This window comes from Chiloscyllium plagiosum, unplaced genomic scaffold (assembly GCF_037043375.1).
Source record: "Chiloscyllium plagiosum isolate Xiang-an unplaced genomic scaffold, Cpla_swu_hap1 HiC_scaffold_38, whole genome shotgun sequence".
Lineage (NCBI taxonomy): Eukaryota > Metazoa > Chordata > Chondrichthyes > Orectolobiformes > Hemiscylliidae > Chiloscyllium > Chiloscyllium plagiosum.
The window spans coordinates 27,693,704-27,744,175 of NW_028270176.1; the positions used below are offsets into that span (position 1 = coordinate 27,693,704).

The following is a 50,472-nucleotide window of genomic DNA, read 5'->3' on the forward strand; positions in this document are numbered from 1 at the left end:
TGGAACTAGCTGAATTGGCACCGTGGTCAGTTTGGGCCAAAGGACCTGTTTCTATGCTCCATTTTTCTATGACTCCTGGTCTTGATGTGGGGATAGTACCATTGCACTCTCCTCCAACAAAGCTGAGGAAGAGGCGGTTGGTGCCTTTATCAAACAATCTTCTCCTCCTGGGAAGCCAAAGCACAATCCGATGGGTAGTTGCCCTTGTTGACATGCGCCGGTGTCAGCTAAAACACGTGTTTGCTGACACCCGTGACTCCCCCCCCCCCCCCTTCCAAAGACCCAAGCCACGAGGTCATGGCGCGGGGAGCGGCACGTGGCCGAAGTTCCGTCAATGAGGGCGGCTGACTTCGACGGTTGGGAGCCGCGCGCGGGAGAGCGCGAGGATCTTTTGAAGAAAAACGGCCGCCAACTGTCACAGGTGCGCGCGCGTGGGAGGCTATAAATAGGAGCGGCGTCGGCGGGAGATCGGCAGAAAGCGCGAGGCTGACAGAGGGAGAGAGCGCGGGAAAAGTGAACTCTTTAACTGGGTGGACTCGAGGGATATTTCAATTTAGTCAAACCTTCGGGGAATCAAACAGTTAGGGATTGAGGCTGGAGCAGATAAGTGAGGGCGGGTGCAGTCAGAAATAAATCTCCGGGTGAAAAAAAGAACAAAACGAGAGACTAAAATCATCTCACGCTATTTAGCGCGTTTGCTCGCTTTAGATTAAAGGAGCCTTTTGTTAAAACAAATTATGGGAAATGGATGGGGTAAAGGAAAGACCCATTTTACAGTTTGTTTTTTTTTGGTTTTTGAAACTGGAAAATCAATTGGAGAGGGGGAAGATTGGATTTTTTGTCAGAAAAGAAAAATAATCACTAGGTTGTGTTTTGGTTCCTTATAAGTGTGTAACTTGTGTTTGACATTCTAGAAATGTGTTTGGTGACTTTGTTTTTTGCAGGGATGGAATAAAATAAATTCCTGATGGATTTGGCTTATCTTGTTTAAGTGAGAAAGAAGGCTACGTTGGTGTTAGTCTGAGGGAAAGTCAGAAGAAAAGTCCAGTTCAGATAGTAGTGCGAGAAAAAAAATTAGACTACTATTGATAGAAAAATATGTGGTGGAGTTTGAGATTCATTTTCATCTGTAGCATGATAAAGTAAGGGAAGGATTAGTAGACTCAGGGCATAACCATTGAGAAAACTAAGGTGTAGAGTATAGAACTACAATTCAAGGTTCAAGTAGAATAAACAAAGTGCCTGCTCTCAGGAAGGAATGGATAAAGTTAAGAGTAATGGGAAAGATGTTGGAGAGGGAAAGGCGATGTCAGAGCAGAGGATATCTGAGGTAAGGTCATCGGAGATTTTCAGTGGAAACCAGAAAGTAATTGCTAGGTCAATGGGCTTTTTGCAGCTTGATGTGAGGAAGGTTCAGTTGGTCAGTCCCATCAATGCTATCAGTGGGCATAGATTCCTCATGGCAATATCTTATAGGACTCTGCCATATAGGCAATGACAATTAATCTGGATAAATTGTCTGATATGTCCAGTGAGGTCTTTTTAGATATCTGACATAACAAACTGCTTTCTCCCCACAAATACTCCAGATGTCAAGACAAGATTCCAGTTGGCAACAGTAAGATGGCTTTGTAAAAGGCACATCTCACCACCTTTATTTAGAGTTTTCGATCCTTCCACTCACCACTAGGAAACTAGATGCCAAGAATTTATGACATGAAAGACAGAACTCATTTGTCTCTCCAGCAAAACTTCAGTTGGAAGACCAGACTACCTATAGAATGTTCTTAGAGGAGACATTGAAGTTTCTACCTGAAGGAGGTGCACCTGGAGTGAGCTCAAGACCCTATCAAATTACTCTGGGTGCTGATGATGAATGTCATGGAGTGCAGGTCCGTTCATACACAGTATACTGAGAGACAGCTGAACATGCTTAACTGTGGCAGCTGCCATTCTGTCACCAGACACAGCCAGATGATTATATCCTTTGGTCCGTATGGCACAATTGCAGTTATGAGGGCCATCATCTTGGCGCCCCTACTTGCAGAGCGCTTCAGAGAACATCTCCAGGACATCTGCACCAACCAACCCCACCACCCTGTGGCCAAACACTTCAATGCTCCCTCTCAGTCCGCAAAGGACATGCAGGTCGTGGGCCTCCTCCATCGCCACTCCCTAACCACCTGACACCTAGATGAAGAACGTTTCAAATTCCATCTCGGGACTTCCAACCCCACATTAATGTGGATCTTAACAGTTTCCTCATTTCCCCTTCCTCTTCCTTATCCCAGATCCAACCTTCCAACACGGCACTGCCCTCATGGTCTGTCCTACCTGTCCATTTTCCATCCCACCTATCCTCTCCCCCATCCTCTCTGAGCTGTCACCATTATTCCCACCTCCATCTACCTATTGCATTCTCATCTACCTTCTCCCCAGCCCCACTCCCCTCCCATTTATCTCACCCACCCATCAGCTCATAGCTTTTATTGGTGAACAGCTTTTGCCCGAAACATCGATATTCCTGCTGCTCAGATGCTGTTTGACCTGCTGTGCTTTTTCAGCGCCATACGATCGACTCTAATCTCCAGCATCTACAGTCCTCACTTTTGCCTAATTTGTATCCCATGTCCATTGATGCTGCCATTCAGCAATGGCCAGTCTCTCAAAATTGGCAACCCTGCAATCCACTGACAGGACACTTCAAACTGCTTAACTTGGCACATTGACAATTATCATTTCACTGCTGCTATTTAAATACACCCAGCTCTCAGATTGGGGTCTGATCACTTGCTCTTTTAGCACTCAGTCACTTAGCACCACAGCATCCCTGCTTTGCTTCTTCGTGCATATTCAAAGGCAGACATCTTGGCTTGCTGGTGAGTCTCCTTATGCACTGGGGGAAAACATCCTGCTGTATGGTGTAACCTACATCAAACTCTCACCTGCGCCATGTGCCAGCAGCTTTTACACAGTAACTCACCTGCCAGTGCTGCAAGCAAATGGCTGTGTGTCAGAGTGTAGGAGGAATAGTCGTCTCTGACGTCCATGGAGGCTTTCAACAGTCAGGGGTCCCAATCATTTAAGGTCCGTTTCCAAGATATATCCATGAGCTTGGCCACAGTTGGTAGCCCTATCTTCATGTCAGCATTTTGCAAAAGTAAAAAGTGACATGCTAGTTTGCTGAAAGAACAGACTATTGTTGTGATGGTGGCATCATGGGCTAATGATTTGTCATTGGATCAGAATCCCAGAATTTCCTCTGTGAGGGATTTGGATATGAGTGTATAGCCTGTGGACACCAAGGCTTCAAAACGATAGTTCACTTTCACTTCACTTCAAGTTGGTAATAAATGCTGGCCAGTCACACTGACGTGGCTGAAATAAATGATAAAAGGAGAAAATGACTCACATCATCGGTATTCTCATGCAGTCGGCAACTTCAGTACCTGTGAAGTCAGAAGGTGATAGATGGGCACCTTCATGTAGTTGATGTAAAGTACAAGATCCTCTGCTTCAGCTTACCAAGGTATGAACCCTATGTCAAAACAGTGCACTAATGGCATATTTTCCGCAGATCCCACTGCTGTTGACGACATCTAGACTCTTGACTATGCAGACTAATGTCAACTTTGACTTCAAGGCAGCTGGATCATCTGGAAGGGCTCAACACCACATCAAGTGTCCTGATGAAAACTGGAAATGATGCCAAGTTATGCAACGTCTTCAGCAAGTCTGCAGTTGGACCGCTATGCTGATACAAGCTGAAAATGTGTTGCTGGAAAAGCGCAGCAGGTCAGGCAGCATCCAAGGAACAGGAGAATCGACGTTTCGGGCATAAGCCCTTCTTCAGGAATTCCTGAAGAAGGGCTTATGCCCGAAACGTCGATTCTCCTGTTCCTTGGATGCTGCCTGACCTGCTGCGCTTTTCCAGCAACACATTTTCAGCTCTGATCTCCAGCATCTGCAGCCCTCACTTTCTCTATGCTGATACAAGGCCAGGTGGCTTTGTATTTTTCTGATTGTAACTTTGCTGATGTCACTTTGGTCATCTTCTCTGATTGTGAAGAAATTACAAAGATGGGAAAACAGTGAAAACCTTCCTTGAATGCCTAATGCACTGGCCACTCCATGAAGGTGGACATGAAGAGCTTCTTCATTCTCAAAAGGGTGATCATGGAAGAAAATGTCTGATGTCCATAATAAACATACAGAATTTGCTACAAGAGCTAAAAAGAAGTGACTGTTAAGGGTGGTCTTCAAAAAGGTGTCTGGCCAGAAGGTAGCATTTTTGAATGAAATTAATGGATACTTGGGCTTACCTAACTTCATTTTTACTCTGTCACAGCATCCATATGAACAACAACTCCATTGAAATGTTTCGTAAGATTTTATAATGTTTGTTGTGTAATTTTTCTACCAGTGTTTATTGCCTGCCCACTCTGTGGACCTGGAGGATATTCTAATAAAGAATGGTAGATCTGACAAGGTCATCCTACATTTGTAAGTCTTTAGTTTGTGAAGATTACACAATCACTTATGAGACATGTAAAGAATCACAATAATTTTGTATTTTCAGATTAAAGACCAATTTAAAGACATTACCCATCATTTTTCCAAAGAGGAGTGGGCAGAGCTAAGTGAATGGGAAAAAGTACGTTATAAGAATGTGAAGAGGAACTATGAGGCCATGCTTGCAATAGGTTTGTACAAAGTCAATGCTTTTTGCTTTCCATCTGGGAAGCTGCCTTTCCTGACAACTTTTGACATGTGCTAGCTTCTCTGAATATTGCATTGTTCTGGCCAGTCTTGCCTTGTGAAGACAGACATTGGACTGGGATTTTCCATTTTACATTGCTGACACACGTTAGAACTGTTGTGAGAATTTGCTGTCCTGGGCCTTGGAACTTCTGAATATTGATTTTCTCATTGGTAAATCACAGATGAAAGTTCTGAATTTTCCGGAGTGCGAAAGTGAGAAATCCTGTCTGAGTATTAGCAATGAGATTGTAAGCAGCAGTGTAGTTATTTACTCATTGGACCACCATACAGTTAACTTTCAACTGAAACACTATACTGTGTGTTATGGACCAGACCAAACACTCTCAAAATATTCAGAAGATAGACTAGACCCTAACTTTTTCTTACTTTTAAAGGTAAATGTAAGGTGTTCCGTTCCAGATTCAATTTGATTGGCCAAACTGCTAGATTTTAAGCAATGATGTGGAGGTGCTGGTTTTGGATTGGGTTGTACAAGGTCAAAAATAAACCTATGACCTGGAGTTGTCAGATTTAAAGCAAAACTCCCTTGATTCATCCTCGGTAATTAAAATAAAATAAAAGAAAGAAGAAACCGGAATACCTTAATTCGATTGGTAAATCATTGGGGTGTGGATTGGTTGCATATAGGGAGATGGTATGGGCTGGATGGGGGAGGGTTGCAAATGGTGAGAGTCGGTATGAGATGAGGTTGGGCATATGTAGAGAAGGATATGCAGCATCATTGGTAAACAGCATGTCCCTGACGAGTGCCGCGCATACTTTTGTCTTGGGTCTGAGGCAGGCCAGATTGAAGAGCCTGCTGTCTGATCAAGCGCATAGGTAAATCCCCTCTGTTGCAGTGTCAAAGGCATATTTCAGGAGTGCAGCAAAAAAATAAATCCCGAAGAGTGTGGGAGCGGGGACGCAGTCTTGTTTGATGCCGCTGCAGGTATTGAAGGCTCAGAAGAGCTGTGATTGAATTGCATTGTCTCCTTCATATTACTGTAGAACGATTCTATCATGCTCAGCAGTTTCAGTGGGGAGCTGATCTTAAGGAGAACCTTGAACAGACCTGCTGTCAGGTCAAATGCCTTGGTGAGGTCAATGAAAACGACACATGGGCATTTTCAGTTCTCTGCACTTCTCCTGCAGTTGGTGAAGGGAGAAGATCATGTCTGCTGTTGACTCTGAGTATACACGTTCTGCCAGTTTCTGCAGGCGAGTCAAGATGACCTGAGCAAAGGCTTTACTGACAGTGTTGAGGAGAGAGATGCCTCTGCAGTTGTTGCAGTTGCTCCTCTCACCCTTGTTCTTGTAGAGGGCAATGATCTTGGCATCCCACATGGTCTGCAGTACAGCTCCTTCTTGCTAGCACTGACAGAGGCCTTCATGGGAGCAGTCAGCTCGTCTGAGGATATCATCTGAGGGATTGGAGGGGGAGAGAGAGGTTAATGTGTTTTGAGGGATGGGGTGGGGAGAGAGAGGGGTTAATGTGGTCTGAGGGATGGGGGGGTAGAGAGGTTAATGCGGTCTGAGAAATGGGAGAGAGGGGTGTGGGTTGGGTGTATATAGAGTGAAAGTATGGGCTGGTTGGGTGGGGCAAATGGTGAGAGTCAGTATGGGATGAGGTTGGGGATGTAGAGAAGGATATGCGAAGGTTTAGGGGAGGCAAATAGAGAGGGTAGGTATGAGATGGATGTGGAGTGGGTGAATGGAGAGAGATACGTTGGTACTTGATGGGAGGATGGTAAATTGGGAGAGATGGTATTGAATGTGTGTTGGGTGTTAGGGGTGTAGAGATAGAAACCAGTTATGGCGTGGGTGTGAAGCAGTACATATAAATAGGGTAAGTATGGGATGGGTGTTGGGGCTAAATAGAGAGAAGGGCCAGGTGGGGGAGGGGGTGCAAATGGAGAGGCTCACTGAAAGAGAAGGACTACATGTTTTATTGGCTGGGGAAGGGCTCTGAAGAGCGCAGAGAGCACGGAGTCAACTTTGCAGTAAAGAACAGCCTGATGCACACAGTAGAACCAGGCAGCAATGGCTCAGAGTGACTCATGACTCTTCGCCTCAACACCAGCGCAGGCCCAGTCACCCTTGTCAGTGTGTATGCCCTGACACTATATTCCACGCCAAACACAAAGGATGTGTTTTATGTCAAACTTACACCCCTCATTAGCAGCATCCCTAGGAAGAAGCAACTCGTTCTTCTGGGTGACTTCAGTGCCAGAGTGGGTGCAGACTGCGACTCATGGCTATTCTGTCTTGGGTATTTTGGTGTTGGCAAAATGAATGAGAATGGACAGCGACTACTTGAGCTGTGCACTTATCATGATTTGTGCAACAAGACGAAGCCTCAGCACAAGGTTGCCTGGAGACTCCCATGGCACCAACTCTATCTGATCCGAGTTAGGTGTGCCATCATCAGACGCTCTTATCATCGTGCGGATTGTGACACAAACCACTCCTTAGTGTGTTGCAAGATTAGGCTGCAACCTAAGAGATTCCATTGCGTTGGAGAGAGAACTCAGTGCCCAGCAACACTGAGACTCTGCCACAGAGAAGTTGGAAATCTTGCAGGATACCATGCACCACACATCCCTGGCTATCTTTGGGAAGAAGACCTGCAAGACACATGACTGGTTTGAGGCTACAGCAACCAAGATGACCGCCTTTGTTGAAATCAAGCGTGTCGCCCTTGCTGAGTACAAGTGGTCAGCTAGCGGGAAGAACCTGCAGATTCTCAGGGCTGCCAGGAACCAAGTTCAGCAGACAATCAGTGTTGGACTAACAGGTATTGGACACAGCTAAGTGAGAAAATTCAGACGGGGAACATTAGGGGAGTGTACAAAGGCATCAAGAAGGCACGAGGGCCAGCTCAGAGCAAGACAGCCCCCCTCAAATCCTCTACTGGGGAAGTAATCATTAACACAGGCCAGCAGATGGAGAGGTGGGTTGAACACTACTCTGATGTCTACTCCAGAGTATGCCGTATTCGCTTCACCACCTGATGCCATCATGTGCTTGCTGAGCATGTACGAATTAGGCGCAGAGCCATCAGTAGAAGAGCTCAGCAAGGCCATTGACAGCCTGGCCTCAGGCAAGGTTCCGGGTTACGACAGGATTCCTCCTGATCTGATCAAGTGCTGCAAGACTAGCTTCCTGCTCCCAATTAATCAGTACATTTTACTAAATAAGCTACATTGAGGCGCTGTTTGATTTCATATTTTAAAATCCTTTCGAACCAAATTAATCCTTCCCGACTAAGAGCTGAATTGAATGAAAAGGATGCTGGGGTAGACACTTGCTTTCTGCCTCTCACTGCTCTTTTAAGCAAGGTGCTGGAATATACATTTTTCTTTCCCTGGAAGGACAGATTCCAACCAATCCTGAAACATGGTCAACATGAACTGATTTCTAATTGATGAGTAGTACTAAACCACAGTGAGACACTGTCATTTATACTATGAGAATGGTGTTTGTAGAAAGCACAAAAAAACTTTAACCGGTTGACAATAGTTTGCAAGTATCTCTTTCCACACATAGCTGCTGATTGAACTGTGGATTGTTTGCAAAATTTACTGTTATTTCAGGATCATGTGCTGTCCATGTTTATCTTTGACATAATTCGGAGATGCTGGTGTTGGACTGGGGTGTACAAAGTTAAAAATCACACAACACCAGGTTATAGTCCAACAGGTTTAATTGGAAGCACACTAGCTTTCGGAGCGACGCTCCTTCATCAGGTGATTGTGGAGGGCTTGATCGTAACACAGAATTTATAGCAAAAATCTGCAGTGTGATGTAACTGAAATTATACATTGAAGAATTGATTGTTAAGCCTTTCATCTGTTAGACTACAGTGATAGTTTCACTTCTTTCATGTGTAAATCACAAAACCCTTTTTTTTAAAGTTGCATTCTCGGGTTAGCTGTTAACAATGGTGATAGCTAGACAATGTGTTGAAGGTTCGAACAAGATTTCTTCTCTATGCAGGATCTCCAATCGACATTGTACACCAGGTACATTGATGACATTTTCTTCCTCTGGACCCATGGCGAGGAGTCACTGATAAAACTACACAGTGACATCAACAATTTTCATCCCACCATCAAACTCACCATGGACTACTCTCGACTGTCTGTCTCATTCTTGGACACGTGCGTCTCCATCAAGGACGGACACCTCAGCACCACACTTTACCACAAACCCACAGACAACCTCACAATGCTACACTGCTCCAGCTTCCACCCAAAACATATTAAAACAGCCATTCCCTACGGACAAGCCCTACACATACACCGGATCTGCTCAGATGAGGAGGAACATGACGGACACCTGGAAGTACTCAAGGATGCCCTCACAAGAACGGGGTACAATGTTCAACTCATCGACCGCCAGTTCCGACGTGCCACAGCAAGGAACCGTAATGACCTCCTCAGGAGACAGACACGGGCTACAATTGACAGGGTACCCTTCGTTGTTCAGTACTTCCCAGGGGCTGAAAAATTACCCCATGTTCTTCGTGACCTGCAACACATTATCAATGGAGATGAGCACTTCACCAAGACTTTCCCCACACCTCCACTACTTGCCTTTAAACAACCGCCAAACCTCAAACAGATCATTGTTCGTAGCAAACTGCCCGGCTCTCAGGACAACTCCATACAACCCTGTCATGGTGGACGCTGCAAAACGTGTCAGATTGTGGACATAGATACCACTATTATGCGTGGGAACACCTCCCACCGTGTACATGGCAGGTACTCATGTGACTCAGCCAACATTGTCTATCTTATACGTTGCAGGCAGGGATGCCCAGAGGCATGGTACATTGGGGTAACTGAGCAAAGGCTACGACAACGGACGAATGGGCACCGCACAACAATCAACAGACGGGAGGGTTCCCTCCCAGCTGGGGAACACTTCAGTGGTCCAGGACATTCAGCCTCGGACCTTCGGGTGACCATCCTCCAAGGTGGACTTCGGGACAGGCAGCAGAGGAAAGTGGCTGAGCAGAGGCTGATAGCTAAGTTCGGTACCCATAGGGAGGGCCTCAACCGGGACCTTGGGTTCATGTCACATTACAGGTGATCACCATTGCACTACACACACACACACACAGATACTCTACACACACACACACACTCTCATATGCACACGGACACAGATACACACAGACGCGCACACAGATACCCACACACACCCTTATAGACACACAGACTCCCACACATACACCCCCTCACAGACTTAAGACACTCTGCACTCACTACACACACACACACACACACACAGATATTCCTACACACACACACACACTCTCATATGCACACGGACACAGATACACACAGACGCGCACACAGACACCCACACACACCCTTATAGACACACAGACTCCCACACATGCACCCCCTCACAGACTTAAGACACTCTGCACTCACTACACACACACACATTCTCACACTCACAACCCCCACCCCAGACACACACACACACAGACAGACAAAGACCCACATGCACACATATATATTGTGTGTGGTGAATTTTTTTTGGTACAAAGTTACATTGCACTTTGCTCAAAAACCACATAGATTCATGTCGAACTCTGAGCTCAAAAACTGCATGAATTTATGTAAAACTCTTTTATTTCACTTTTTAGATTAGAATCAATCTAAACATCAGGTCATAGACAGAGAACACAGGGGGCTAACACCTTCAACACATTGTCTAGCTATCACCATTGTTAACAGCTAACCCGAGAATGCAACTTTAAAAAAAAGGGTTTTGTGATTTACACATGAAAGAAGTGAAACTATCACTGTATTCTAACAGATGAAAGGCTTAACAGACAATCAATTCTTCAATGTATAATTTCACACTGCAGATTTTTGCTATAAATTCTGTGTTACGATCGAGCCCTCCACAATCACCTGATGAAGGAGCGTCGCTCCGAAAGCTAGTGTGCTTCCAATTAAACCTGTTGGACTATAACCTGGTGTTGTGTGATTTTTATCTTTGACATAGTACTTGTGTTGTTTTCAATCGGTCATTGTAGTAAATTTTACACTTTTTTAAAGTGCTGACTCAAGATCACAAAGCAATCACTTGGAAATAATTGAGGTAACCTCTGTATCTCAGATGCCTTTCCTTTTCCTTTATGCGGAGGCATCACAACATGCTGCTTTCACTTTGACTCTGCAATTGTTTACATGCTAGAAGGGAAATATAATTTTAAAGGCTGTTGGATGTCCATTGGTCTGGGTGCTGTGTTTCAAGTAATCTGGCGTAATGTGACAGCTTCTTTTAACTTGCTTAATTGTAGCTGGATGAATATTTGGGTGCCATCATGGAAGGATGTCCTGTATTGCTCTTACCTGAGATTCTGAAATGGTTAGATTCAACAGGTTTCTTATTTCACTCTGATAATGTAAATGGCCAATGATTGAAATATTTTAATTTTTAAAGGATTGAACGTACCAAAGCCAGCATTCATGTCGAGAAATGGCAGGGGTAATCGACCTTGTGTGTATGAATCTAGTGATTCAGATGAGGATTGGACACCTAAATGTCTTGTGAAAAACCCACTACGTAAGTAGAATTTGTTTTCTTTGTTAAAAATCTTAAAATGTTTTATTTTTATGTTTGTGTGAGCCATGTGCAAGCTGGAGGCAGTCACTTTACATTTATAACTTAGAGAGAAGTTTAATTCAGATAAATGCGAGGTGCTGCATTTTGGGAAAGCAAATCTTAGCAGGATTATACACTTAATGGTAAGGTCAGAAGATTGGAGGCTAGCAAATGTGGTTCCCTTGTTCAAGAAGGGGAGTAGGGATAACCCTAGTAACTATAGGCCGGTGAGTCTCACTTCTGTTGTGGGCAAAAATCTTAGAGAGAATTGTAAGGGATAGGATTTATGAACATCTGGATAGGAATAATGTGATCAAGGATAGTCAGCATGGTTTTGTGAAGGGCAGGTCGTGCCTCACAAACCTTATTGAATTCTTTGAGAAGGTGACTAAGGAGGTGGACGAGGGGAAAGCGGTAGATGTGGTGTATATGGATTTTAGTAAGGCGTTTGATAAGGTTCCCCATGGTAGACTACTGCAAACAATACGGAGGTATGGCATTGAGGGTGAGTTGGAGGTTTGGATTAGGAGTTGACTGGCTGGAAGAAGACAGAGGGTAGTAGTTGATGGCAAAGGTTCATCTTGGAGTGCCGTCACTAGCTGTGTTCCGCAAGGATCTGTTTTGGGACCATTGCTGTTTGTCATTTTTATAAATGACCTGGAGGAGGGGTTAGAAGGTTGGGTGAGCAAGTTTGCGGATGATACGAAAGTCGGAGGAGTGGTAGACAGTGAGGAAGGATATGGCAGGTTACAGCGGGATATAGATAAGCTGCAGAACTGGACAGAAAGGTGGCAAATGGAGTTCAATGTAGCTAAGTGTGAGGTGATTCACTTTGTTAAGAGTAATAAAAAGATGGGGTACTGGGCTAATGGTCGGATACTTGGTAGTGTGGATGAGCAGAGGGATCTTGGAGTCCATGTACACAGATCTTTGAAAGTTGCCACCAGGTTTGAAGATTAGATTAGATTAGATTAGATTAGATTACTTACAGTGTGGAAACAGGCCCTTCGGCCCAACGAGTCCACACTGACCCGCCGAAGCGCAACCCACCCAGACCCATTCCCCTACATTTACCCCTTACCTAACACTACGGGCAATTTAGCCTAGCCAATTCACCTGACCTGCACATCTTTGGACTGTGGGAGGAAACCGGAGCACCCGGAGGAAACCCACGCAGACACGGGGAGAATGTGCAAACTCCACACAGTCAGTTGCCTGAGGCGGGAATTGAACCCAGGTCTCTGGCGCTGTGAGGCAACAGTGCTAACCACTAGGTAAATAGTGCGGTGAAGAAGGCATATGGCGTACTGGCTTTTATTGGTAGAGGAATTGAGTTCCAGAGTACTGAGGTCATGTTGCAGTTGTATAAGACTCTGGTGTGGCCGCATCTGGAGTATTGTGTGCAGTTTTGGTCGCCATACTATAGGAAGGATGTGGAGGCACTGGAACGGGTGCAGAGGAGGTTTACCAGGATGTTGCCTGGTATGGTAGAAAGATCGTATGAGGAAAGGCTGAAGCACTTGGGGTTGTTTTCATTGGAGAAAAGAAGGTTTAGGGGTGACTTGATAGAGGTGTACAAGATGATTAGGGGTTTAGATAGGGTCAACAGTGAGAATCATTTTCCACATATGGAGTCAGCTATTACAAGGGGGCATAGCTTTAAATTAAGGGGGGTAGGTATAGGACAGATGTTAGGGGTAGGTTCTTTACTCAGCGAGTCGTGAGTTCATGGAATGCCCTGCCAGTAGCAGTGGTGTACTCTCCCTCATTATGGGCATTTAAGCGGGCATTGGATATGCATATGGAGGATAGTGGGCTAGTGTAGGTTAGGTGCGCTTGGATCGGCGCAACATCGAGGGCCGAAGGGCCTGTACTGCGCTGTATTCTTCTATGTTCTATGTTGTATGTCCTAGGGAGTGTTGCTGAACAAAGAGACCTTGGAGTGCAGGTTCATAGCTCCTTGAAAGTGGAGTCGCAGGTAGATAGGATAGTGAAGAAGGCGTTTGGTATGCTTTCCTTTATTGGTCAGAGGATTGAGTACAGGAGTTGCGGCTGTACAGGACATTGGTTAGGCCACTGTTGGAATATTGCATTCAATTCTGTTCTCCTTCCTATCGGAAAGATGTTGTGAAACTTGAAAAGGTTCAGAAAAGATTTACAAGGATGTTGCCAGGGTTGGAGGATTTGAACTATAGAGAGAGGCTGAACAGGCTAGGGCTGTTTTCCCTGGAGCGTCGGAGGCTGAGGGATGACCTTATAGAGGTTTACAAAATTATGAGAGGCATGGATAGGATAAATAGACAAAGTATTCTCCCTGGGGTGGGGGAGTCCAGAACTAGAGGGCATAAATTTAGGGTGAGAGGGGAAAGATATAAAAGAGACCTAAGGGGTAACTTTTTCACGCAGAGGGTGATACGTGTATGGAATGAGCTGCCAGAGGATGTGGTGGAGGCTGGTACAATTGCAACATTTAAGAGGCATTTGGATGGGTATATGAATAGGAAGGGTTTGGAGGGATATGGGCCGGGTGCTGGCAAGTGGGACTAGATTGGGTATGGATATCTGGTTGGCATGGACGGGTTGGACCGAAGGGTCTGTTTCCGTGCTGTACATCTCTATGACTCTAACTGCAAAGACAAGTCAATTGAATATTTGTCTTTACGTATGTATATGCAGATGCATTTAGAATTAATGCAAATATGCTTCTTAGCTACATTATATTTGATTCTGCTTTGAAAATATTAAGGATTGTGTTAGGTTTCATTGGTAGAGGCATTGAGTTCCGGAACCGCAACAAAACACTAGTACGGCCACACCTGGAATATTGTGTACAGTTCTGGTTGCCCATTACAGAAAGGATGTGGAAGCATTGGAAAAGGTGCAGAGGAGATTTACCAGGATGTTGCCTGGTCTGGAGGGAAGGCTGAGAGACTTGGGTCTTTTCTCATTGGAAAGAAAAAGGCTAAAGGGGGATTTGATAGAGACATACAAGATGATCAGAGGATTAGATACGGTGGGCAGAGAAAGACTTTTTCCTAGGATGATGACATCAGCTTGTACGACAGGGCATAACTACAAATTGAGGGGTGACAGACTTAAGACTGATGTCAGAGGCAAGTTCTTTTCGCAGGGAGTGGTAAGGGCATGGAATGCCCTAGCCGTTAAGGTAGTCAACTCAGCCACATTAGGGAGATTTAAACAATCCTTAGATATGCTCATAGATGATTTTGGGATAGTGTAGGGGGACGAGCTGAGAATAGTTCACAGCTCGGCGCAACATCGAATGCCGAAGGGCCTGTTCTGCACTGTATTGTTCTATGTTCTATTGTCAGTGTTGCTAATGGAAAAAAACTTCAACTTCAGAAGATCTAAAATGAAACTGAAATTCTTTTAAAGAGGTGAGAACCTTTAAGCCACCTTTCAAGAATGATGGTACCAAGAAGACAAAGAAAGACAACAGCAAAAAGGTAATTTGGTCTGCGCAAAATTCTTATCAAGTAACATATCAAGTCAAAAAGAAGCAACCCTGTCATTGCAACCCTGTCAGCATCTGGAAGATATATTAAAAACATAGAGTCATAGAGATGTACAGCACGGAACCCGTCCATGCCGATCAGATATCTCAACCCATTCTAGTCCCACCTGCCAGCACCCGGCCCATATCCCTCCAAACCCTTCCTATTCATATACCCATCCAAATGCCTCTTAAATGCTGCAAATGTACCAGCCTCCACCACTTGCTCTGGCAGCTCATTCCATACACGTACCACCCTCTGTGTGCAAAGGTTGCCCTTTAGGTCCATTTTATTATCTTTTCCCTCTCACCCTAAACCAATGCCCCTCTAGTTCTGGACTCTCCCACCCCAGGGAAAAGACCTTTCCTATTGATGCTATCTATGCTGCTCATGATTTTATAAACCTCTATAAGTGGTCACCCTTCAGGCTCTGACTCTCCAGGGAAAACAATCCCAGTTTATTCAGCCTCTTCCTGATGCTCAAATAGATTGGCCCAGGGTTTTCTCCTAAAACATTATCTAGTCTTTCTCTTTCCAACTCAAAATGACCTACTACACACTTGAATATTTTGTATGTTGATCTCAGATTTCCGGCTTAATTGTTTCCTTTTATCCCTGGTGGTATTTCTGCCCAGAGTTACTGCGACCTTGATTCTGATTTTGCTCATATTTCTAATTCTATTCTCCAGTTGCAGCCTTGTCATTTTAAATTTAATGATCCGATGACGTTGTAAATTACCTCCTCTTGATGTTGATTATCAATAAATGCACCCTGAGAACCTGAAATTTTCAAGTAACAGCAGATTGAAATACCTACAACTTACTTGGAAGATTAACTTTACCTAAGTGAAATAGAGAAGGATAGTTTCAAACACGGCGATTCCAAAAATATGTAACTGGAGAGAGAGAGAATACATTTCTCAAATGGGTGGTTGGGAACCTTGGTTTATTAAGTATGAAATGAGACCAAATGGAAAGCATAATCTGGTGATGCAGAGAAAGTTGAGAGTTACAATATGTAAAAATTACATTTACATTTCAGAACGAGAAAAGACAATTAGCAAATGCATCCCATTTACAGGAGGATAAAGATGCAGGTTTAAGGAGCTTCAATGAGGGCACTCCCTCAGTTCTGGAAGAGACAGTTTCAGTTAAAAAGAGAAACCGAGAAACTAATACTGCGATGAGTGAATTTGAGGCTCAAAATGAATCCATCAAAGGTATCTGTCCAGGAATAAAGGAATTTCTGAATAGATTTGTTGATTTTGGATTTTACTTTATTTTTATATTTTTGTGAGGATATGCTTTTGTTGACAATGTGTCTAATCCAGCAGTGATTCATCAAATTAACTCAGTGTTTTGTTATACATAATTATCTATAGATTCTGATCTTGAAACAGAAAATACCCTTTCTATAAAACAACAAATGTTGAATTTTTTCAGGGATTGTTCGAATCTTTCTGATTTCTTCCACAGTTGTCTGTGCTGGAAAGACGTTGGAATCTTCAAGTGAGGAAACACACAATGAAAAGGAAGAGAGAAGATACAGTTTGAGAAATAAAGAGAGAAAGATTTACACAGAAGAAAGGGAACTTTGTGATGAAGATTTTCTGTGTACGTGAAAAGTGACCTAGCCAATTCTTCAGGAAGAATTTATTGGAAGGGTTGATATGACAGGCTTTGAGAAACCAGACTGTTACTGCAGAAATATAGCCTGGCAAGGGAAAAACCCTGTGTTTGCCCAGAAACATGCACTTATGTTTCCTCATCACCAACTACAAATGATCAGAAAATACTCCCAAAAGATTTTATGGTTTAAGTATCTTTATTTAGGGCGGCACGGTGGCACAGCGGTTAGCACTGCTGCCTCACAGCGCCAGAGACCCGGGTTCAGTTCCCGCCTCGTCTGTGTGGAGTTTGCACATTCTCCCCGTGTCTGCGTGGGTTTCCTCCGGGTGCTCCGGTTTCCTCCCACAGTCCAAAAATGTGCAAGTCAGGTGAATTGGCCATGCTAAATTGCCCATAGTGTTCGATGCAGGGGTAAATGTAGGGGAATGGGTATGGGTGGGTGCGCTTCGGCGGGTCGGTGTGGACTTGTTGGGCCGAAGGGCCTGTTTCCACACTGTAAGTAATCTAATTCACAGGGTTTAAAGTGATGTTTGAAGTGGAGTCCCCTGCCTTTTATATTTACTTGTGAGCTGTTGAAGTCACTAGTCATATCATTCCTAGTTATTGTGGTGAAGGTGATTGTGATCTGCCATTTGGTGTAGGTGAACCCTTAACTCTCTTGGGGTGAGATCTCCAGGATTTCAATGTGGTGATACTGAAGGGACAGTAATATATTGACATGTCAGGCAAGTGAGTGCTTGGAGAGGAAGATGCAGTTGGTGGTTTTCTCCAGTGTATGCTGCTGTTGTGGTTCCAGAAAGATGATCATGGGTTTGGAAGGTGTTGTTAAAGGCGCCATGGTACATCTTATAGATGGCACACACTGCAGCTAATGAATACCAGTGGTGGAAGGAGTGAATGCTTGTGCATATCATGATCATCAAATGGTATGTTTTGTCCTGGATGGTGTCAAGCTTCTTGGGTGTTCTTGGACCTGCACATGTCCAGGCAAATGTGGAGTATACTGTTGCACTGCTGGTTTATGCCTTGCAAATGTCTTTGCAAAGTCACAGGGTGAGTTACTCCAAAAGATTTTAAGAGAAACAGAATTGGACCATTCAGCGCACGGAGTCTGCCTCACAGTTTGATCATGGCTGATATGTTTCTCAGCTTCATTCGCGCGCCTTCTCCCTATAACTGTTGACCACCTAACAAATCAATAAGCTATCTATTGTTGTCTCAAATGCACTTGGCACCCATAACCCTCTGCAACGACGAGTTCCACAGATTAACCACCCTGTCTCCTGTGAGTGGAAACATTATCTCCACAACCACTCTGCCCAGGTTTCTCAGTGTTCTGTAAGTTTCAATCATACTTGGAAACCTCCACTGGAATCCTCCAAGGCCAGGACATCCTTCCTTAGATACGGAATCCAAAACTACGCTAAATATTCTAAATGCGGTCTGACCAGACCCTTTCACAGCTTCAGAAGTTATATCTCTGCTGTTGTAGCCCTCTTGAAATGAATGTCAGCATTTTATTTGCCTTCCTGACTGCCATCTGAACCTGCATGTTAACCTGAGGAGAATCCTGAACGAGGACTCCCGAGTTACTTTGTGTTTCAGATTTCCAATGTCTTTGCCTCTTTATAAAATCACCTATGCCTGTATTCCAAACCAAAAACATAACCTCACTCTTCATGCATTGTATTCCATCTGCCACTTCTTTGCCCACTCTTGTAACTTGTCCACATCCTTCTGCAGTCTTGCTGCTTCCTCTGCGTTGCCTGTCCCTCCACTTACCTTTGTGTCATCTTCAAGCTGATCAACAATGCCTTAAGTTCTTTCATCCAGATTGTTAACATGAATAGTTGTGGTCCCGACATGAAATCCCATGGAACTCCGCTAGTTACCACCTGCCATTCTGAAAAATGCCTCTATCCCCACTCTGTGTTTTGCCAGTCAGCCAACCCAAGAGCTAATGCTGTTCATATTCTGACCTTATAGAGGTTTGTAAAATAATGAGAGGCATGGATCGGATAAATAAACAAAGTTGTTTGCCTGGTGTGGGGGAGGCCAGAGCGATAGGGTATAGGTTTAGGGTGAGAAGGGGAAGATGGAAAAGGGATCTCAGGGGCAACATTTTTACACAGAGGGTGGTGCGTGACCTGCCAGAGGAAGTGATGGAGGCTAGTACAATTACAGCATTTAAAAGGCATCTGGATGGGTATGTGAATAGGAAAGGTTTAGAGAGTTGTGGGCCAAGTGGTAGTAAATGGCACTAGCTTAGGTTAGTTCGGCATGGACAAGTTGGGCTGAAGGGTTTGTTTCCACAGTGTTCATCTCCATAACTGTATAAGTGTAGCCTGGCTGAGAGACAATGTCATTTTCTTGCTTTGTTGCTGTTCCTTGAAATCTGTGTTGCCCCCTTGACAACTAACAGACTGAGCATGTTTCTGAGAGCTTTCTCCATGCGGGCCTTGTCACCTTCATAAATATCGAGTAATGAACTGAAATCCTGATCCATCTTTAATTTTGTATGTTTCAACAGTTTGCGAAGACTGCAAAAGATTTTTTGTTGAAGAGTGTCCTGTGCATGGTCCTCCAGTGTTCATAAAGGACATGGCTGTTGAATTCAATCAACCAGATCGAGCACGTTTAACCCTTCCAGAGGGCCTCAGCATTGCGATATCAAAAATTAGAAAGGCTGGTCTTGGTGTGTGGAATGAAGGAAAGGCTATTCCTAAAGGAGTTCATTTTGGACCCTATGAAGGAGTCACATCAAATGAGGAATCAGCTGCTGTCAGTGGCTATTCATGGGTGGTGAGTGCCTGTCATCATGATCAGGTTTCTTGCATGTTTTTAAAGAAGCTCAGGACTCATATGAACATTTTTGTGAAAAGTTGTTTAAAGTTTCTGTTTCTGGTTGCTTCTCTAGTCTTGACAATGAATGGACAGCCAGGGGAATCACTTGGTATTGAACAAACCTAAAGACTTAAATGTTTGCAAGTCAAGAATGGCCTACTTGAGTTTTCATTGTAGGGCTGATGGTTGCTGAGTGACTGACTGCTGGAATAGCAATCACCATAACATGGTGAAAGAAAGCAAGTAAATCTCTATTCAATGAAAATTGCAGATTACAGGTAGATAGATACAATTGAAACAATTTTTATCGAGCAGCCAAGCAGCCTTTTTTACCAAAAAAGCAATTTTGTTCAAATTTAGCCAATTATTTTGAACCATACCCTTAGATACTAAAAACCCATCAAATTTAAACCTGATGGTGTTGACAACCTTGAACCAATCCAGTTGTAAAGAAATTAAGAGGTCATGAAGGGTATAAAGGTGAGGGCATTTTGGAAAATCGGGGAGAGCCAACTGCCATCTAAAGAGAGAACAAACCCGCCATCTGAGAAATAAACATCGAGCTCTCACAAGAAATCTCTAAGAAAGCATTACCTGTGCATAAAGTAGCATGGCATTTCTAGCTAAAAGTCCTCACAGAAGAAATTACAGAGAAGACATCCCTAACAGCAGGACCAGCAGAAGAAATGTGTTTGTAACTTGAGATCAGCAGAAGGAAGACTGGAAAGACAACAGAGAAAACGTAGCCTTCCGGAAGTCACATTCTATGTGAACTTGGAGAGACTTATGTTTTGATTTGTTGTTTTCTTATTGTGTTTATTTGAACAGCAGACCAGTAGAATTTTAGTTCAGTTCGGGAATAGTTAGTAGTTAGTGAGGAATTGTTTGGTTTGTTTGTAATTCTGTTAATTTGTTCACTGTTAGGGTCAAATAAATAAGTTGTTACTTGTTACTTATAAAGTGAGTATCACTGACTCCTTTCATTTAAACTTATAACAGGATTCTCTGGGTTTTTTTTCTCAGCTGCCTTTTAACTGTAATTGTACCAGCCTGCACCACATCTTCTGGAAGCTCATTCCATACGTGCACATCCCTTTATGAGAAAAAGTTGCCCCTGAGATCCCTTTTAAATCTTTCCCCTCTCACCTTAAACTTAAGTTAACCCTAAATTTTGGACTCTTCCACCCCAGGGAAAAGACCTTGTCTGTTTATACTATCAATACCACTCATGATTTTATAAATCTCTAAGGTTACCCCTCAGCCTCCGACATTCCAGAGAAAATAGATCCAGTGTGTTCAGCCTCTCCCTAAAGCTTAAACCATGGCAATATCCTTGTAATGTTTTCTTAACCCTTTCAGGTTACACAACATACTTCCTAAAGCAGGAAGATCAGAATTAATTGCAGCATTCCAAAAGTGGCCTAACCAATGTCCCGTACAGCCGACTCCTACACACAATGCACTGACCAACAAAGGCAAGTGTACTACCATCTTCTCCATCACCCTGTATATCTGTGACTCTGCTTTCAAGGAACTATGAACCTGCACTCCAAATCTCTTTGTTCAACAACACTCCCCAAGAGCTTACCAGTAAGTGTATAAGTTCTGCCCTGATTTGCCTTTCAAAAATGCAGCACCTCACATTTACCTAAATTAAACTCCATCTGCCACTCCTCGCCCTATTGGCCCGTCTAAAGATCCAGATGTGCTCTGAGGTAACTTTCTTCGCTGTCCACTACAACTCCAATTTTAGTGCCATCTGCAAACTTACTAACTGTACCTCCCATGTTCTCATCCCGTCATTTGTATGAATGATGAGAAGCAGTGGACCCAGAAGAGATCCTTGTGGCACACACTCCAGTCTGAAAAGCAACCTTCCACCACCACCTTCTGCCTTCTACCTTCAAGCCAGTTCTGCATCCAACAACCTTAGAACATAGAACAATACAGCGTAGAACAGGCCCTTTGGCCCTTAATGTTGCGCTGACCTGTGAACTATTCTCAACTCGTCACCCTACACTATCCCATCATCATCCATGTGCTTATCCAAGGATTGTTTAAATCTCCCTAATGTGACTGCGTTAACGACATTGGCAGGTAGGGCATTCCATACCCTTACCACTCTCTGAGTAAAGAACCTACCTCTGACATCTGTCTTAAATCTATCACCCCTCAATTTGTAGTTATGCCCCCTTGTACATGCTGACGTCGTCATCCTAGGAAAAAGACTTTCACTGTCTACTGTATATAATCCTCTGATAGTCTTGTGTGTCTCTATCAAATCCCCTCTTAGCCTTCTTCTTTCCAATGAGAACAGACCCAAGTCCCTCAGCCTTTCCTCATAAGACCTTCCCTCCAGCCCAGACAGCATCCTGGTAAATCTCCTCTGCATCTTTTCCAATGCTTCCATACCCTTCCTGAAATATAGCAACCAGAACTGTACACAGTATTCCAAGTGTGGCCACACTGGAGTTTTGCATAGTTGCAGCATGATATTGCAGCTCCGGAACTCAATCCCTCTACGAATGAAACCTAACACACTGTATGCCTCCTTAACAGCACTATCAACCTGGATGGCAACTTTCAGGGATCTATGTACATGGACTCCAAGATCCCTCTGGACATCCACACTGCCAAGAATCTTTCCACTGACCCGGTACTCTACCTTCCTGTTTTTCTTCCCAAAGTGCATCATCTCACATTTAGCTGCATTGAACTCCATTTGCCACCTCTCAGCCAATTCTGCAGTTTATCCAAGTCCCCATGCGACCTGCAACATTCTACCACACTGTCATTACTCCACCGACATTAGTGTCATCTGCAAACTTACTAACCCATCCACCTATGCCTGCGTCCAAGTCATTTATAAAAATGACAAACAGCAGTGGTCCCAAAACAGATACGTACCATTTATAACCGGACTCCAGGCTGAATATTTTCCATCAACCGCTAGTTGCTGCCTTCTTTCAGAAAGCCAGAACTTTGTTCTACCTGTATTGTGTATGATCTAATCTTGGCAACAAGATTGGCAACAAGTCAACCACTTCTTATTGGATTACTTTGGCCTTCACTTCCTTTTCTCATTCTCTCCTAAACTGATTTTGCATTTCCTCTGTTTCTTTCCTCCTTCACAGGATCCAGAGGAAGCCATTCACTCCCTCAAGCCTGGTCCATCATTGAATTTGATCACGGTGAATCAGACACTTAAGTTCCCTTTACCCACACAATTTCATTGATGATTACATGATTTATTGCAAGAAGCATCAACATCTGCTTGAAATATACTCAAACACTGAGCTTCCATAGCCAGCATGGGGAGATAATTCAAAGATTGGCAGTCCTTATTAAAAATAAATTTTCAATTTAATACATTGAGTGTTTATGGAACTAATATTCTGGTATTCCTCATAGTGGGCAATTGACCAACTGGGGAACAATGTATCAGAACCTTGAAATTTCTGATTGAGAATTGCAGAGTAGGCGAGGGGTAGAAGGAACTATAAGAAAAATAGCGACATGACAAACACCAAAGGCGATTTGAATTAGTTTGGGATTCTTTCCTGACTGTTCAAATCTCCCTGAAACTGTTTACTACTTTGTGGCTTTGTAGTTTATATGGAGCTCTGGATTCACTGACACGAAGCTATAATCACAAAAAGTAAAGGACGGTATTGTTAAGCTTTCACTAAAAACGTGAAGCCACTGCATGCAGTTCTTGTAAATAAAATTAGATCAATGGCTAAATAAAAGATATATTTGATTCCTTTTAACAATCAAATTGTTTTATCAAAATACCTTTCTTCAGATCAGTAAAGGAAAGCAAGATGTTGAATACATTGATGCAAAGGATGAATCTAAATCAAATTGGATGAGGTAAGGGAAGACAGATATAATATTGTCAGAACTTGTGTACTTGGCTCTCAGCCAGTTTCTCTTACCCTGAAGCATCACATATAATAACTGTTATGATCTTACGTCATGTTATTACTGGTGAAGTAATTACTGGTCAGATTGATATCCGGCTTGGTAGGTTATATTTTGTCTTGGTTTTAGCAAGATGGTCTCTCACTGAAACATAAGCACACAATATTGCAGATTTGGTTTTAATAATCAAAGTAAAATTTATTAACCAGAACAAATGATGATAAAATAGAATAAACCAATACTTTTACATATGTCACAACATGTAAAACTTCGAACACAGTGAAAGTATAATCTCACTCAACACAAAATACCAATGCAAAACACTTAATTACAGTATTGAGAAACATCCTGTGTGCAGTGCTCAAATCAAAGAAAAGTCTCCTAATGTATCAATATGCTTAAGTTATCTGTGACTTCAACTCTAAGTCTAAAAAAAGCTGATAACATTTTCCTGGAGCTTTCAAGTGCCTGTGATTAATTACTCTTAGTTTAAAATAACTTCAGGGCATTATCCAAACATTTGTGGTCTTGGATTTTCAATAAATTTCCTAAACTAAGGTAGTCTGTTTTTACAGTCGTCTCTCCTCTATTATGCTGTTTTATACAACCATCTTCAGCCTAGGACTTATGACTGGAGATTGACTAGTAGTTCAATTATCAAAACTTTCACCGATGCACAGAATAATCAATATGTTATCCATTCAAAATCCAACCTTGGACTAAATTATATTGAAACTATGTATAAATAATGCAATGAACATCACAAAATCTATCCATACTGACAGAAAGTTGCAACATAAAGGGACTTGAGGTACTTGCAGACAAAACATAGAAAGCTGGCCCTTATTTCAAAGGGGTTGGAGCATCAGATTAGGGAAGTATTACTTCACCTGTTCAAGGTGCTGATGAGACTGCACCTGGAGGAGTGTGAGCAGTTTTGGATCCCTTATTTAAGAGAGTGTGTAATTTCGTTGGAAGCAATTCAACAAAGGTTCATGAAGATGATCCCTGGCATGGAGGGATTGTCTCATGAGAAAGGCTAAACAGATTGTGTCTCTACTCACTGAAGTTTAGAAGAAAGAGAAGTGATCTAATTGAAATGTAGAGACTTCTTAAAGGGCTTGACAAGATAAATGCTGAGAGGATGTTTCTCCTCATGGGAGAATCTCGAACCAGAGGGCACAGTCTCAGACTGAAGGGATGTGAAATGTAAGAGTGAAATAATCAGGAATTTCTTCTGTCAGAGGATTATGGGTGCGAACGCCCTTGAACCTTGACACAGGGCTAACATCTCCACACTGATCCTCCGAAGAGTAACCCTCCCAGGCCTATCTCACAGCCCTAGTACTGTACATTTACCCTGACTGATGCACCGATTCTACACATCCCTGAACACTATGCACAATTTAACATTGCTAATTCACCTAACCTGCTCATCTTTGCATTGAGCACCCTGAGGAAACCCACCAGACATGCAGAGAATGTGCAAACTCCACTTCACAAAGACATTTGCCTGAGGCTGGAATCATACACTGGTCCCTGACTCTGTGAGGCAACATGCTAACTGCTGAGCCACTGTACAACATGATTAGTAAGTTTGAAGATGACACAAAAATAGGTGTCATGGACAGTGAGGAAGATTATCAAAAAGTAGGTATCATGGACAGTGAGAAAAATTGCAGCAGGACCTTGATCAGCCGAGAAATGGCAATAGAGTTTCATATAGATAAGTGTGAAGTCTTGCATTTTGTAAAGTCAAATCCAGGTAGGAGTTGCACGGTGAATGATAGGGCTTAAAAGAGTGTTGTGGAACAGAGCGAACTTGGAGTTCAGGTGCATGGTTCTATCAAAGTGGAGTCATTGGTAGAGAGCTCAGTGATGAAAGCTTTTGGCACATTGAGTATAGACATTGTACAGCACTTGGGTATTGTGTTCAGTTTTGGTCACTTTGCTGTCAGGAGGATGTTATTAAATGGAAAGTTAAAAATCACACAACACCAGGTTATAGTCCAACAGGTTTAATTGGAAGCACACTAGCTTTCGGAGCGACGCTCCTTCATCTCGTGATAGTGGAGGGCTCGATCGTAACACAGAATTTTATAGCAAAAATTTACAGTGTGATGTAACTGAAATTATACATTGAAAAATTGATTGTCTGTTAAGCCTTTCATCTGTTAGAATACAGTGATAGTTTCACTTCTTTCATGTGTAAATCACAAAACCTTCTTTAAAGTTGCATTCTCGGGTTAGCTGTTAACAATAGTGATAGCTAGACAATATGTTGAAGGTGTTGGCCCCCTGTGTTCGCTGTCTATGCCATGATGTTTAGATTGATTCTAATCTAAAGAGTGAGATAACGGAGTTTTACATAAATTCATGCAGTTTTTGAGCTCAACCTTGTGTTGTGTGATTTTTAACTTTGTACACCCCAGTCCAACACCAGCATCTCCAAATCATTAAATGGAAAGAGTGCAGAAGAAATTTACAGGGATATTGCCAGGACTCAAGGGTCTGAGTTATAGGGAGAGGTTGGGCAAGCTAGCACTTTTTGTTTTAGATAGTAGGAGGCAGAGGGGGTGATATTACAGAAGGACAGAAAATCATGAGAGGCATGGATGGGGTAATGCACTCAGTCTTTTTCCCAAGGTTGGGAAATTGAGAACTACAGGGCATCAGTTAAAGGTTAGACAGGAAAGAATAAAAGAGGGGCAACTACTTTACACAGTGGGTGGTATTGTTAATGTTAGTGAGCTGCCAGCGGAAGTGGTTGAGGCGGGTACATTAACAGCATTTAAAAGGCATTTGGACAAATACTTGGATAGGAAATGATTAGAAGGATATGGGCCAAATGCAGGAAAATGGGGTTAGCATGGGTGGACATTTTGGTTAGCATGAACCAGTTTGGGCCAAAGGGTCTGTCTCTATGCTGAAGGATGATGAATCTAAGGTATCTAACAAAAGCTTTGGTCCAAACATTTGGGTGTTTTCGGAAGAAGAATTGCAGAAGTTCGATGAGAAAACTGGGAAACCCATATTTTTGGGTAAATCTATCCTCTCTTCTATTTTTAGATTAGATTCCCTACAGCATGGAAACAGGCCATTCAGCCCAATCAGTCCACACTGACCCTCCGGACAGTAATCCACCCAGACCCATTCCCCTACCCTATATTTACACCTGACTGATGCACCTAACACTATGGGCAATTTAGCATGGCCAATTCACCTGTTCTGCATATCTTTGGACTGTGGGAGGAAACCGGAGCACCCGGAGGAAACCCACGCAGACACAGGGAGAATGTGCAAACTCCATACAGAGAGTGGCCCAAGGAGGGAATCGAACCTAGGACCCTGGCACTGTGAGGCAGCAATGCTAACTACCATGCTGCCCTTCTAAAATCCCTCCCCATCTCCTTTGAAATGTTGACACAATTATCTTGTACAGTATGCATAGCATGCATTGTAATTTTGTAATGGATAGAGGTATGCCCTGTCATTCTGACACATTTTTGTTCTGCTTCTCAACCTGTGTTCATGCAACAATTTGAACTGACGTTTGGTCAGTTAAGTATTCACTTGTTATGTTCCAGATTTGTTAACTGTGCCAGAAAGGAAGAGGAGCAGAATCTTGTAGCCTTTCAGCACCATGGCAAAATTTATTACAGAACCTGCAAGCGTGTTCCTCCTCGGTGCGAGCTGCTGGTCTGGTATGGTGACGAATATGCCAAGGAGCTTGGAATCAAATGGACAGCAATGTGGATGATGAAACAAAATCCAAAAGGTAAGGATTCTGTCCAAAATTGAGAACTTAATAAAATTAGCCATTTTCTGTTTGTTTTAATATCAACATTGTTTGATAAATTGCCACATAATAGAATTGTTAGTTGAATAGAAATCCTTGTAGTGAAGGAGGAGTGGCAACATGAACATAAAATAGGTTTAAGTATCAGGAAGTAAAGAATAATTCTGGATGGAATGTCTGCTTATTAGATGGTTATAATCTGGTTCATTCCAGTGGACAGTACTGGACCTCCTGCTGATTCTATGTATTAATGACCTGTTTTTGGATACCTGATCGTATTTGCAGCTGCCAAAACTTGAAAATATAGTAAATAGTGAAGAGGAGCGTGGAGGACCACCGGAAGATGCAGATCGACATACAGTGGGAAGACACAGCAGATGAAATTCAATTCAGAGTAGTGTGAGGAGTGATTATGTAAATTCAGTGGCATTGATTAAAAGTTGATGCATGAAGAGGAATCTGGAGATTCACATAACTCAGAAAGGCATTTAATACATCGATAAGGACTTACTGACGTGACACAAATGCGCTTTGAGAAACCTTTATAAATGGCCTTTTTGACTTCAGATGGAATGCTGTTTCAAATTCTGGGCATCTCGATTTGGAAAAAAATGACAATGTGCTGAGGCATGTTCAGTGGAGATTTACCAGAACAGATTCAAAATGGGAGACTTCAGTTGCGTAATGTCAAATGGAAGGCGTGAATGTTTTCCATGTTGTGCCTTGAAGGTTTCGGAGATGTTCATTAAAGATGTTTAACTTATTTGATTTTGTGATAAAGCAGCTAAGGATAGAATTATATTAACTGGTTTAAAAAAAAATTCACCAGAGAACACAGATAATTGACTGTTTGATCTTTGTGTTTACCATAGAGCACAGAGAGTGATGAAGATTAGGTTCAGCTAAATTATGTTTATACTGCAAAAGGTCCTCTCTGGACTGGAGGTCTGGTGGTATTGTTCCTCATTTCTTCTTGGTCGGAGTTGGGAGGTCATGTTGTGGCTGTACAGAACATTGGTTGGACCAGTTTTGGAATGTTGCATGCAATTCTGGTATCCTTCCTCATAGAGTCATAGAGATGTACAGCATGGAAACAGACCCTTCGGTCGAACTCGTCCATGCCGACCAGATATCCCAACTCAATCTAGTCCCACCTGCCAGCACCTGGCCATATGCCTCCAAACCCTTCCTATTCATATACCCATCCAAATGCCTTTTAAATGTTGCAATTGTACCAGCCTCCACCACTTCCTCTGGCAGCACATTTTATATACATACCACCCTCTGCATGAAAACATTGCCCCTTAGGTCTCTTTTATATCTTTCCCCTCTCACCCTAAACCTATGCCCTCTAGTTCTGGACACTCCGACCCCAGGAAAAAGACTTTGCCTCTTTACCCTATCCATGCCCCTCATAATTTTGTAAACCTCTATAAGGTCACCTCTCAGCCTCTGACACTCCAGGGAAAACAGCCCCAGCCTGTTTAGCCTCTCCCTGTAGCTCAAATCCTCCAACCCTGGCAACATTCTTGTAATTCTTTTCTGAACCTTTTCAAGTTTCACAACATCTTTCCAATAGGAAGGAGACCAGAATTGCACGCAATATTCCAACAGTGGCCTAACCAATGTCCTGTTCCTATCAGAAGGATGTTGTGAAACTTGAAAGGGAACAGAAAAGATTTACAAGGACTAGAAGATTTGTGCTATAGGGAGAGGCTAAATTGGCTGGGGCTGTTTTCCCTGAATTGTCAGAGGCTGAGGGGGTGGCCTTTAGAGGTTTATAAAATCATGAGGGGCATGGATAGGATAAATAGACAAAGTATTTTCCCTGCGGTGGAGCAAGTCCAGAACTAGAGTGGCATAGGTTTAGGGTGAGAGGGGAAAGATATAAAAGAGACCTAAGGGGCAACTTTTTCACACAGAGGGTGGTATGTATATGGAATGAGCTGCCAGAGGAAGTAGTGGAGGCTAATAAAAGTGCAGCATTTAAAAGGCATCTGGATGGGTATATGAATAAGAAGGGTGTAGAGGGATATGGGCCGGGTGCTGGCAGTTGGGACTGGATTGAGTTGGGATATCTGGTCAGCATGGATGAGTTGGACTGAAGGGTCTGTTTCCATGCTGTACGTCTCTATGACTTTATTCCCTTTCCTGATTCCCCTAGAGAATGACATGTTGATGTGTCAGTCCTTCTCAGGTCTTGTCATAGAATCATACAATACAGAAGAGGCTGTTCAGCCTATCAAGTCTGTGCTAACAAATCAACTCTCAATTTATACTAGTCCCACTTTGCAGCACAATGCCCTTTGCCTTGACTGTTGTGACACTCCAAGTGCTTATCCAAGTAGTCTTTAAAGGTTGTGAGGTTCTTTGCCTCAATTATCCACCCAGACAGTGCATTCCAGAGCCCCACCACTCACTGGGTAAAAAAATGTTTTTCTGAAATCTTCTCAAAACTTCCTGCCTTTCACCTTTATAATGTGGGCCCTTCTTATTGACTCTGTTGTTGTCTCTGAGTCGCAGACTGTTTACACATTGAAGTAGGTACTGAATTCAGGAACTGTTTTCTTAAAATCATCCTGATACTTCCAAGTAAAGAAAGAAAGGCAATCTTGGCAGAGGTTTGGATGTATTTGGGATGTCCCAAATTTCTCTAGCCCTGAAATATTGCCATTTGAAGCATACTGACTGTCATTGAGACAAACAGAACAGTTTCCACACAGCAAAGCTCCAGCAATGGTAATGAGATGACTGATCTGATCATCTGACTGGGTGATGTTGCTCAGTGGATAAATATTGGTCACAACACTGACAAAACATCCTGCTCTTCTTCACTTGGAGCCATGTGATTGTTGTCTGCCTTAACACACGGGCAGGGACTTGGTTTGAAAGATGGTACCTCTGAGAGTGCTGCCCTCCAAGTGCACTGGTGCAGTGTTTGTCTGGGTTATAAGCACCACATCTCTAGAACTGGACATGAACCCACAAACTTGGCTCAGAAACCAGAATGCTATATCATGACTCAAAGCTGGTAAAGATTGTCATAAAATTCAAAAATACCAACCCTTTCACCACAGCTCATTGTTGAATTTTACTTCCAAAAGAAGCTTCTAAATGTTTCATTTACACTGACAACTTCATTCTCTTTCAGGAGGAGAGGAAGATGAGTGTTATCCTTGCCCTCACTGCAATGTTGCATTTACCACTGCCAGTTTTCTTCAGAAGCATATCAGAAGACATCCTGTATCATGTGGTCAGGTTTCAGCAGGACAGTCTACTCCTTTCAATAAAAATGATCGTATGCATCAACAAAATCAGGAGGGATTATTTACAGAATCCATCCAGAATAGAGAATTTACTAAATCAGATGAAAATCACTTGCAGCAAGAAATCCACAAAGAAGAACGACTGCACAAATGTACTGACCATGGTAAGAATTTCCCATTGTCTGGGATCTACCAGCGAACCCATTTGGGAGAGAGGGTACATAAATATCCTGACTGTGGAAAGAGTTTCACATGGTCTGGGAACATCCATTGTCACCAGCGGACCCACACAGGAGAAAGGCCGTATAAATGTACTGACTGTGGAAAGAGTTTCACACGATCTGATAGCCTCCATTGTCACCAGCGGACCCACACAGGAGTGAGGCCGTATAAATGTACTGACTGTGGAAAGAGTTTCACACGGTCTGGGGACCTCCATTGTCACCAGCGGACCCACACAGGAGTGAGGCCGTATAAATGTACTGACTGTGGAAAGAGTTTCACACAGGCTCGGAACCTCCATTGTCACCAGCGGACCCACACAGGAGTGAGGCCGTATAAATGTACTGACTGTGGAAAGAGTTTCACACGGTCTGGGGATCTCCATTGTCACCAGCGGACCCATACAGGAGAGAGGCCGTATAAATGTACTGACTGTGGAAAGAGTTTCACACACGCTTCGAACCTCCATCGTCACCAGCAGACCCACACAGGAGAGAGGCCGTATAAATGTACTGACTGTGGAAAGAGTTTCACACAGGCTGGACATCTCCATTGTCACCAGCGGACCCACACAGGAGAAAGGCCGTATAAATGTACTGACTGTGGAAAGAGTTTCACACAGGCTTCGACCCTCCATCGTCACCAGCGGACCCACACAGGAGTGAGGCCGTATAAATGTACTGACTGTGGAAAGAGTTTCACACAGACTCGGAACCTCCATTGTCACCAGCGGACCCACACAGGAGTGAGGCCGTATAAATGTACTGACTGTGGAAAGAGTTTCACACGGTCTGGGGACCTCCATTGTCACCAGCGGACCCATACAGGAGAGAGGCCATATAAATGTACTGACTGTGGAAAGAGTTTCACACACGCTTCGAACCTCCATCATCACCAGCAGACCCACACAGGAGAGAGGCCGTATAAATGTACTGACTGTGGAAAGAGTTTCACACAGGCTGGACATCTCCATTGTCACCAGCGGACCCACACAGGAGAAAGGCCGTATAAATGTACTGACTGTGGAAAGAGTTTCACACAGGCTTCGACCCTCCATCGTCACCAGCGGACCCACACAGGAGAAAGGCCGTATAAATGTCCTGACTGTGGAAAGAGTTTCACACGATCTGATAGCCTCCATTGTCACCAGTGGACCCACACAGGAGAGAGGCCGTATAAATGTACTGACTGTGGAAAGAGTTTCACACAGACTCGGAACCTCCATTGTCACCAGCGGACCCACACAGGAGAAAGGCCGTATAAATGTACTGACTGTGGAAAGAGCTTCACACGGTCTGGGGACCTCCATTCTCACAAGCGGACCCACACAGGAGAGAGGCCGTATAAATGTACTGACTGTGGAAAGAGTTTCACACGGTCTGGATATCTCCATTCTCACCAGCGGACCCACACAAGAGAGAGGCCATATAAATGTACTGACTGTGGAAAGAGTTTCACATGGTCTGGACATCTCCATTCTCACCAGCGGACCCACACAGGAGAGAGGCCGTATAAATGTACTGACTGTGGAAAGAGTTTCACACGGTCTGGATATCTCCATTCTCACCAGCGGACCCACACAGGAGAGAGGCCGTATAAATGTACTGACTGTGGAAAGAGTTTCACACGGTCTGGATATCTCCATTCTCACCAGCGGACCCACTCAGGAGTGAGGCCGTATAAATGTACTGACTGTGGAAAGAGTTTCACACGGTCTGGACATCTCCATTCTCACCAGCGGACCCACACAGGAGAAAGGCCGTATAAATGTACTGACTGTGGAAAGAGTTTCACACGATCTGATAGCCTCCATTATCACCAGCGGACCCACTCAGGAGTGAGGCCGTATAAATGTACTGACTGTGGAAAGAGTTTCACACGGTCTGGGGATCTCCATTGTCACCAGCGGACCCACACAGGAGAAAGGCCGTATAAATGTACTGACTGTGGAAAGAGTTTCACACGATCTGATAGCCTCCATTGTCACCAACGGACCCACACAGGAGTGAGGCCGTATAAATGTACTGACTGTGGAAAGAGTTTCACACGATCTGATAGCCTCCATTGTCACCAACGGACCCACACAGGAGTGAGGCCGTATAAATGTACTGACTGTGGAAAGAGTTTCACACAGACTCGGAACCTCCATTCTCACAAGCGGACCCACACAGGAGAAAGGCTGTATAAATGTACTGACTGTGGAAAGAGTTTCACACAGTCTGGGGACCTCCATTCTCACCAGCGGACCCACACAAGAGAGAAGCCGTATAAATGTACTGACTGTGGAAAGAGTTTCACATGGTCTGGGTACCTCCATTCTCACAAGCGGACCCACACAGGAGAAAGGCTGCATAAATGTACTGACTGTGGAAAGAGTTTCACACAGGCTTCGAACCTCCATCGTCACCAGCAGACCCACACAGGAGCGAGGCCGTATAAATGTCCTGACTGTGGGGAGACCTTTGTTTATCTCTATCAGTTGATAGCTCACACGTGTTATAAAACCTGCCGACATTGTGGAAATGACTTTAAAAATTCAGCAACTTTTAAAGCTCACCTGAGAAACTGTTTTGAATCCTGATATAGCAAATGATAAATAATTTGCTGTTTTGCTTGCTTTCAATATTTATTTTTCCGTTTTAACTGATTAAAGTGATTAAAGAGTGTGTTTCATCTTTGTCCCATCGACAGATTCATTACAGGGACAGTGAAAGGTCACTGATTATTGTTTTTTTTTTGCTGTTTGGTTGCATTGGTGACTGAAAATATAACCACTTTACTGTTGCCAGTCCCCACATGAACCTTCCCCTTGGACTGTATGCCTGAGAGAAAAGGCAGTTACAATTGTACTTAATCTCCTACATGTGTATTCTGCCATATGCAGACAAGTTTGAATTTTATTACACTTTCTGTCATTTGGAAGTTGAGATGTTTTATGACATACTCTTAAGAATTTTTGAAATAAAGTGTATTGTTGGAAAAAATACAATAAAAGTGTTCTTTTTCATTTGTGGGAAATTCGTTCTTCTGGTAGGAGTATTTTGGGTGAGGATAAAGTCTAATTCCTTCCTTTCATCCATTCTCCTTGCCTACCTTTTTTTTTCCTGGTCCTATCCTCTTCCCTTTTTCCATTGCCATCAAATGCCTTATCCTCCCATTAACCTATCAGCCTTTCTGTATCTCAACAGAATTTTGAGATTTTGGACACCTCCTCATACAACTTGATCCTACCACACTCGTGTGGGTTTTCTATACTGCCCATTACACTGGGTGGGATGAACAATTTAAAGGTATTAGTCTTGCTAACACTCAACATTGTGGAGACCTGCCTCTCAGCTAACTGAGGGAAACCCACCCCTCCAAACCACAATTCCAGAGCTGAGAAGGGTGTGTTGGGTCCAGGTGTGAAATGGAGGGGTTTTTGGAAACAACAATTACAGCTACCTTGCTGAACAGATATACAGCTTTGAACTCATCTTACAATGCAACTTAAATGAGTTCTCTTTCAGAGATCTCTGTTTATGAACAGTGATTTTTTTTAAATGCCATAGTTGTTTGATCTTTTATTGTTCTGCAAGGTATCCATGACAATATCTCCTTAATGATTTGAAAGCATATCAGGAAGTGGTTTCCTAGCAAATTGATGATTTTTCCACTGATTTTAAACTTTCAAGCACCATTGTAATTTAAAGGATGCACTATTTAATGTAAAGATGAATTTATAATTCATGACCAAGTTCACCTGCAATCTGCTCATGGCATAAGTCAACTTCTTCAAACTATATTTGCCAATGTATGACTTAGCAGATGGTAAGGTAACACCAGTCTGTCTTCTCTTTATGCATAACAATGCCACTGGAGAGTCTTATTTCCTGTGTTCCCTTTTTTTGTTTGAGAATTCCAAAATTTATTCTCCACTTAGCTCTTCCTCCTTTCTTTTACCCTCACACAGCGACAGATAACTGGCCATCAGAATTTTGATAATTCTGATGCAAACATATGGGAATGCATTAATATCCAAACAACACTTCTTGCATTTGGGAGAGTGCAATACAAACCCAAAATCTCAACATACAAACATCTCCAATTAGTTTATGAACCCATATTATCAAAATGGTTTTGCATCAAAATGAAGTGGAACCAGTCAATGTCAAAATTCCACCTTGTCTGAAAAGCAGAATGTAACATTGGTGCCATACTAATGTCTGGCTATAATCATCTTTAAGAGTGAACCTACCCACTGATTGACATTCACTGGTGTTACTTTCACTGTATTTCCCAGCTTTAGCATCTCTGAGCTACCATTCACCAGAATGGTGGTTTTCAACATCCTGATGAAGGGTTTTTGCCTGAACCATTGATTTTTCTGCTCCTCGCATGCTGCCTGACCTGCTGTGCTTTTCCAGCACCACTCTAATCTTGACTCTAATCTCCAGCATCTGCAATACCCACTTCTGCCTATATAAACAGTGGCTACAACAGCATGTCAGAGGGCAGACGTACTGTAGTGAATAACTCACCTACTGACTCCCCAAAATCTGTCCATTATTTATAAGGCCCACTTGCCTGGATGAATGCAGCTCCAATGACATTCAAGAAACACAACACCATCCAGGACAATGCAGTGCACTTACAGCATCACAGAGATGTACAGCATGGAAATAGACCCTTCGGTCCAACCCGTCCATGCCAACTAGATATCCGAACCCAATCTAGTTCCTCCTGCCACACCCGGCCCATATTCCTCCAAACCCTTCCTACTCATATACCCATCCAAATGCCTTTTAAATGTTGCAATTGTACCAGCCTCCACCACTGGCAGCTCACTCCACACATGTACCACCCTCTGTGTGGAAAAAGTTGACCCTTAGGTCTCTTTTATATCTTCTCCCTCTCACCTGAAAACTATGCCCTCTACTTCAGGACTCCCTGACCCCAGGGAAATGACTTTGTATATTTTTTCTATCCATGCCCCTCATGATTTTGTAAACTTCTATAAGGTCACCCCTCAGCCTCTGACACTCCAGGGAAATTAGCAACAGCCTGTTCAGCCTCTCCCTGTAGCTCAAATCCTCCAACCCTGGCAACATTCCTGCAAATCTTTTCTGAACCCTTTCAAGTTTCACAACATCTTTCCAATAGGAAGGAGACCAGAATTGCACGAAATATTCCAAAAGTGGCCTAACCAAGGTCCTGTAACATGACCTCCCAACTCCTGTACTCAATACTCTGACCAATAAAGGAAAGCATACCAAATGCCTTCTTCACTATCCTATCTACCTGTGACTCAATTTTCAAGGAGTTATGAACCTGCACTCCAAAGTCTCTTTGTTCAGCAACACTCCCTAGGACCTTACCATTAAGTGTATAAGTCCTGCTAAGATTTGCTTTCCCAAAATGCAGCACCTCGTATTTATCTGAATTAAACTCCATCTGCCACTTCTCAGCCCATTGGCCCATCTGGTCAAGATCCTATTGTAATCTCAGGTAACCTTCTTCGCTGTCCACTACTCCTCAAATTTTGGTGTCACCTGCAAACTTACTAACTGTACCTCTTATGCTCACATCCAAATCATTTACGTAATTGACAAAAAGTAGTGGACCCAGCACCGATCCTTGTGGAACACCACTGGTCACAGGCCTCCAGTCTGAAAACAACCCTCCACCACCACCCTCTGTCTTCTATCTTTGAGCCATTTCTGTATTCTATGAGCTCCATCCTTGCTAGCCAGTCTCCCATGGGGAACTTTGTTGAACGCCTTACTGAAGTCCATATAGATCACAACTACCGCTCTGCCTTCATCAATCCTCTTTATTACTTCTTCAAAAAACTAAATCAAGTTTGTGAGACATGATTTCCTACATACAAAGCCATGTTGATGACCCCTAATCAGTCCTTCCCTTTCCAAATACATGTACATCGTGTCCCTCAGGATTCCCTCCAACAGCTTGCCCACCACCAGGCTCACTGGTCTATAGTTCCCTGGCTTGTCCTTACCACCCTTCTTAAACAATGGTACCACATTAGCCAACCTCCAGTCTTCCGGCACCTCACCTGTGACTATCAATGATACGAATATCTTGCTGATTTGTGTTACATCAACAAACATTCATTCTCTCCACCATGAACACTTAGTAGCAGCAGTAGGTTTCTTCTATAAGATGCACTGCAGAACTCATAGATCCTTAGACAGCATCTTCTAAACCTATGACCACCCACATGAATAATTTCCCTGCATCATTCACCATTACCAGTAGACATAGACATAAATGATGAATGTTCCTATCTTCAATTAATTTATAAATCAGAATCACCTGGAAGTCAACTTGACAAGCAAAATAAGCCACTTGAATTGCAAAGTTTCTTTGAATTCATTATCATGATGAGGAAATCATTTGACTCTGAAATCCAGTTCTTAAAATCTAAACCAAAAATAAGAACTGGATGCTGGAAATCAGAAACAAAAATAGAAATTGCTGTGAAATGTCAGCTGGTCTGGCAGAATCTGTGGTGAGGAATCAGAGTTAATGATTCAGGTCCAGTAACCCTTGCTCACAAACTGACGGTAGCTCGGAAAAAGGTGTTTTTGATGCATAAGGGAGGGTGGGGCTTGGAGTGGAAGAAGAAAATGATAGGTGGAGATAGAGCCCAAGGAAGAGAAGAATAATTGAACAAAAGAGTGGTGTTTTAGACTAGACGAAACACTTTCAAAATATGTTAAGAAGGTAGCTTAGGTCCTAACCTTTTCTTATTTTAAAAATAAATAGTGTTGTGTTCTAGATTGAATTTGATTGGTAAAACGTTTTGAAGTTAAGCAAAACACAACTAATTCAAGCACTATACAGTGGCTAAAATTCAACAAAACAAAGAGGAACTTAGAATAACTTTACTTTGGAAAACTTAAAAGAATGATTGATTATTTTGCGAGTAAACAAGTCCTAACTGTTTAGTAACTGTTCCAAAGTGGTAATATCCCATAAATACAGAAGAAAAAGGTAAATTCAGAAAACAGATTTGTCTGACATGCAACTCCTGCAGCAAAGAGAAGAACTTCCAGACCCCAACAGCAACTGCCGGTGAAAATTAAATAACCTGTTTCTGGAAGTGCTGGTAACACACCCATTCAGGCTGCTTCTATTGTTCCAACTTGGGAAAAAACGTCTGTAAAGCTGTTTACTCTAAAAGTTATAGTAGACTGTTCGTTACTTCTGCCTTCAAACCTTTCTTTTAAAAAAAGGACAAATAACCTCTTAAAACATACTATCATCATCGTAGCTAATGGTCAGTCTTCCAGAATGAATAGCTAGTAATGGGGACTATTCGTGGCTGAGAAAGGGTTGTGTGTAGTAGCAGACCATATGACCACAGGGCCTGGTGTGTGGAGGTGTGGGATATCAAGGGGAAAGATACTCAGGCCGTAAAACTGTTGAACTTAATATTGAGTCGACAAGGCAATAGAGTTCTCAAGTGGAAAATGAGGTGCTATTCTTCCAATTTGTGCTGAGCTTCACTGGAGCACTACAGCAAGTCTGAGACAGAGACGTTGGCCAGGGAACAAGATTATGTGTTGAGGTGGCATGCAACTGGAAGCTCAGCGTCTTTTTTGTGGACATATATAGGTGTTCTGTGAAGTGGTCATTCAGTGTACACTTTGTTTCCCCAGTGTAGAGGAGATCACATTGTGAACAGCAAATGCAGTGGACTAGATTGGCTAAAGTGCAGGTAAAGTGATGCTTCACCCAGAAGGTGTGTTTGGGCTGTAAGGTACTGAGGAAGGACGTAGTAAACAGACACGCGTTACACCTTCTGTGGTTACAAGAGAGGGTGTTGTGGAGTCATGAGGAGGGGAGCAGGAATGTGGTATTGGGAGTGAAGGAGTGGGCCAGACTATCTCTCCAGAAGATTAATCATGGATGGGAGGGGAATGTGGAGCATCCCAGTGGAGGTGGCAGAAAGAGTGGCAAATATTGCTCTGGATGTGGATGCTTGTGAAATGGTAGGAGTGGTCAAGGGGGACCCTGTTGCTGTTGTGGGATCCTCGATTATGGAAGAGGGTAGACATTTCAGAGGCCCCCTTGTGGAAGGTGGCATCATCAGATCAAAATTAATAGAGAAGGAGGAACTGTGAGAATAGAATCGAGTCTTTACAGGAGGCAGAGTGTGAGAATGTATCGTCAAGGTAACTGGGAATCGATTGGTTTGTCGTGGAAATTGGTGGCTAGCCTATTTCCAGAATTGGCTTTTCAAGGAAGGGAAGGGAGGAATCAGAGATGGCCTCCTTCCAATTGCCTGCCATCTCGACACGCCACCGTGTTCCCTGGTCAGCATCTCTGTCTCAGGCTTGTGTCAGTGATCCAGGGAAGCTCAGCACAATCTGAAATAACAGCACATTGTTCTCCGCTTCCAGACTCAATACCCTATTGTTCGTCACTAATAGTGCCCATTAGCAGCTATTCATTCCCCAAGATTGATTCCTTTGTCTGTCTAACTTTATCATGTCTCTTTGGGCTCTATTGCCACCTATCATTTACTCCTTTCCCACTCCCCCCCAACCTATCCTCTGCCTAATAACCAACTTTTCCGGCCTACCATCAATTCTGAGGAAGGGTCACTGGGCCCTGAAGTGTTAACTCCTGATTTCACTCCACAGATGCTGCCAAACCTGCTGAGTTTTTCCACCAGCTTCTGTTGTGTCTAAAAATATTTGCTGATTTGAAGGAGGAATGTAATTCTTCATTTCACAACACGGGACAGTTAGCCTCACATGAAAAGTATGCTATGCGAGTGGAACGATTCTGTAGCTGGCAAACTATTTACAAAGGTGTTTAAAAGGTGAGAGAGAGTGAGAGAGACAGAGAGAGAAACAAGGGCAAACTCCCAAACTCCAGAAGAGCATGCAAAACCTAATCCTGGTGTAGACAATAGGAGTCCATATCACGGAGAATCTCCAGGAGGTGAAGGGCCAGCAAGCCTTGCTCTTTGCCTCAGAGGCCTCCAAGTTAATCTTCCGGTCCTGGATCCACTCTGTGAAACAGGATGAGACATGCATTTCTTCTTCCAAAAGGAGAGCTCTGTGCTCAGCAGCCTGAAGGAAGAAGATGGCTCAGTAACATCATGCTCAGTTCTGAGCATCAGCAAATCCCCTTTTGTCAAACTGTATGACATGAAGCCCACAGACAGTGCAGTCATTCCTGTCCTCTATCATGGAGGTGAAAAGTGAGGTGCTGAAAATGCACAGCAGATCAGGCAGCATTCGAGGAGCAGGAGAATCACCATTTCAGGCAAAAGTCCTTCATCAGGATTCTCCAGCACCTGGTGTTCTCACTTTCCTCTGTCATGAGTCAACAGCAAACAGGAGAGGCTGGACCAGCTGCTATCTCTTGATGAGGTGACCAAGGCTCTCGAACTCTTAGAAAAGAATAAACTGCCAGAGGTCACGGCCCATTGGCCAAATTGTATTTGGCTCTGTGGGATAGTGTGCTTCTGGCAGGGAACATGTGGGAATCAATAAGGAAAGGTATCATCCACAACTGGAAGGGGGAGAGGGAGGAAATTAGAAATTGGCGATCAATTTCACTGCAGATTACAAAATGATGTCTAAGGTCATCGCCAATCAGATCTGCTCTGGGATCGGTGACCCACCCTGACTAAACCTGTGCTGTACTGGGCAGGACCATCTCTGAGAGCCTTGCACTCCTCAGGGATACGAGCACCGACGTACAGGAGGGGTGTGGGGTGGGGGTGGGGGTGGGGGGTAGGTCCAGGTGTGAAATGGAGGGGTTGATGGAAGTGGCAACATGTGCCAGTCACAGGTGCCTTGCTGAGCATATACACAGTTTTGAGCTCATCTTACAATGCAGCTTGAAATTAGTTATCTTTTAGAGATCTCTGTTTATGAACAATGTTTTTTTTTTAAAAATGCCATAGTTTGATGTTTGATCTTTCTTGGCCTGAAAAGTATCCATGTCAGTATTTCCTTGATGTTTTGAAAGCACATCAGGAAGTTGTTTCTGAGCAAAATAAATTATTTTCCACTGATTTTAAACTTTCAAGCACCATTGTAGTTTAAAGGATGCACTATTTAATGTAAAGATTGAATTTATAATGCATGACCAAGTTCTCCTTCAATCTGATCATGGCATAAGTCAACTTCTTCAAACTTATTTCATATTTGCCAATGTTTGACTTAGCAGATGGTAAGGTAACACCAGTCTAATCTATAGTTATACATATCAGTACCAGTCTGTATTTCCTGTGTTCATTTTTATTGTTTGAGAATTCTAGACTTTATTCTCCACTTAGCTCTTCCTTCTTCCTTTTACACTTGCACAGTGAGATTTTGATAATTCTAATGCAAATATATAGGAATGGATTAATATCCAAGCAACACGTCTTGTAGGTGGTAGCCCTGAGGATGTTACCATTCACCAGAAACTCAATTGGGCTAGCAATGGCTATAAGAGCAGGTCAGAGGGCAGGAATACTGGAGTGAATAACTCACCTATTGACCCCCCAAAACCTGTCCACTATTTACAAGGCACAAGCCAGAAGGTGATGGAATACTCCCCACTTGCCTGGATGTATGCAGCTTCAATGACATTCAAGAAACAACACCATCCAGGACAATGTAGTCCAATTGATTAGTGTCACATCAACATTCATTCTCTCCACCACCAACACTCAGTAACAGCAGTCGGTTTCTTCTAAAAGATGCACTGCAGAACTCACAGATCCTTAGCATCTTCTAAACCTGTGACCACCCACATGAGCAACTCTGCATCATTCACCATTACCAATAGTAGATGGTAAACAATGAATGCTCCTGCATTCATTTAATTTATTTTTCGGAACCACCTGGAAGCCAACTTGACAGGTAAAATAAGCCACTTGAATTTTAAAGTTACTTTGAATTTGTTATCATGATGTAATTATTTGACTCTGAAATACAGTGCCTAAAAATAAAAAAAAAACCACAAGAACTGGATGCTAGAAATCAGAAACAAAAACAGAAATTGCAGTAAAATCTCAGTAGGTCTGGCAGAATCTATGATGAGAAATCAGAATTAATGTTTCAGTTCCAGTAACTCTTGCTCACAAACTGATGGTAGCTAGGAAAAAGTTATTTTTGATGCATAAGATAGGGTGGGAGCAGGGGGAAAGGAATAAATAATAGGTGCAGATTAGATTACTACACACAGTTCTTTGTTAGCCATTAATAGTCCCCATTTAGCAGCTATTCTTTCTCCAAGACTGACCATTTTGTCCTTTTTTTTACAAGAAAGATTTGAAGGCAGAAGAGCAGTCTACTAAAACAATTAGATAAACAGCTTGTGAATGGATGTGTGATCAGTTCTCACAGAACCAGTATATTTAATTTTTCAGCAGCAGTTGTTGTTGGAGTCTGGAAGAAGTGGGAGATATTTTTTTCCTCTCTTTGCTGCAGGAGTTGCATGTGAGACAAATCTGTTTTCTGAATTTGCCTTTTTCCAAGGGTGTGTTCATGGAATGTTACCATTTTGGAATAGTTACTGAATGGTTAGGACCTGATAACAAGAAAAATAATCGATTTTATCTGTTAAGTTATTCCAAGTTCCTCCTTTTTTTGTTTATTTTAGCCAATATATAGTACTTATTTAAATTGTGCTTTGCTTAACTTCAAAATGTTTGACCAGTCAAATTGTATCTGGAACACAACATTCTGCATTTATTTTTTAAAAATAAGAAAAGGTTAAGCCCTAGGCTACCTTGTTAACATATTTTGAAGGTATCTGCTCTAGTCCATAACATCACTCCTTTGTTCAACCATTTTTCCCTTCTTTGGATACAGAACTGGCTGAAAGAAAGAAGACAGAGGGTGGTGGTGGAGGAGCGGTTCCACCATAGAACACACCAGATGGCCTCCTTCTTTAGAGACCGCAATTTCCCTTCCCACGTGGTTAAAGATGCCCTCCAACGCATCTCATCCACATCCCGCACCTCCGCCCTCAGACCCAACCCCTCCAACCGCAACAAGGACAGAACGCCCCTGGTGCTCACCTTCCACCCTACCAACCTTCGCATAAACTAAATCATCCGCCGACATTTCCGCCACCTCCAAACAGACCCCACCACCAGGGATATATTTCCCTCCCCACCCCTCTCCGCCTTCCGCAAAGACCGTTCCTTCCGTGACTACCTGGTCAGGTCCACGCCCCCCTACGACCCACCCTCCCATCCTGACACCTTCCCCTGCCACCGCAGGAACTGTAAAACCTGCGCCCACACCTCCTCCCTCATCTCTATCCAAGGCCCCAAAGGAGCTTTCCACATCCATCAAAGTTTTACCTGCACATCCACTAATATCATCTATTGTATCCGTTGCTCCCGATGCGGTCTCCTCTACATTGGGGAGACTGGGCGCCTCCTAGCAGAGCGCTTTAGGGAACATCTCCGAGACACCCGCACCAATCAACCAAATCGCCCAGTGGCTCAACATTTCAACTCCCCTTCCCACTCTGCCGAGGATATGGAGGTGCTGGGCCTCCTCCACCGCCGCTCCCTCACCACCAGACGCCTGGAGGAAGAACGCCTCATCTTCCGCCTCGGAACACTTCAACCCCAGGGCATCAATGTGGATTTCAACAGTTTCCTCATTTCCCCTTCCCCCACCTCATCCTAGCTTCTAACCTCCAGTAACTCGATCCCCTGACCTGTCCGGACTTGTCGGACCTGCCCAGCTCCTTTTCCACCTATCCACTCCACCCTCTCCTCCCTGACCTATCACCTTCATCTCCTTCCCCACTGACCTATTGTACTGTATGCCACTCTCTCCCCACCCCCACCCTCCTCTAGCTTATCTCTCCACGCATCAGGCTCTCTGCCTTTATTCCTGATGAAGGGCTTTTGCCCGAAACGTCGATTTTGCCTGTCCTCGGATGCTGCCTGAATTGCTGTGCTCTTCCAGCACCACTGATCCAGAATCTGGTTTCCAGCATCTGCAGTCATTGTTTTTACCCATGTGACCAAAGGGCCTAACGTGTGGAGATGGGGTATATCAGGAAAATTGTTGAACTTGGTATTGAGTCTAATTTGCGCTGAGCTTCACTGGAGCACTGCAGCAAGCCTGAGACAGAGATGTTGGCCAGGGAATAAGATTGTGTGTTGAGGTGGCAAGCAACTGGAAGCTCAGGGTCTTTTTTGTGGACAGATGTAGGTGTTCTGAGAAGTGGTAATCTAGTGTACATTTTGTTTCCCCAATGTAGAGGAGATCACATTGTGAACAGCAAATGCAGTGGACTAGATTGACTAAAGTGCAGGTAAAGCGCTGCTTCACCCAGAAGTTGTGCTTGGGCCGCAAGATACTGAGGAAGGACATAGTAAACAGGCACGTGTTACACCTTCTGTGGTTGCAAGGGAAGGTGCTGTGGTGCTGTTGGCAGGGAGGAGGAGGAGGAGGAGGAGGAGGGTGATAAGATTACTTTTTGATTAGATTAGATTACTTACAGTGTGGAAACAGGCCCTTTGGCCCAACAAGTCCACACCGCCCCGCCGAAGCGCAACCCACCCATACCCCTACATTTACCCCTTACCTAACACTATGGGCAATTTAGCATGGCCAATTCACCTGACCTGCACATCTTTGGACTGTGGGAGGAAACCGGAGCACCCGGAGGAAACCCACGCAGACACGGTGAGAACGTGCAAACTCCACACAGTCAGTCACCTGAGGCGGGAATTGAACCCGGGTCTCTGGCGTTGTGAGGCAGCAGTGCTAACCACTATGCCACGGTGCCGCCCACAATGGGTGCAGGTTGTGGTCTTGGCAGTGAAGAAGGAATGGACCAGAGTGTCCCTGCAGAAGACTAATCAGGGATGGGAGGGGAGTATGTGTCTAATGATAGCATCCCAGCAGAAGTGGAAGAATTAGCGGCTAATGATGCTCTGGATGTGGATGCTGGTGGGATGGTAGGCGAGGACAAGGAGGATCCTGTTGCTGTTGTGAGAGGACTGAAGTATGGGCATGGGTATGGGATTGGACCCAGGTTATGCTCAAAACGTCAACCCTCCTGCTCCTCGGATGCTGCCTGACCAGCTGTGATTTTCCAGCACACTTTTTGACTCCTTTCCCACTCTCCCCACCCAATCTTCTGTCCAAACAAAACAACTTTTCTGACCTACCATCAGTTCTGAGGAACGGTAACTGGGCCTAATGTGTTAACTCCGATTTCTCTCCACAGATGCTGCCAGACCTGTTGAGCTTTTGCAGCATTTTTGTTTTTGTTTCTAAAGAAATTTGCTGATCTGGAGGAGGAATGTAATTCTTCGTTTCGCAACACGGGACAGTTTCCCCACACGAAATATGTTATGCAGGTGCATTGATGCTGTTGCTGGCAAGCTATTTACAAAGGTGTTCAAAGGAAAGAGAGAGAGAGAGAGAGACAGAGAGAAAGAGAGAGACAGGCGAGGGAAAACTACCCAAAATCCAGAAAAGCATGCAGAACCTAATCCTGGTGTAGACAATAGGAGTTGATATCACAAGGATCTCCAGGAAGTGAAGAGCCAGCAAGCCTTGTTCTTTGCCTCAGAGGCCTCCAAGTTAATCTTCCGGTCCAGGATCCACTCTGTGAAACAGGATGAGACATGCATTTCTTCTTCCAAAAGGAGAGCTCTGTGCTCAGCAGCCTGAAGGAAGAAGATGGCTCAGTAACATCATCTCAGTTTGACATCTGAGGATCAGCATACCCTTTTTTGTCAGACTGCATGACACAAAGCCCCCAAACAGCACAGCCTCCCAATCATTATTCCTCTATCATGGAGGTAAAAGCACAGCAGGCCAGGCAGCATCCAAGAAGCAAGAGAGTCAACATTTCGGGCATAAGCCCTTCATCAGGATTCTCCAGCATCTGTAGTCCTCACTTTCCTCTGTCATGAAATGACAGCTTGTGAGAGAGGCTGGATCAGCCGCTATCTCTGGATGAGCTGAACAAGGCCCTCAAGTCCTTAGAAAATAATAAAACTCCCAGAAGAGATGGCCGACTGGACAAATTGTATTCAGTTCCATGGGATTTGATTGGCCAGGTCCTGCTGGAGGTGCATGACAGTGTGCTTCTGGCAGGCAGCATGTGGGAATCCATGAAGAAAGGTATTATCCACAAGGAGAAGGGGGAGAGGGAGGAAATTAGAAATTAGTGATCAATTGTTTAACTCCTGCTCTGATGTGCTTTTCCAAAATGCAGCACCTCACATTTATTTAAATTAAACTCTATCTGCCATTTGTCAGCTCGTAAATCCCATCTGATCAAGATCCTGTTGTAATCTGAGCTAACTTTCTTCGCTGTCCATGACACCTCCAATTTTGGTGTCATCTGCAAACTTACTAACTATTCCTCCTATGTTCACATCCAAATCATTTGTATAAATGATGAATAGTGGACCCAGCACCGATCCTTGTGGCATACCACTGGTCACTGGCCTCCAGTCTGGTAAAGAACCCCTCCACCATCACCCTCTGTCTTCTATCTTCAAGCCAGTTCTGTATCCAAATGGGTAATTCTCCCTGTATTCCAAGAGATCTAACCTTGCTAACCAGTCTCCCATGGGGAACCTTGTCGAACGCCTTACTGAAGTTCATTTGGATCACGTCCACCTCTCTGCCCTCATCAATCCTCTTTGTTACTTCTTCAAAAAAATGAATCAACTTTGTAAGACATGATTTCCCATGCACAAAGCCATGATGACTATCCCTAGTCAGTCCTTGCCCTTCCAAATACATGTAAATCCTGTCCCTCAGGATTCCCTCCAACAACTTGATCACCTCTGATTTTAAGCTCGCTGGTCTATAGTTCCCTGGTTTTTCTTATCACCCTTCTTAAATAGTGGCATTACATTAGGCAACCTCCAGTCTTCTGGCACCTCACCTGTGATTATCAATGATACAAGTATCTCAGCAACGGGCCCAACAATCACTTCCCTAGCTTCACACAGAATTCTAGGGTAAACCTGATCAGGTCCTGGGGATTTATCTGCTTTTATGTGTTCCAAAACATCCAGCACCACCTCCTCTGTAATACGGACATTTTTTAAAGATGTCACTATCTATTTCCCCACATTCTGTATCTTCTACAGTAAAGACGGATGCAAAATACCCATTTAGTATCTTCCCCATCTCCTGCAGTTCCACATATAGGCTGCCTTGCTGATCTTTGAGGAGCCCTATTCCCTCCTTAGTTACCCTTTTGTCCTTAATGTAATGTCCTTGGGTTCTCCTTAACCAAATTTGCCAAAGCTATCTCATATCCCCCTTTTGCTATCCTGATTTCCCTCTTAGGACCTACTGCCTCTATACTCTTTATAAGGATTTACTTGATCTCTCCTGTCTAAACCTGACATATGCTTCCTTCTTTTTCCTAATCAAACCCTCAATTTCTCTAGTTATCCAACATTCCCTACACCTACCAGCCTTTCCTTTCACCCTAACAAGAATATACTGTCTCTGGACTCTCGTTATCTCATTTCTGAAGCCTTCCCATTTTCCAGTTGTCCATTTACCTGTGAATATCTGCCTCCAACATCCTTTGAGAGCTCTTGCCTAATACCATCAAAATTAGCCTTCCTCCAATTTAGAACTTCAAATTTTAGACCCGATCTATCTTTATCAATCACTATTTTAGAACTAATAGAATTACGATCGCTGACCCTAAAGTGCTCCCCCACTGATACCTCAGACACCTGCCCTTCCTTATTTCCCAAGAGTAGATCAAGTTTTGCACCCTCTCTAGTAGGAACATTGATGAGTACAGGTAGAGTTGCAGGTAGATAGGATAGTGAAGAAGGCATTCGGTACACATTCCTTTATTAGTCAGTGCATTGAGTAGATGAGTTGGGAGATCATGTTGCAGCTGCACAGGACATTGGTTAGGCCACTTTGGGAATATTGCATGCAATTCTGGTCTCCTTCCTATTGGAAGGATGTTGTAAAAGTCTGCCCAGTACAGAACAGATTTGAGGAGAAAGTGAGGACTGCAGATGCTGGAGATCAGAGCTGAAAATGTGTTGCTGGAAAAGCGCAGCAGGTCAGGCAGCATCCAAGGAGCAGGAGAATCGACGTTTTGGGCAGGGCTCATGCCCGAAACGTCAATTCTCCTGTTCCTTGGATGCTGCCTGACCTGCTGCGCTTTTCCAGCAACACATTTTCAGTACAGAACAGATTTGATCAGGGTGAAGCACCGACCCCAGAGCAGACCTTAGTATTATGTAATCAGCATTCAGCAGTGAAATTATAGAGTCATAGAGATGTACAGCATGGAAACACACCCTTGGTCCAACTTGTCCATACTGACCAGATATCCTAAACTAATGTAGTCCCATTTGCTAGCACTTGGCCCATATCCCTCTAAACCCTTTCTGTTCATATACTCATCCAAACGCCTTTTAAATGCTGAAATTGTACCAGCCTCCACCACTTCCTCTGGCAGCTCATTTCATACATGCGCCAGTCTCTGCATGTAAAAGTTGCCCCTTAGGTCTCTTTTATATCTTTCCCCTATTACCTTAAACCTATGCCCTCTAGTTCTGGACTCCCCCACCCCAGGGAAAAGACCTTATCCAGTTACCGTATTCATGCCCCTCATGATTTTATAAACCTCAATAAAAGTCACCCCTCAGCCTCCGACACTCCTGGGAAAACAGCCCAAGCCTACTTAACCTCTCCCTGTAGCTCAATCGTCCAACCAAGGCAACATCCTTGTAAATCCTTTCTGAACCTTTTCAAGTTTTGCAACATCCCTCTGATAGGAAGACCAGAACTGCAAGCAATATTCCAAAGTGGTCTAACCAATGTCCTGCACAGCTGCAACAGGACCTCCCAACTCCTATTCTCATAACCATACAGAGGATCTCCATCCCCCAGACCTCTCCTGCAGAGCATTCCAGGCCCTCCACCTTCACCTGCCTGCAATATCCAGTTCTGTGCATGTTCAAGCCAGGGAGAATGAACCTGCAACTGGCTCAGATGCTCTCAGCTTTGCTGGCCGTCATTTCTCAGGCTGCCCACCTTCATTTCCAAAGCTGACAGGTTCCCGTAAAGGGTCGGCTTTGTCCAATGCATTCAGCAGAGCCCAAAGTTAGGCTCAGTGGGAATAAGCTCAATGAAGGAATCTAGGTAACACAGATGAAGTTTGGAGTAGTTCCATCATCACGTTTTCACATATGTTCTGTTTTCCTCATCAACACAATGAACATTCGACAACGAATGGGATTAAATGGGAAATGCTGGGCTCAACATCATCAAAACATCTACAACTAGTGAAAGATGACTTCACACAACTCGGTTACATTGAATGAGGGTCACTGTGAATTCCTGCCTGCGTTGTTTCGGCCAACACAGGTACACTATGTACAGAATTATGTGATAACACATGTCTTTAACCGGTATTGCACGAGTGACTATAGAATGCTATTGTCCCTTGGGGTCATCGTGATGTACAGCACGGAAACAGGCCCTTCAGTCCAACCCATCCATGCCGACCAGATATCCCAAACCAATCTAGTCCCACCTGCCAGCACCCGGCCCATATCCCTCCAAACCCTTCCTATTCATATACCCATCCAGATGCCTCTTAAATGTTGCAATTGTACCAGCCTCCACCACTTCCTCTGGCAGCTCATTCCATACACATATCACCCTCTGTGTGAAAAAGTTGACGCATAGGTCTTTTTTATATCTTTCCTCTCTCACCCTAAACCTCTGCCCTCTAGTTCTGGACTCCCCCACCCCAGGGAAAAGACTTTGCCTATTTACCCTAACCATGCCCCTCATAATTTTGTAAGCCTCTATAAAGTCACCCCTCAGCCTCCGACACTCCAGGGAAAACAGCCCCAGCCTGTTCAGCCTCTCCCTGTAGCTCAAATCCTCCAACCCTGGCAACATCCTTGTAAATCTTTTCTGAACCCTTTAAAGTTTCGTGCTGCATATTGGCTCACAATTCGAACTTGCTCCTTCAGAGAAACAAAAATATTTACCCCCACATACACCAGGTGTTGCCACAGCCATTTTCTCTCTTGCATTTTCAATTTAGATGAGAACGGAAATGAATATGGATAGTGATTCACAGAGTGCATCATTGGCTCAGTCTCTCAATCCTCCCCCCCCCCACCCCAACACCTTCACTTTACTTTCTATCTTGTTCTCCTGTCAATCCCATCAGCTTTGATCTCCTCTGTTTTCTGACATAGCCTGAACCTGCTCCACTATTCGATCATAGTTGAACATAGAACATAGAAGAATACAGCGCAGTACAGGCCCTTTGGCCCTCGATGTTGCGCCGATCCAAGCCCACCTAACCTACACTAGCCCACTATCCTCCATATGCCTATCCAATGCCCGTTTAAATGCCCATAATGAAGGAGAGTCCACCACTGCTACTGGCAGGGCATTCCATGAACTCACGACTCGCTGAGTAAAGAACCTACACCTAACATCTGTCCTATACCTACCCCCCCCTTAATTTAAAGCTATGCCCCCTTGTAATAGCTGACTCCATACGTGGAAAAAGATTCTCACTGTCGACCCTATCTAAACCCCTAATCATCTTGTACACCTCTATCAAGTCACCCCAAACCTTCTTTTCTCCAATGAAAACAGCCCCAAGTGCCTCAGCCTTTCCTCATACGATCTTCCTACCATACCAGGCAACATCCTGGTAAACCTCCTCTGCACCCGTTCCAGTGCCTCCACATCCTTCCTATAGTATGGGGACCAAAACTGCATACAATACTCCAGATGCGGCCGCACCAGAGTCTTATACAACTGCAACATTACCTCAGTACTCCGGAACTCAATTCCTCTACCAATAAAAGCCAGTACGCCATATGCCTTCTTCACCGCACTATTTACCTGGGTGGCAA

General features: G+C 43.7%; 1 protein-coding gene across 1 annotated transcript; it reads left to right on the top strand.

Moving 5' to 3' along the window:
- Positions 1-334: 334 nt before the first annotated feature.
- LOC122544252 (uncharacterized) lies at positions 335-33,168 on the top strand. Its single transcript, XM_087980852.1, has 10 exons — positions 335-421; positions 4,580-4,703; positions 7,745-7,861; positions 14,785-14,855; positions 15,946-16,123; positions 16,380-16,517; positions 19,063-19,334; positions 23,182-23,249; positions 26,888-27,078; positions 30,251-33,168. The coding sequence occupies exons 1-10, from the start codon at positions 335-337 to the stop codon at positions 33,166-33,168; spliced, it is 4,164 nt and encodes a 1,387-aa protein (XP_087836978.1).
- The last annotated feature ends 17,304 nt before the right edge of the window (positions 33,169-50,472 follow it).

Coding starts and splice junctions, on each gene's coding strand:
- LOC122544252 (XM_087980852.1), top strand. CDS start 335: ATGAGGGCGGCTGACTTCGACGGTTGGGAGCCGCGCGCGGGAGAGCGC. Junction 4,704..7,744: donor TGAGGCCATGCTTGCAATAG/GTTTGTACAAAG, acceptor TGTCTACTCCAG/AGTATGCCGTATTCGCTTCA. Junction 27,079..30,250: donor GATGAAACAAAATCCAAAAG/GTAAGGATTCTG, acceptor ATTCTCTTTCAG/GAGGAGAGGAAGATGAGTGT.